The sequence below is a fragment of the Alligator mississippiensis genome, chromosome 10 (genome assembly GCF_030867095.1).
Source record: "Alligator mississippiensis isolate rAllMis1 chromosome 10, rAllMis1, whole genome shotgun sequence".
NCBI classification, from domain to species: Eukaryota; Metazoa; Chordata; order Crocodylia; family Alligatoridae; genus Alligator; species Alligator mississippiensis.
Window position 1 is genome coordinate 55,833,786 of NC_081833.1, and position 72,089 is coordinate 55,905,874.

The following is a 72,089-nucleotide window of genomic DNA, read 5'->3' on the forward strand; positions in this document are numbered from 1 at the left end:
CTGTCTAAATATTTTATATTATCTGTTTTTCATTTATTTTATTACCAAGTACATTTGCATAACAGGATCTTTCTTTCTCAAGAGTTCATCAGCTCCTGCTGTGTTTTTTTTTTTCTTGCCTCAAGTTATTATCCTCTCTTCACAATGACATAGTGTAATTGGTTGCAGCGGAAGTCATTATGAGGTCAAAAATGAAGCATTATGATGATTTCAGGTAGGGAACAGGCAGCAGGAATTAATATCCACTCTTAAGAAACAAAGATCCTATGAGACTAATGAGCATTCAGGTCACTGAAAGCAAAATACAGCGTGATGAGATGTTTGACTGGTTTCTTTGCCAGAAAAAGTTGTTTTTTCTCACAAGTGTCCTTCCTGAGTGGTTTTTTTTTCCCATGGGTTCTGAAGAGCTTCCAGAATCAGGTCTGTTTCTCTCCTTTCTAGCTGAGAAGTGACCCTTCAGGGTATTAACACATTCACATCCTTTGTGGAGATGGGCAGTGATGACAGAAATACTGTTAAGCTGGTAGGTGTCATCAGCCCATGACAAAAGTTGCTGTAGCTTTGCTAGACTAATGCAAGTGTAACCCTTCTGCTGGGCACCAGTTGGCAACAATATGGACTGGGTTCAATTTTGGGGTACTAAATATATTGTATTTCAGCTGGAGTGCCCCCCCCCCCAACCACTTGGGAAACACTAAATGAATTACTAGGGTTTCCCACATAAACCAAAACCCCTTCCTTGCAAGGAGCGTAAACACAAAAGACAGATTTATTACAGAAAACAGAGTAAAACGCCAAATGCAATTTAAAATGCTACTAACTACAAGACATAGTCTATAGGTGGAGCTGTACCCAGGAAACTGCTAGAGAGCTTGGGTCCTTCTGTGGTGCAAGAGAGGCCCTTGTTGCTCTTGGAGAAATTGTAACATGCCAATCTTTGCTCCTACAGAGAGGTTGTACATGTGTGGGGGGAGTGACTGTGACTCCAGACAGCATGCACACATGCACTCCTAAACTTCTGGGCTGGATTATGTGGCCTGCTAAAACAAAACTGCAGGAAAAAACTCCAAAAAAGAGCCAGGTTGATCAATGGCTACAGCTGGCCCAAACTAGCAGGATTATAAACACCCAGGTTTCAAACCTATTTAAACTGCCAGGCTTAACTCTTGGCCAGCAAACTCAAGGAACCAATACTCTTTTCCCCAGTACTGATCCCTTAAAATCTCAAAAGAAAAATGGGAAAGAAAAGGAGAAGAGAGGAGTTCCTAGACACTGGGACAATTCTCCCTCTCTCTCCCCTCTACCTGAGCTTCCCTTTTTGCTGTTTGCAAACTCCTCCTCCCTTGGAGGAGACTTCAGTCTTCAGCAGCCCTTCAGCATCCCTAAAACATTCCTGGAAATCTTGGAATTGCTTAGATATGATGTTCAAAAGTTACTGAACAGCCATTGGGTGGAGCATGGCTTGGCCTCTCATTGTGTTAAGTCATGCAGACTTGGCCAAAATGAGCAGTGCTGTTCTCCATTTTGACATTTGATCTATAATTCAGCATCTTGAATTGCTCCAGTGAGGCGGAGAAATTAATGGAGACTTGGCATTTTTTGATGCAGTCCAGTTTATTTAATTATGTAACACCCCCCTTTCTCCCACCGAAACACACCTCTGTTTCCTGAACACAGTAAGAATCAAGCAAGACACAAAAAGAGTTTTTGTTCACAGTTCCAAGTCCCCCTTTTCCAGTCAGCAGTTGTCCTCCAAATTAAGTCTGTCTTCGTATTTCTCAGGGCCTTGTTGCCAGTGCTTGTTCTATCTGCCCTTGCCTTTTCTATTCCTTTCCTGCTTCTGTTTTAATTATCTATCTCTCTGCTTTACTCTCTCTCTCACTGGAAAAAAAAAATAAAGACCAATCAAGTCCCTCTATCCGTGTACAGTAGTTCAAATTCCTGCCTCAATTTGTGCTTTTGGTTTGGGTGGTGACATAAGCCAGCATTTGTTTGGAGGCACTTATTGCTTCAGCTTCCCAACATGAGCTTAATAGCTTAAGTAAAAGGTATCAATTTTACCCCACTGTTTCAATTAATTTAACCCAGTGCATAACAAATACATTTTAAATCAAATTTACTGACTTATTTACTGCTTTACTTTGTGTCACCCCTGCCTCTCCCTCTCCCCTTCTCTTCTCCCCCGCCCCCATCAAACAGAAAGTACACTATTCTTTAAGGATGTGTTTGAGTTTAAAAGGTTGTTTAGGATCTACCAAAAATAGACAACCAAAAGCCATACAGGGTTAAGGGCATAAGCCCCAATACTGGTAACATTTAGGAGAAATTGCAGAGTAATAATTCAGTGGACCAGTAGTAAACCTTAAATAGGTGTGTGTTACCCTAACCTGATCTCAGCTACAAAATAATGTATAAAGCCATGAAATATATTTAGGTGCCTGTGGGATTTTATTCACTATTTTCAGTAAAAATATTGTTGTGGAAAAGGCCAATCCCTATTTTAAGAAACATCAGCATGCTTTTTGTGTAATGCCACATTGCAGTATAGCATGAAATATATGAGAGTTCTACGAAATAGTGTTGTTATGGTTGGTTGCCACTGGTGCTACCTTGCATTCGATTCTCTTTACTAAAAATACAGTCAAAATTACCGTGGGAGAATTTTTGAGTTAATTCTACATTTGAGATATGAGCTACTTGGATATAGTTGAAAACAATAGATTTATTTCACAAAGAATTTTGAAAATGTTTCATTTTTCCATTTTTTTCATGTTTTCCTTTCCCCTGAAATTTTTTAGTTTGTCATGACTCCCAAATCTGTTTTCTCTGCTTTTCTGCCATTCCTGCCCCTCCTTTCTTCCATTCCTCTCCTGGTTACAGTGGCAAAATGTTGAAAAAAGAGAAAAGGTAGAAAGGTCTTGGGAGGACCAAACAGAAACTGAAAAATATTTAGATTAGCTCTGTGCTCAGTGCAGATTATGTTGGTCTTTTTCTGGCTCTGGGAAAATAGGATGCCTTCTTTAGCCCTTGCATTGCAGTGGAAAGACTGCCCAGAATCCGGTGCCCAGCATACCAATTCTTTTGAAATCAGTGGCCTTACTTGTGAATATCATTCTCCAGGTATGAAAAGTCTGCAGGACATTTGTCCAGTGGGTAGCACAAAAGAGGTTTCATCCTCACTGATACTGTAGGTATTATTTAACTCTAAGGACTTTTAACAATCATGGTAAAAAATGAGCTGCTTGGAAAATTTGAGATGAAATCATAAAATAGAAAACTTGTTTTTTGGGGGGGTTTTTAAGAGGAATCTTTCCATTTTCTACACAGTTCCATCCACTCATTCATATACCGAAAAACTCCCCTTCCATTTTATTTGTCTTACCATACTGTGCATTTGTCATACTATACATGACATACCACCAGAGAACTCTTGTTATAGAAATGCTTATAGGTTCATAGATTCATAGATGTTAGGGTCGGAAGGGACCTCAATAGATCATCGAGTCTGACCCCCTGCATAAGCAGGAAAGAGTGCTGGGTTCAGATGACCCCAGCTAGATGCATATCCAACCTCCTCTTGAAGACCCCCAGGGTAGGGGAGAGCACCACCTCCCTTGGGAGCCTGTTCCAGACCTTGGCCACTCGAACTGTGAAGAAGTTCTTCCTAATGTCCAATCTAAATCTGCTCTCTGCTAGCTTGTGGCCATTATTTCTTGTAACCCCCGGGGGTGCCTTGGTGAATAAATACTCACCAATTCTCTTCTGTGTCCCCGTGATGAACTTATAGGCAGCCACAAGGTCGCCTCTCAACTTTCTCTTGCGGAGGCTGAAGAGGTCCAGGTGCCCCAGTCTCTGCTCGTAGGGCTTGGTCTGCAAGCCCTTAACCATACGAGTAGCCCTTCTCTGGACCCTCTCCAGGTTATCCGCATCCCTCTTGAAGTGCGGTGCCCAGAATTGCACGCAGTACTCCAACTGTGGTCTGACCAGCGCCTGCTAGAGGGGAAGTATCACCTCTTTGGACCTATTCGTCACGCATCTGCTGATGCACGATAAAATGCCATTGGCTTTTCTGATGGCTTCGTCACACTGCCGACTCATGTTCATCTTGGAGTCCACTAGGACTCCAAGATCCCTTTCCACTTCCGTGCCACCCAGCAGGTCATTTCTAGGCTGTAGGTGTGCTGGACATTTTTCCTCCCTAGGTGCAGCACTTTGCATTTCTCCTTGTTGAACTGCATTCTGTTGTTTTCTGCCCACTTGTCCAACCTATCCAGGTCTGCTTGCAGCTGTTCCCTGCCCTCCGGCATGTCCACTTCTCCCCATAGCTTTGTGTCATCTGCAAATTTGGACAGAGTACACTTCACTCCTTCGTCCAAGTCGCTGATGAAGACATTGAAGAGTATCGGTCCAAGGACCGAGCCCTGCGGGACCCCACTGCCCACACCCTTCCAGGTCGAAACCGACCCATCCACCACGACTCTCTGGGTGCGACCCTCTAGCCAATTTGCCACCCACTGGATTGTGTAGTCATCCAAGTCACAGCCTCTTAACTTGTTCACCAGTATGGGGTGGGATACCGTATCAAAGGCCTTCCTGAAGTCTAAGTATACGACATCCACCCCTCCTTCTGTGTCCAGGCGTTTTGTAACCTGGTCATAAAAAGAGACTAGATTAGTCAGGCACGATCTGCCTGCTACAAACCCGTGCTGGTTTTCCCTCAGCATAATTTGTCCTGCCGGGCTCTCGCAAATGTGAGCCTTGATAATTTTTTCAAAGACTTTGCCAAGGATGGAGGTGAGACTGACTGGCCTATAGTTGCCCAGGTCCTCCTTCCTCCCCTTCTTGAAAATGGGGACCACATTGGCCCTTTTCCAGTCCTCCGGGACTTGGCCCATGCCCCACGAGCGTTCAAATATTCCCGCCAGTGGCTGTGCACTGATGACAACAAATGGGTTGTGTTGGTTTTCATTTATATTGTATGTGACATGTTTGGTTTCCCCTTTAACTCTTAATTTAGCACTGACACCTTATCCTTTTTTGTGATAAGCCCCTGCCCCCCAACAGGTGAAGCTATAGTGTGCCCATAAACTTAACGGTTTAGGAGGCACAGTTCTTTTTTGTTGCTACTGAATATTACAGTGTCTTGTGAGGCCCCAACAAGGTTAGTGCTTCAGTGCAGCAAGTACTTGGCAAACCTGAAGATGCAGCAAAGAGTTCATACTGGGACAGGCAAAGAGAGATCATCTTATTTTCTACTAGGAGCTATTACACAAGGCATGCACATTTGAGATTGGCTGAGATTTCATCTATGCTTAGAGTCAATCCATTTTTTTTACTTGATAGCAGCTACTCTGTGCATCTGCTCTATTTCTCCTGAAATTGGAAAACAGCACTCTGCTGTCAGTGTTGCCAGCTCTGCTAATGCTTTTGGCAGATGTTTTCTATTTATTTAGATTCTGATTCAAAGGATTCCTTTGCCAAAAATATGTATGAGGTAGATAGATACCTGCAATCAGAAGAATGAAAATAAGGAAGGGAGGCACAACAAATGGGTTGTGTTGGTTTTCAATTATATTGTATGTGACATGTTTGGTTTCCCCTTTAACTCTTAATTTAGCACTGACACCTGAAAGATATAAGCAGGCCTTTTTTGTTATAAAAACATCCAGGTTTATGAGAGGGTGGTAGATCTGGAATCAGAGATTTAGACTGATCCTACTGGGTTTCAGTTCTGATTAGATTAAATGAGCCGAGGGAATGTATCATGATTCTGGTTCAGATACGCAGTATCCAGAAATAAATTGGTTTGTCATGGTGCCAGACTAGACATGAATAGAGGATCTTAATATATCCTATGAGGGAAGCAGGGTCAGTATCAGTGAGAAGAAAAAACATATAAGTTTCTTATGTTTTCCTCTGAAATCTCTTAAGTACTTTTCCTCTTACTACTTAGTGGGTTAATCCACTAATATGCATTAATTAATCTAATGCACATTAAATTTAGTACCTCCAATGTAAGGGCACCTATACACGAGCATGGAGGCTGCTCCGGCATGCTGGAATTCCAGCACATCGGAGCAGATGCTAGTGTGGCAATTGCACTCCAGCAGCCTCCTGTATCTTGTGTATCAGTGTTCCCATGCTTAAAAATGGTTGCAGGGGCACTTTATCTAAAGCTCATCAAATGAGCTTTGGTTCAAGCACCCCCGCTGCCATTTTTAAGCACAGGGATGCTGCTACATGAGATGCGGCAGTCGCTCTAATTAAAGTGCCTCCCCCCCATGCCTAAATGTGTCCTGAGGTTCTCAATTAATGCTCATTAGGCTGCACTAATAATGTTCAGTAGTGCATTTGCGTGCTTTTTTAGTGATGCTTAATGCACAATAGACTATTTTACTGTACATTAATGTAATGTCACAGTTTTTACATGACAATTTAATGTGCAGTAACATAGCCTACTGCACATTAAAGCGCACATGTAGCTGTACCCAGTTACCATCACATCATCACCTTGCCACACACACAGGCTTTGTCATTTATTATATTACTTTACAATTGACAGGCTGCCTGTTGAAAAACTGCTAGGATTCATACCTTTCAGTATGCTCACTGCAGTTTAATTAGAAACACAGACTTTTAGACTCAAAGGGCCTGTTCTGGTTATCTAACTGAACTCACTGCAGAAAACAAGCCATAGAATTTCATCAAGTCAAGCCTGCCCCAAGACCTTAATTTTCCTCCATTGACTTGAAGAGTGGGAGATCACAAACCTATAATTTCTACCTGAGCTACAGCATATTGTTTAGACACATCCCATTTTGATTAAAAAACTATAAGGGACAGACGAAATGTGTGTTTCTGAAAAAAATTGTAAAATAAAATCTTGAAGTCAGTGTCATGATGATGCTGTCACAGTGTAGCAGTAAACACTGCTCCTCCCTGGCACCATGAAAGGAGGGAGGTGAAAAGGTATGCCAGAGTGTCTTGTGCCAACCTTCATTAAATCTGGTGTGTGGCAGTTCTGTGGAATGCTTTATAATTGTTGCTGAATATTTGACTTTGTTCAGGACTTAGACATTTTTCTGTCAGCCATGTACTTATCATCAGGGAAATTCATGCATGGGGGAAAGGGGAAGAGAGGAACATGAAAGAAGCTTATAGGCAAATGCTTTTCTTCAACTAGGTGATCTGGCAGAGCAGACGTATCCACAAATTCTTGGAGCTGGATATGCAGAAATCAAAGACGCTTTAAGCAGAATTAGCCCAGATGAGTCACAGAAGCTCTGTGCAAGATTAAAAGCTTGGATGATGAGCTGTTAGGAAAACATGATGATGGCAGTGATGTGGGACACTTTCATGCAAGAATTTAATAGTCCTAACAAATGACTGCAAAATCCAGATGCCTATTTAGGCAGCACTGCTGAGTTACATAAATCTCACTCAGGATGACTTCCAAAATGCTGGAGATGGAAGCAAGCTAATATAGGAAAGGGAGTCTAAAAAAAGGAAGTTGTCTACCATAAGGGAAAAATGAAAATATGTTTTATCTAAATGATTGCAGTCACAGCAAAGCAGAAGGATCAGACTAATGCATAAAATGTTCTAGGGATTTAGTAGAATATTAATAGCAGAACTGAAGAAAAGAATAGAAGTCAATGAGTGTCTTAATGGCTGTTGTCTAACCGTATTGACTATGGATTTTTTACTATCTATTTATTTATTTTACACAAAGATATGGCCCGTGTCATATTTGACTACCTCCTAGTCATAATTATTTTTTGTCCTTGCAAGGAAGGACAAGTGCTTTTATCCTCATTTTACTGATGGCAGATGCCTGAGATTATACAGGAAATGCTTGAGGGAGTAGAGATTTAAATCGGGTTTCCCAACCTGCAGGGTGTTAACAGAATTGTTTCCAACAGGTGCTGTGGAGTTGGGGTACATGTGACTGGCTCGAGTGGGTGATTTTAAAATGCTGACTAAATGGGTGCCTGCAAATACGGGGGACTGAGTTCAGTGGCCCAGGAGGCCCTGGCCAGTCCTATATTCCAATGTTGTAGGCTCATACCTTAACCATTGAACAATCCTCCCTTTCTAGTCACTTCATTCTTTGGCAATAACCTTGGACTATAAGTATGATTTATTACAGAGCCTGTTGGCCTGTTTCTTTCATACAGCAAGGTTTTTTGCTAAATAGTTTTCCCCAAGCTTATTCATAGATTCATAGATGTTAGGGTCGGAAGGGACCTCAATAGATCATCAAGTCCGACCCCCTGCATAAGCAGGAAAGAGTGCTGGGTCTAAATGACCCCAGCTAGATACTCGTCTAACCTCCTCTTGAAGACCCCCAGGGTAGGGGAGAGCACCACCTCCCTTGGGAGCCCATTCCAGACCTTGGCCACTCGAACTGTGAAGAAGTTCTTCCTAATGTCCAGTCTAAATCTGCTCTCTGCTAGCTTGTGGCCATTGTTTCTTGTAACCCCCGGGGGCGCCTTGGTGAATAAATCCTCACCAATTCCCTTCTGTGCCCCCGTGATGAACTTATAGGCAGCCACAAGGTCGCCTCTTAACCTTCTCTTGCGGAGGCTGAAAAGGTCCAGTTTCTCTAGTCCATGTATGTTAAGTTGCTACCAATGCAATCTGCAGTTTAAATTCAACCCTGTCTTCATTTGCAAGTCTGGAACAAAAGAGCTTACAGTAGGAGAGGAGTAAGGTTCCTCTTGTTTCCCACTATGAGTTTTTACAAAAGATAAAAGTGTCATAGGGCTGGATGGGACTTGATGAGATCATTTAGTTCAACCTCATACTCAAGGCAGGTTAGAAAGGTTACCTGGGAAGGATTTGTTTTAAACCTATGACATTTCTCTTGAAAGACAAATGGTCTGCTGCTTGATCTATTGCTTTACATTATAATATGTAGCGTTGATATTATCTGAGATTTCTTCCAGGCTTAGAGTGCATCTAGGTTTTTTTAGTTCACTGCTGTTACACAGAATGGTTGCTGCTTGCTCTATTTTTCCAGCAAATGAAGGACCTGCTCACTATGAAAACAGGTATAGCATAAAACCACATGCTTCAGGGCACAAAGTAACTACTAACTGCCTACATGAAAGTTTAAAAGCATCTTCCCTTATGATTCCATAATTATTACATAGATTATTTTGTAATTGGACATTAGGTGTTTTTCTTTCATTACCTTAAAATATCTGGTATCAGCTTTTGTTGGAATCAGGACGCTTGATCAGAAAAATAAATTGTCTGATTCAGCAAGGTAATTTGGAAATTGTTAAGAAGGTTTTGATGTACTGTTTCTCTTCTTTGCTTCAAAGAGAAGTTATTGGCTTTAGTGAAATGTGAAATTCATTAGAAAGTAGATTTCATGGCACAGTATTTGCTACTGTAGAGACTGAATTGGGAATATACAGAAGCAAATGCTTGGTATCCATTTTCAGGTAAAAGCTGGTTCCACAGTGCAATGAACCATACTCGTGTCCCTGACTTTGCTCCACTTGATACTGAGATGTCAAACCATCTGGAAACCAGGCTTCAATGCAGAATAAAAACTGGGCAAGTAATACACATTTATTAAAGTAGGGAATGAAATGCTATGCAAAATATGCTCAGTCATCAAGAGAAACAGCTGTTACAGAAGGAATCTGAATTAGAACAGGTACTGTTTTATCTGTAGCTGGGTAAGATGCACAGGTCATTCCTATCTGACTTGTGCTTAATTTCTTGGTAAAGTCTTGCCAGGACTCACTTCCTTCTCCTCCTTCCCCCTTTTTTTTCTGTTCAAAATTAGCTGACTGAAACACATGGAATTATGTGGAGCCAAAAGTACTTGGTGACATTTTTTTTGTTTTAGATTCTCAGAAATTTCAAATTCCTTGTCTAACTTGCCTCCAACTTCTCAACAAAATTGTGACTTTGTGTGCGATCATGCCTGTAACAGCTGACACATTAGCAGTAACAAACATTTTTTGCATCCTAGGTTTTGGCTTTGACTGGGGCAAGCAGTAGCTGCCAATCTTGTGCCCTGTCTAAGTCAGTAGCTGGCACTGGTGTCCCACTCATCCACTTCTAGTTATATTACTGCACAGTGACTTAGTTTTGGCATAGTTAATTGGTTTAGTTTGGGTACAGTTGGGGCTTGCTCAAAATAAACACATATCTTTGCAAATAAATGTATGATTCATAATGCATAGATTCATAGATTGTTAGGGGCTGGAAGAGACCTTGTAGATCATTAGGTCCAGTCCCCTGCACTAGGCAGGAAAGATGACTGGGGTCAAGTAACCCCAGGAAAGTGACTGTCCAGTCTCCTTTTGAAGACTTCCAGGGTAAGTGACTGCACCACCACTGGAGGGCGTTTATTCCATAGTCTGGACACCTTGACTATGAAGGAGTTTCTCCTGGAATTGAGCCTGAAGTGGCCTTCCAGGAGTTTGTATCCATTGCTCCTGGTCTTCTCCAGGGGTGCCCTGGTGAACAGCTGTTCACTGAGTTCTTGTTGTACTCCCCTTATGTAGCAATAAGCCACTACCAAGTCCCCTCTTAGCCTTCTCTTCTGTAGGCTGAAGAGGCCCAAGTACCTGAGCCTCTCCTCGTATGGCTTGTTTTCTAAGTCCCTGATTATATGGGTGGCTCTTCTCTGGACCCTCTCAAGTTTTTCCACATCTTTGCTGAATCATGGTGCCCGAACTGGACACAGTACTCCAGCTGCAGTCTCACCAGTATGGAGTACAGTGGGAGTATCGCTTCCTCAGTTTTGCATGAGATACAGTGGTTAATGCATACCCCAGCGTGTTGTTTGTCCTACCGGCCACACCATCTGACTGCCGGCTCATGTTCATGTGATGATCGATTACTACCCCTAGGTCCCTTTTGGCCATGGTGCAAGTCAAATCGTTGCCACCAAGCCTGTAGGTCTGTTGGGGATTGCCTGTCCCCAGCTGGAGCACCTTACACTTCTGAGCGCTGAACTTCATCTGGTTCCAGTCTGCCAACCTCTCCAGCCTGTCCAGGTCTACCTGTATCTGCACCCTGCCTTCTGGCATGGCCACGTTCCCCCATAACTTGGTGTTGTCCTCAAACTTGGCCAGTGAGCTTTTCACCCCCATATCCAAATCATCGATAACGTTGTTGAAAAGCACCGGTCCAAGCATGGACACCTGAAGGGCACCACTGGCCACTTCTCACTAGGATGACACAGATCTATTCATAAGAACTCCCTGGGTCCTACCATACAGCCAGTTTTCCACCCACTAAACTGTTGAGCAGTTAAGCCCACAACCTTCCAATTTTTCCACAAGGATATCATGGGCTACTAGATCCAAAAGCCTTTTGGAAGTCTAGGTATATAATGTCAACCTTCTCTCCCATGTCCAGGTGTTGAGAGACCTGTTTGTAGAAGGAGATGAGATTGGTAAGACAAGACCTACCCACAATGAAGCCATGCTGTCTGTCATTCAGAATCTTACCCTCAATGAATGTATCGCACATAGATTCTTTAATGAGTTTTTCCAGGATTTTCCCTGGGATGAAGGCTAGGCTGATCGGGTTCTCCGTCTTCCCCTTCTTGAAGATGGGCACAATGTTGGCCCTCTTCCAATCCTCAGGGATCTCCTGTGTGTGCCACTTTGAAAGAGTTTTGCCAGGGGTTCCACAATGACCTCAGCCAGCTCCATCAGCATTCTCAGGTGAAATCCATATGATCCTGCTGACTTATAACTGTCTAGCTTTTCTAGTTGGTTTTGCACCAGCTCAGCATCCACAGTGGGAAGGTTATCATTCCCACCCTGATGCCCCCCTGTGATCCTTATCTCGCTTGTCTTTCCCCTTGGTCCGGTGAAATACCAAAGCAAAGTGGGCATTCAGGAGTTCAGTTTTATCCTGAGTGTCCATTACCAGCTGTCCTGAGGTGTTAAGCAGGGGTCCCACACTTCCATTTGTTTTTCTTCTGCTCCCTACATACCTAAAGAAGGACTTCTTATTGTCCTTGGCTTCCTTGGCTAACTTAAACTCAGTTGTCGCCTTAGCTTTCCTAATCATTTCCTTACAAGCGGGAACCACTGTTGTGTAGCCCTCTTTGAGGACTGTCCCTGGCTTCCACTGTGTGTATGCCTCTTTTTTTCTTTTTTAAGAGGACTGTGATGTTCCTGTTGAGCCAGGAGGGCTTGCCAGCCCTTCTTTTCATGCTAACCTTCTTTTGTAAAAGTTAATAAATATGACATACAAGATGCAAGTATGAGTATTTTATTATAGAGATAAGCCATGTTGTTAAATGAAGAAGCACTCATAATCTTTACTTACACATATAGATGTGTTAGTATACATTATTTTAGTGGCTAGGGTTACCATACGTCTGGGTTTTCCCAGACATTTCTTCTTTTTTGGCCTCCTTTCTTCCTGTCCAGGTGGCTTTTTAAAATCCAAGCAAATGTCCGGGTTTTTGCTCTGCCTCTGCTTTCCCTGGCCAGCTTGGTTTCTTGGTGCTGGGAGCAGTGGGGCAAGGTGATTGCCTGTCAGGGAATCACATGCTCTGTGCACAGGCCCTGGCAAGCTGCTTACAGGTGAGAGAGACAGAGATGTTAGAGTGACAATATTTGGATCTTGGGGAGCACTGGATTTGCAGCTGAATAAATGCATGACCTGTGGCCTAACAAAAGCTGCTGACCACAAGGCAGAATGATAGCTAAGCCTGCCATTTGCTTATGCTAAGTAACCATCTTAATTGTGTCAACCATTTTCTGAGGAAAAAGCAACAAGTGAATCTGTGTGAGTCTGTGTGCTGTGAATGAGGTGACGTTTTACGAATGTGGAAGATGGTACTACCTGGGATAGAAAAGCAGACTGGAATGTGGAAAACAACACATAATTGGTAACAGAATCCGAGATGAACGTATGCAAAAAGGTGAATGGTAATTGGTGAAGAAGCCTCCAGAAGCTTCCAAGTTTTGGTCAAAGTCTGCCCATGGACCGGAGAAAAGGAGTCAAGGTCTTAGACATGCACTCATAGCAAAAAGCCATGTAAATGAACAAAATGCACAGGCAATTCCATGCTAATGAAGCAAACAGTAAACAGAGGTGAAGCTTGAGATGGAAGTAGAAATGGGTGAAACAAAAGGAAGGACAGAGGTGGAGCAAATGTTAACCAAAGTGTATAAACGTGGAAAAAAAACTATTGTTCAGTGTAGGTCCCCTGGTTCACGGGCTGTGTGTCTGTGAGGGACCCTTGTCTGAAGCTGTCTCCATTCTGAATAAAGCTGTTGCGAGCAATGTGTGCTGGTGTTCTATTCTGGCGGCACCCAGCAGAACTGCACCTCCCAAGAAAAAAATTGTGGGTGGCATAAGACTACCAACCCAGCTTTGCAACATTCCCTTTCACTGCGCTGAGATTTGAGCAGGGGAATAACCCAAATATTCATATATCCTAGGGATTCTTAGCTGTATGCAAGCCTAGACTGGAGTTGCCTACATCTACAGCCCAGCCAGCCCAGCCTAAATAGATCTGTGAAGCACAAAAGTTGCCTTTTTCCCTTTTACCTCCCAGTCGAATGCAACAACTACATAAAGAATGTGGCTTCCTTTTTTTAAAATAAAGGGACAACCACAGGCTTAGAGGGGTCCAGGCAAGGTAGTTGCACAGAATGAGCATTTCAGGAGGTAGGTAAACTGCAAAAGCCATCTCCCATCAACTTGCAGGCGTGTAACTTGGTGAGCGTAAGAGGTACTTACATTTTGTTGAAGCCAGCTGCTCTGTTTCTGGTTTCAAGTAACATTTAGTAAACCATAAACCAAGGGAAGCTTGCTTTTTAAACCAGATGAAGTGCATAATTTTCCTCCCACAAATACTGAATTCTATTGATAGTAAAGAGATTAAAAATTATCAACAGCTAATCTGAGGTAAAATATTTACCATAATAAAATCAATTTGAATGCACACTGGAGTGACTCTTCATTAAAATGAAAGTGCAAACAAGACTGCAGATTTCACTTACACTTTATTGGCTGTGGAAAGAGGTTATTGAAGCAAAGCATTTCATCACAGAAACATTAATGGTGGGTAAATAGGCTTTAGTAGCAATAGCAGTAACCAAATCATCAGCTGGGGATTATCTGGGCATGCGCTACTATGAGGACATCTGCAGCTTTCAAGGCTGTACTTGTGACACTCCAGGGGTTCAGTGCTGAAGTTTGCCAAAGGGATCATTGCTTATCCCAGCGTCTTCCCAATTTGTACCTCATTGAAAAGTAATCTCCCTGAAGAAAGTGGGGCCAGAGAAGGCATTTACATTTCAGTTCTGAGTAGGTGCTCTGAAGATGCCTCCTTGATGTGTAACATCTCTTTGTTATAGGGACCTGTTGCAAGAGCAGAGAGAATGACAGTGGCAAGTACAAAAGGAGAAGAAAATGAAAAATTCATGAACCAAATCATGGGTTTAAACTTTCATTATGGGATTGTTTCCAGTACAAGTGGAGGGAACACAGTGTGAGGAATGTTAATAATTCAGTTGTTTTACTATCAACTGGTGGGTAGACTATTTTGGCATTGAGGAACCTAGGAGTAAAAGTTCATTGTTATGAAAAGTTACCAGCTTTGTTAGGTAATCTGTTGAGCAGTAGTCCTGAGGAAAGCAGTGTGCGCTATAGCTTTGCTAGACAGGATGGATTTATGCAGTGCTAAGGAATAGGCAGCCTTTTACTTTAAATGCTTTACAAATTGTTGTGTGAAGTATTTTGCTGGTAAACATCACAGAGCATCACTCTGCAAACTTTGAGCAGCGAAACCTGGCATTTTGCATTTCAGGTGAGGCAAAAAACGACTGAGAAACAACTAACAGGATTTCCATGACAAGCACAAGGTCATTAGGAGACAAGTGAACAAAAAGCTGAAACATTATTTCTCCTTGTTGGAACAGAAACTGCGAAACAAACCCCAAGAGAAAATGTCTCTGATTCAGAGGCATCTGGAATTCAATAATCTTCTATCCCTTGTACCTGCAATAAATACATAGATGTGTTTACAGGTTATTTATTTTTCAAACAGTTCTGTTTTGCTCAAAGAGATTTCAGACACATTTAAAAATATTTTTGTTAGGTGTTTTCAGTTTAATAGAATTAAAATATTGTCCTGTCAAATCACAAAGTCTTATTTTTTTTGTAAGTATTTGTGTGTGTGTGTGTGTGTGTGTGTGTGTGTACCTGCCATGTGCAGAGTGGGGCAGAGATGTAAAGGTGTGAGTGAATCTAATGCACGATCCACACAATCATGCCTCCTGTCAAGCTAATACATGTGACAGTGAGCCGTTTTAATTAGAGTAGATGTCCGGGAACCACTCTTAATTAAAATGCACCCCCCCATCCCTTAGCATGTGTATACGCAGCCATAAAGAAGAGGTATTTAAACAGTTAGAACTCATGCCATGATGCCTACAAATCACTTGAAATAAAACTAGGCAGCTGGTTTGCTGGTATCATCTCTATCACCTTGTGTTTTGTAGTCTGTTTGATTCCCCCACTGCTGTCTTAAATTTTTCTTAGTTTGTAAATGCCAGGGCTGTCCTCTTCTTGGTTAAATACAGACAGTCAAAAAGTCTAAGGTTGAATCAATTCAGGCTTTGCAGGTTAGTTTAAGCTGCACAGATTAAACTGAAACTGAAGTGAACAGACATTTACCTTTGATTCAGGAAACGCAGCCACATGCCTGCAGTGGCTCAGGCCAGAAGCCAGGTGAGGCTAGAGCATGGCTCCCTGGCACATCGCCAGCATGGGCTGTGTGTTCACTTCCTCTTTCTGTTGCCCCCAAAGTCTCTGGGATTTGCTGTCCAAAATCCTATCAGCTGGACTCAACAAGGTTCCTCATCACTTCCTCTTCCTGCTTTCAGGTGCTTCTGGGATTTGTAGTCCACAGTTGTAGCCAGCAGTAAGTTTGAGTGGGGGAAGAGGTATTTAACCCTCCCCTCTGGCCCCAGCCAGGGCTTGCCTGGGGTGAGGGGCAGTCACCCTCTATACACTGGGCTGCATCCCTAGCCAGGTTTGCCCCCTGTCAGTCAGCCCTCACCGCTCCAGCTAGGGAGCAGAGAGGCAGGGCCAGCCCTGCTGTCTGGAGCAGACAGCATAGCCTAGGCAAGGGCTGCAAAGCATGCTGGGATGCTGGGGGGACTGTGATTTAACTTTAACAAGGAAGGGGTCTGTTTCATAAACTGGTTTGACCCAAATCAGTTAAGTCTGATACTACATTCAACTAGGTTTATCTTAAACCAGTTGCAGCCATTTTTAAACTGGTTTATGTGCACTAAGCTTCTGTTCTGCTACAGGTTTAAATCAGTTTCTGATCACTTGCATTGGTTTATGCATAACTTCTGTCCCTAGCCCTTGTGTGTGTGTGTGTGTGTGTGTGTGTGGTGTCACTTACAGAAAGGCCCTGAGTGGGACCCTTGGTGCTACCAAAATGTAAGGAATGGTGCATCTTTTAATTAAATAGGTGGCTTTGATCCAATGGATTTGATTTAGTTTCTATATCATTTTTGTAAAATAATGGTTTGATCATGGGTGGGAGGGGAGGGGAGGGGGGTCACACCCAGGGTTCTAACCCTCATTCTCAAGGCACAGAAACAGGATCGGATTCTCTTTAATTTGCATTGTTGTTTCATTTTCAGTTGTTTTTTTTCCTACACAGTTTTGATCACTCCCCTGGCTCTGTTTTAGAGGTTTTTTGGGTTTGTTTTTAAGTTAGTGAGCACACCTGCTATGTATGAAACAAGAACATCATTTTTAATGCAGTTATCTTAATGTATTGCTGCTGCTCTGGATCTTATTTTAAACTAGGCCTGTTGTTATAAGATTCAGTTGTGAGTTACTACACTGAGAAATCTGCAACCTAGAGGAGAATATTGAAACATATAGGCCAAGTTTTGTGTTTTCCAGTACCCAGCTACTTGGCTTGGGGCATTGCCATTAATCTACTCATGAATCCACCCAATTCAATCAAACAAAAAAAAGCAAAACAAAGTTATTTATATTTTTCAGGAAGATGAATAGTACAGTCCTCCTCAAACAAGGAAAAGTCATTTACAATATAAATTCTAATAATAAACAAGCTCCATTATTCCTTTGCCAGGAATTCTGTCCTTTAAAAATAACCTAGACTTTAGTGTCAAAACATACTCAGTTAGACAACAGCTAGTTAGTGTAGAGAGAACTTCAAATGTACCTTTTTAAAAATTAGATCCTGTATTAAAGCTCCCTGCTATCTTTGCTTAAACGCTTCATCCACAGTCATGAGCTGGAAATAAATTCCACAATTTTTTTTTACTCTATTGAATACGGAAGAGCAACTCGCTTTGCCTAGTTTTTAACTTACTTAAAGTTTGCAAGTACAAAAGTTCAGTTCTAATAGACATTCCTGAGTTCAGGTTCTTTATATGAGGGCTGGCAGGGAAGAAATTCAGTGGAGGGAAAGAATAAACATTGGAACAAAAATCAGGAAGAATGGAGGGAAAGGGGGAGGCGGGGGATGGACACTGTCAAATTGTTGAGAGGGATGGGAAAGAAAAATTCCAAAGAAAAAAATATTGTAATTTCTGTTACATTTTTTTTCAGTTCACAAGTATAAAAAGATTGGACAATATTTTGACAAATGACCAGTGTTTATGGGTATCTAGCCTAGATAGCTTAAAGGAACGTGGCTTGCAGAAAGTGCTGAGCAATCACCTTTTGAAAACCAGAAGTCTCAGGAGAGCCCCTCAACAATGAAGCACACAACATAAAGCAAGGTTTCAAATGCCTCTCAGAGGAGAAAGTGGGAAAATGCATATAATGCATTTATTTTCTGAAAATATAATTTTTCATTCAGTAAGGATCTCACTTAGTTCCTCACTGCTATGGGGATGTTATCTATTATGCTATTTATTATCATGCTTATCAGCCTTTGTGCTAATCAATATGTTTTTAAATGTTGATATATTAATGTTTTCTATTTACAAGGATGAAGGGTTTTTCTATTTATGCTAATCTGTGAACAAAAACCTCATAATGCTGGAAGGCTTATGTTAAGAGCCTTAATTTAAACTTGTATAACTTCAAGATTTAAAAATATTTAAGGATTGGTTTAGTAAGATTTGCTGTGAGCCATAGATAAGTCTGTTGACCTTTGGCAACTATGTACTGTGCTAGAATTTGGACAGTACAAAGTGTTTTTGGAATGTGCTAAATTTTTAATATCTTCAGCTTAAAAAAAGTTGCAGCTGGAAGAATCTAAATTGTAAGGTTCTGGTGATGTATAAAATAATTTTGCAAAGCATTGGACTTTAAATCAGTGTGTAGGCTTTATCGATCACTCTTCAGTGGTTCCCAGGTGCTTCATGGGGAAACACTGGCACCTAGTACAGGGTTGTGGGTACCATTCTTTTGGTGGCAGGCACCTGAAAGTTTGATAGTGTGATGCTTAGATTTAGGCATGTAAATACTTTATGGGATCTAGCCCAAAAGTCATTTCCTTTCTTCCTTACTGCCTGTCCAGTGGAGATGGAAGAGCAAGCAGGGTCAAATTCAACCCAGAATGACTTTGGCTTCAAAGGAAATATTGTGTCACTTCCATCCAAGCTGGGCTGGGTCTGGTGACCATATACCAAAGAGGCCACATCTGTCAAGCACTGAATGTGTGCTGCTTGCCTTTCACAAGAATGAGTGGACTAAATGCTCATTCTTAGGCAGCAGCAAGGTCACCTGTTCCATATGTTTGCTTTCATTGTTAATAACATGTTCACATTTCAGATGAACATTATGCTAAAGTAACTTAATTGTGTGTGACAGCTAATTTTCTGAGTGAGGGGGAAGGACTTATGAAGTAGACTTTTAATACAGTGCAGGACAGTCTAACTACATCTGTGAAAATCTGGGAATCCCAACCTGGTGAATGGACTTGCTCATTTGGAAAGCTCACCAAATAGTCACTTGAGAGCAAATTAATAAGTAGGTTAGCAAGATCTGGAAATACTAAAAAATACTACAGAATTCTGGAGGAAGTCAGATGAGATTGTAGGCCATTCTGCTTTCTTTCAAAGGAAGGAGTATTTCAAGGACAAGGATGTATTCAGTACTTTGAACTACAGTGCACAAGGAGCTTCTGAGGAGCATAGCTATTCTCCATTCTCCAACAGCAGAATGAGGATGGGATTTTCAAAAGTTTGACTTAAGTCTGTTCCTGTTGAAGATTGTTCTGTTCCTATTAAAGTCTGTAGGTTTTAGTGTTGGTTTTAATGGGAGCAGTTAGACTAATACTGAGTGTCTTTCAGAAATAATATACTGGTTCATATGAGAGCTGCACACACACACTAAAATAATTTGGGAGAAACCTCCCAGGTTTATTCTCCTAGCAGAAAAATTACCCAGAGCCACATATATAGACATTTGAATGCTGAGTCCCTGAAGAGTGGAGAGCTTGCAGTCCTGATACTGTGCAGTTGGCAAGATTGGGGGATGGGGTGCAGGTCTCTGTGCATATATCTCAGCATACTCTGCAGGTTTCCTTAGTCTGCCTGATGACAGATGGCAGCAGTACATAGTGCAGTTGGCTGACCCAAACTGCCCATGGTCAGCCTATATTTCCCTGCAGCACAGTGTGGGGATTGTGAAGGTGGCATGGTCTGCTCCCTGCTGGAGCAGCAGAGTCCAGTGTATGATACCGTGTCTCCTGGGGAGTGGTTGGAGGGGATGCTGGACTCCAACCAAAGCCGCAGCATGTACAGACATTTGCTTTCCCAGGAGAAACTCTTCTGAGAGTTACTTAACCCTGGTTGTTCCCATGTTACTTTTCTCCTGGAGTGGCCATTTTTGCTCTGGGATAAAAAGTCTGAACATCTATACATTTGTAGTTTCTCCTGGAGCAACTCTCTCAGGAGAAACTTAATGACTGTACAAGGCCTAAAACATTATTTATATTAGCAGAAAAACTAGTTAAAAACTATTTTGCTGTAACAACTTTTTTATGCTATCCTGTCTGGCTATTCCACAAACTTTGTAACAGAAGGAGTCTTTCACCTTTGAAAAATCTTGTAATTTTTTAACTTCTTCACAGGTAGGTTTTCCCCCCCAAGTTATCAGGCTTCTTTAGTCATAACTTTTTGTTATATTCTTTTCGTCCTTTTCTTTCTTATTTTAAACCAGTACATACCATCTCTGCCAGATTGTTCTGAGAGCACCCTGGGGGAAAACCATAAAAAGAAGAATTATTTACTACTGGGTAGAATACCTTTAACAATTTAACTTTCATTTCAATGAAGTGTTAAACTATTTGAGATACAACTGAAATACTCATTATTCATAAATTGTATTTTATATTACAATTCATTTTATAAATGGTTTATAAATGATTTTAGAGGTTATAAGCATGTTTCAGGCAGGAATACGATGTTATAGAATAGTTATAAGCATGTCAGTAGAAGGTGTTATAGATGATTATGTGCTGTAATTATAAGCAGCATTTTGTTCTGCTGCACTCTAAGATGTCTCCCAAGAATTTATTAACCTTCTATAAACTATTTAAAAAATTGAATATCTAGTATAAAATAGGACCTGTTTGTCTGTTGTGTGTAGATGCGCGCGCGCGTGCACACACACACACACACACACACACACACACACACACACACACACACACACACACACACACAAAATTAAATGGATGATTAGTAAGGTTGCAATGCCAAGAATTCTTAAAAGTTACGAAATGCTAGATTAGTTGCCTCTGTTACCTTAATTTGTCCCCTGTGGGTATGTGTGTTGTATTACAGTCTTTAATTACATGATCACCTACTATTATTTTGTTCAACAGGCCCTCTGCCCTCATTCAGTCTACAGGATGGATGTTGCTCACTTAACAAGCAGCTGCTCAACATTTTGTCTTTTCTTCATTGTTCACTGTGTCCCACTACCTTATTTTCTGCACACTATTGAAATTCTGCTCTGGCGCTGCAATTATTAATCTCCTCATGGGTTTTTCTGTGGCACTTATTTTGGCAGCTAAGTATTTCACAAACAATTTATTTTCATAAAAGATCAAGTTGATAGGCCTATTTTAATATTATAGGTGGAAAACAGAGGTACAGAATGAGTAAGGTAAAAGAAAAAGAGGATTACATAGGTGCCTTATTTTAAATGCTCTATGTTGGTTGTCTTCCTTCAATCCCCCTCAAGTTCTTAGCATTTGAGAGCACTTTAAATGTTTGACCACAATTTTCATTGTCTCCAATTGTGGTTTTACCATACTTCTGCATATCAGACCTCAGTTTCTGGGGGAAAAAAATCCAGTACTCCAGGGCATTATTCAAGTGCTCAGGCATTCCTCTTTTTTTTTCCTGAAATCCCTTGCCTTCTCCATTATATGATTTGTAGGAGGCAGTGGAGCAGCAGATAACACAGCAGTATACAAGGTAGCTCAGTGTCTGGGGCTGCCATGATGCATGGGGCAGCGTGGTCCACCATGATGCCAATTTTGGTGGTATGATCAGTCACTGCTGTGTAGTAGCTAGTTTTGAGCCCTTGCCACAAAGGTGGCATGTAGGGTTACTGCCCTAGTCACCTTTCCCCACTCCCCCCTTAGTTACACTACAGAGACAACAGGCTCTTTTGCTATACAAAAGGAGGCAGTGGCCCATGGAAAAAACAGTATGTGATCAAGCAAAGACTGCCTCATAATGAATAGGAACAAGAGAGACAAATTAAGGCAATCCAAATTTGGGCATTTCCAAACTTTTGAGTATTGACTTTGTAAGCTTACTAATGATCTTTTAATATAGAACATTTTGCTTGCCAGTTTCCTGGGCTTTAAAAAAAAAGTAATTGGAAACGCTGTGTGACAGGTCCACAGGTAATAGGTCCACATTGTCACAAGACGATGAGAGAACAAAGAAGAAACAGAAACTTACCGTGCCAGCAAGCCCAGATGGGAGAAAAGCCATACCAAAAACCCCAGATGTGGATTAGGATGATCGGCTGGGAGAGCTGACCAGGCAGCGAGTAGAATGCTGCAGTCAATCTCACAGTTGATTAGCATGGGGAATTAAAAGAGAGCTGACTGAACAGTTGGCTCTCCTCCTATGAAGGGAGTAGCATGGAGGGAGACCCGTGGGAACATGCAGCAATGGTGGTGGCATGTGGCTGACTAAGGGGATTTGGGAGAGAGTTCTGAAGTTGGACTTACCTGTGGAGCTGGGGAGACAGGGCAGTTGCAGCATCCAAACTGGCAAGTGCAAGTTCAGTGGGTGTGGGATCCCGTTCCAGAGACCTGAAGGAAGCAAAAGACAAAGCTAAGTAGGCACGTGAGTTTAAGGCATTGGCCCAATATAGTTCTGTCCTGAAGTACAAAGGCAGAGAAGAGTTGCGGGACGGTTTGCTTGGGACCCGTGTGGGGAAGAATGGGACAAGTGACCAAGAGCAAGAAACCAGTTACTTAGAGATTAATCAAGGCAGCCCAGAGACTGAGACTCCTGCAGAGGAGGCCTAATGAGAATGGACTTGTGTGGTAAGGACAGTGTGTGGGAATGGTGGAGCCTGATGAAGAGGAGCCAGCCTTCTAAGTTGCAGAAATTAATGTTAACTTTGTCTCATAGGACTTTGTCCATCTTTGGTTCCTTCCTTTTTCTATCTAAGTCATGGCAGAAGAATTTTTAAAGGAGACTGTCCAGTCCAATGAGAGAGAAACTCTGTGATTTTACTTTGGGACATGGCTAGTCTTTCACACACTGCTAATACTATCATGTTGATTCATGTTGACATCCACATAAGTTGCCAGCAGGATTGGAACCCTTAGGAACACTGGTCTCTGCCTCTCTCCTACAAACGGAGTAACTGCAAACACTAGTATGTTGTTATTCTTTTTGTGTTCCAGAACTACAGAAGAATGAGGGGCACGCATTTCATTTTGCCATACTTTTGTCTCTGGTTATCCCATGCTGGCTTCTTGTCTGGTCTTCCTCTAGGATTTTTGCCCCAATCTCTTTGCTCAGCTTTTCTTAGGTATCCGTGTTATCTCCAGCAACTTGCCAGGTTTCATTCTGCCCTTCCTGCTCCTGTTCATCCCATTGGCTCCTAGTTTCAGCCTGCTTGTACAATCAGTACAAGTTTCATCTTCAAGCTGCATTTCCTTAGGAAGATAGGAGTGTAAAGGGTCTCCTGGGCCATTAAGTCCCACTGCTATCACAGGCAATCGTATCATAAACTTGGCACGCTGCTCCTTAAAGCTGGCAGGTTGTTTGCCCTCCTGTGGGAAGGCTCCTTCAGGACTTCACTTCTCTGGTGGTTAGAAACCATCTTTTAGTTTCAGCCAGTATATACTAATGGCCAGTTTATAAGAATGTGTTCTCTGGCTACAGTGTCCTTTCACTTGAACAGCTCTTTCTTCCCTACTGTTTAGTCCCTGGGCATATGGTGCAATGTTCTCTTGTCTTAGTCTTGGTTTTGCTTTACTAAACAGTCTTAGCAGACACATGCATCAACATCAAAGTAAGGTTAGGAGAAAGACTGCCCTTAATAGATCTGCAGATAGATTAACAGGCCTATTATCAGCCATTATCTACTGTTAACCAATGAGTTATGTTTAGTACAAAGAGGAACTTACCTTGAATTATATTAAAGCATTTCTATTTTTTCTTCTAAATCAGCAACTTTGGTTTGAAAAATATTGGTATTCTTATCCAAGCTTGTTGTCCCACCACACTGTTCCCAAGACCAATTCCCAATCCCAGCCCCTTTCCCTTGGCTCCTGCTCTCTTTGCCCATCTAGTATTATCTTGTCCTTCTTTCTCCCAGTCTCTTATCCAGCTCTAAGTATTCTTACCAACCATATTTATCTCTCCTCTTCAGCTGCCCTCACTCACAGCCTGCATTGCTCCACCTTCCAATCCAAGGTTCACTAGACATCTTTTCCCAAGCCACTCTTCTTCTTCCTCCTAGCTCAGCTCTTTTTCCCATTTTTTCTGGACTAGATGGCACCTTCTTTCACACTGCCTGGTGTATAGGCAGGCCAAAAAAGGGTACTGAGTTAAAAGGGTTGAAGGGAGGACTGTACAGCAAGTACCCCTCTTCTTTTAATCTTTTCGTCTGTTCATACTCCAGGTAACAGCAAAATGGTATTAAAACCTGAGAGACAGGTTTCCTTCTCTCTGTTCTAATGCCTGGCCCTGTGTTGACCTGGAGTAGAAAAAACAATAAAAGTCCTGAACCCCTCTGTCCTTGGGATGGAGCATGGTCTCTACATATACACACTTCTGTCATGTCAGAGTTGTGTGAGTATACATCATGCTCACTTGGTTTATATGGATGGTGCAACCATGGTTTAATTAGTAGGGCTGTATGAAATGGCAACGTTCCATTTCAACTTGAGATTCGAGGTTTCAATGGAACCGTGTTTTGTTTAGAATTTCATTTCAATTAAAAAATGCTGTTCCATTTAGTTTTGGTGAAACAGTGATGCAGTTTTGATGCTGTTTTGACATTTCACACACACTATAATGGGGAAGCTCGATACAGCCTCTCTCATCTGGCAGGCAGATGGGGGCCTGCAGCCCCAGGAGGGCTTTGGGGGCTGTGCTAGTTATCCTGGGGCTGTGGGCCCCCGATCTGCCTGCCAGATGAGGGAGGGAAGCTGGGTACTGCCGCCTGGGACTGGGGAGCTGGAATCGCTCAGTTCCCCACCCCAGTGCTAGATTGGGCTGGGGAAAGGAACTCAACTCAGCTGGGCTGACTTCCTTTCCCCAGCCTGATTGCAGCACTGGGGATGGGAACTGAGCAATTGGGCTCAGTTCCCTTCCCCAGCCCAATTGCAGCACTGGGGAGGGGAACTGAGCCCTGGCTCAGTGCTAGATCAGGCTGGGGAAAGGAACTCAGCCCAGCTGAGCTGAGTTCCCCTCCCCAGCACTACATCGGGCTGGGCTGAGTTCCTTTCCTGAGCCCGATCCTAGCACTGGGGAGGGGAACACAGCCCAGCTGGGCTGAGTTCCTTTCCCCAGCCCAGTTGTAGGGCTGGGGAGGGGAACTGAGTGATTGGGCTCAGTTCCCTTCCCCAGCCCAATTGCAGAGCTGGGGAGGGGAACCGAGCCCGGGTTCAGTTCCCTTCCCCTGCGCTGTGATTGGCTTCCCACAGCCTGGCTGTGGGAGATGGGGAGGGCTGGGGCTGCACTCCTGCCTGAGCCATGTGGGGCTGTGGAGCCGCTGGAAGCGCAGCCCTGGTTCTTCCCTGTCTCCCACCACCTGGCTGCTTTGAAACTCGAAACATTTCAAAACTTTCAAAATGTTCTGACTAGTCTTGTTTTGTTTCAAGGCTGTTTTGAGGCCCTTCAAAATGAGTTGAAACAGCCAGCAAAATTTTGCACAGCCCTGCTAATTAGCACTGGAAGCTGAGAGCATCTTAGTGAGATCATCATTAGAGAACAATCAGTCTTCAGATATTTTATCTCTGCTAAGTTTCTGCTGAGCATGTATGAACTATTGGTTGATTGTTTTTTTCAAAGGCTCATAACTTGGTCAAATTTGAGTGGGTTTTCATTATAATAGGAAAAAGTGCATTCCTGATATGAAGGTATCACTCCCAAAGCATGGGGGCCTTAGAGTATTTCAATGGAAAGTCTCAAGAAAATGTTAACATGGGGAAAATAAAATATCTGTTCTCTAATTGCATTCCTGGAAAAAGCTAACAATTTTGGATGAAACTTTCCCCCTAAAATTTGGTCTGGCAGGCACCCAATAGAAAATTTCAGGCCAAACTGGTAAAACTTTGCAGTAGTATAGGCAGGAAAAACTGTGTATGATAATGGGAATTGTCAGATACATTTTTTTTTTTTTTTTTAACAGGTGGTGCTATTATCTTTGCCCATGGTGAGTGTTTTATGAATGTGCATTATCTAGCACTGTGAAAAACTTTTTAAAACATACCATTCTTTGTAAACAGAGATTATTCTTCTCATGGTTAAGATTTATCATCTGTTCTTGTCTTGCTCTCTGGTCTAGCGGTCATTAATACTCATCATTTTCCCTTCCAGCCATTTCACTTCCTGGTGTACAGTTTTCTTAAGGAGTATTGTGCTTAGCATATCACAAAGTCATTGCTGCTTGGATTGGGAAGCACCTTTCAGATAATGTAATCCAGCTCCCTCCATCAGATTATGACACTATGCAAATCATGTATTTTTTGTATCTAAAATCTTACCTTATCAGCTATGGACAGATTCAGATACTTGAGCCTGAATTGATTCAATCTTAGCCAGGTTAGACTAACCTGCAAGGTTGAACTGGTTTATAACTGGAAAGACATTCTCTCAGGATGGAGGAAATTCAGGAACATGCTTGCAGCATCTCAGGTTAGAAGCCAGGGGTGCTGGAGCAGCCCTCCCTTCCCTTGCATGGTACTGAGCTGCAGGGGTGGGGGGGGGGAGGGGCTGGCCAAGTTATGGCAGAACCTCTGATTAGGGACGTCTGCCTGCACCATCCAAGGCTTTTCCCCACTGGCTGCTTGAGGGGAGGGAGTGTTGCCAGACCCTAGCCTACTGCTAGCACTCTGAGGCAAGGGTGGGTGTACAGTGCATGCATCTGTTGATGATACAGAGCTTTCCAATCTCCCTCCCTGCTTCTTTATACTGTCTGCAGCAAGCTGAAAGACAAGCAAGCCAGCAGGGAGCTGATAACAGTGTTTATCACCTCATCAGCAAAACAATAGTTTCTCTTCATTAATTAAAAGTTTTCTTAAACAGCTCACCAGCTGACCTGTTGATTAACTCCAAAATGCCCCAAGCAGGCACTGTTCTGTCTGCCTGTCCTAGTGAAATTGGAGACATCTCTTGACATTAGCTAGCATACCACATGCCTAGGGCCCATGGGGCTGTGGTCTGTTCTGTGAGAGATGGGAGGGGGGGGGGGGAATCCCTACTTAAGCAGTGAGCAGCGAAGGTGGGGGGGGGGGTAGGGCAGTGAGAAGCCAGGCAGACCCTGCTGTGCCTGCAGTGCACTGAACATCTGTTTTGTTGCAGGTTTAAACCAGTTCCTGATCACTTAAACCAGTAATGTCTGTCCCTAGCCATCTTGAGCAGCTCCAGCCATCTTGAGCAGCTCCAGCACTGGTACCTTAATTTCCTCACTAGGCAACCCAGTCCTATATTTTATTTCCCTTAGGGGGAAAATAAAATGCTTCCTAATATCTCAGTTATCAAAACTTTGTTTTTTGCATCTGTCTGAAAGAGAGCATGTGAAAGGGAATGAAGGACTGAAATACACTACATTACTACGTATGCCCCAAGGCCTTAGGATCTGCATATTCTATTCTGATTACTTGTGGGTTTTTATCATGCAAAAGAAGACAAAAATAAAACTATCTTAAAGAAAAGTGTATGACCTAAAATATATCTCTACTATACTCATTTACTTGAAAAGCAGCACTCCTCTTGATTTTAAGTATGGCTGAGTACATTTAATATAAGAAGCAAACTAAGAGACACTGTGGCCTTAGTGTAGATAACTCTAGAGCCTTATGGATTCCTCAGTATATGTTAGGATTTGGAATAATTTCTGTTGCTTTGGGGGAAATCCGAAAGCCATACATATCCTATTTCCTGGCAGAATGACAAGAGGGGGTTTCTCAGGGTATTCCATAACTAAAGGCCTCTGCTACAGGCTTTTCAATGTGAAACAACAAGTTGGGTTCTTCACTTGGCAATGAATCAGATAAATGAGAGGTGTTCTGGTTAAGAATTAATGTTAAGCATATTAATAACAACCTTGCGTAATATATTCAGTGAATATTTTATTAAGGTCCTAGCAGAAATGGTAATGTGCATTGGGTTCCTTGCCTCATACGTAGCCTTAGGAATTTTTTCTAAGGTATACAATTTTGAGACAGGTTGATTTGTAGCCACTATATACCAAACATTTTTACTTTCTTGAAATTAAATATGAGAATCCTGTATTGAAGTCTGTGATGATCTGAAAACCTAAGTACTTTTTATACATTGTAGAAGTCAAAGGAATATATTCACTGATGCTAAAGACTGAAAATATGGTAATGAGATAGGTAGGTTAAAATGTAAACCTAAATACAAGGTTTACATTTTAAAGACAGAAGGATGTGGCTGAGTAAAACATGTTTTTCCTCCTTTTGAATGCAAACAGTGGGACAGATAAGCCACACTTCTGTTTTATGTACACTTGGGCACTTAATTCATTGCATTGCTGTTAGTTGCTAAAATGTTTGGATTCCAGCTGTTTTAACTTAATAGGGAAAAATCAAAGAAATTAAATCAATATATAGGTAGACATTGTAATTGCTCAGCACTCTATTATTACATAATTTTGAAACATTTCAAAGACACCAAGGGGAGTTAGGTACCTAAACACCCGTCAAATGAATTGTAATTTTGGAACTTAATACCCTGAAGCATCTTTTAAAATGTAAATAGAAAAAATATAAGATTAATTTATCTTCTTCCTTTTTTTGGCATAGATAACTAACATGTACTTGTCTGACATATCAGGTGCTTTTTAGTTTTAGTTTAGGTTTTTTTCAAGGGAATTTTTTTGTCTGGTGTCAGACAGAACTAAGCTAAATAATTTTAGGCTTATAAGGATCTTATATTGCATCTTGTATGATAACATGCATTCTTCTTTGATACTTTTCTCAATCTTTTACAAAGTGGTTGGCTGTTGGGTTTTGAAATGTATCTTTCATTCGTGGATGGCTATTAAACACAAATGATATTGGATTTCATTTGAATCTATTTTTTTGTTGCTATATCTGCCTCAGCAAGACAATCGCAGGCATGGTGTAAGGTGTGAGGATCACAGCATATATGAAGGAGACACAAAATTGTGCCTTGTGTGGATACCTGAACTAGCTCTGAATGGATTAGGTTATTACTGGAAACTGTATCTTCATTAATGTGGTCTGACTGATTAGTTCTGCTGAGCAAACCAGAGGTTTTCTGATTCATGGAATGGAATTTAAGATGTAATTTATGTAGAAATCTGTGTATAAAATATTACATCTGTACCACTAGAGATGATAGTGCCTGTAAAAGTACAGGTATGGATTTGAACATTAGGCTGATGCTACTTTGAAAATTTGGCCCTTGAAATCTGATAGTAACAATTTAAAATCCTGAAGCTAAGTAATTCTTGATTCTATAGTCGGACAAACCTTTTGTGATGCATTATGCTTACCATATAATTTGTTATATAACTATTGGCAATCACAGGATTCCCAGACTTTAATTTATACAACAGCTTCCTAACAAATAGATCAAAAGCAAACAGAATGGTAAGTAAAAAAACAAAAAAACCCTTCTGTCTCTTAATGAAATAAACTTTCAATATGGAAATTTAATCTTGGTCAGATGTTAATATGCTTTAGATTAGAGATACTTAAACAGCCACATGGCTATCATTTAAATACAAATGAAGCTTTTCTTGCTTTTCACTAGTAAGGCAATGACCAGCAAGAAGGGTAAAGCTCCTTAAGCGAATCCCATTTCATTAGGAATTTGTTCCACTGTTCATAAGCATGTGTAACTCCTGTTAGTGGCAATGGGAGGGTAACAACAGTATTTATAATTCTTTTTTTTATATAGACCTCTTGCTGTTTGGGAAGAATTGCAGCAGAAGAATTAAAAGTGTGTGGGGGGGGGGGGGGGGAGGGAGGCCCTAGCTGCTGACTTAAGGAGGTATACACAAATGGCAGTTACCACTGCTAATTGAAACCCAGCTGCTGTTGTTGCTTCATGTGCTGCTGTCCAGGGTATAAAACTGCCCCATGATGCATCTGAAGAATTGTTTTCAGCCAGTGAATTTCAGAGAGTTTTCAATAAAAGATTTCAGAGCATTTTGAACTGTGTAACTTGTATGAAAGTACAGAATAGTTAAATGGACTTAGTTAAATATAAATGTTACATTAGAAAACAGCTGCATTTAAGTGTTTATGATAGGTTTGGTATCTTGTGGGCAATATAGATCTAGCTTACTCCATATATGTAAAGGACCTGGATAAAGTCCTGGATGAAAAATAAAGAAATCCCACAAACAAAGGCCTCTTTGAAATCCAGTTGATTTTTTTTCTGTACACAACCAACTGTCTGGTCCAGCCAGAGGCTTTAAGATAGGGAAATGCCAAGTTAAAAGAGCGTGAATCAGCAAATGGTATAATAAAGGGACTAAATTTGTTACACTGGGTATGAATATTTCAGCAGCTTTTATTCACCTGTATCACATCCATATTCCTTCCAAGAAAGATTGCCAGAGGAGGTCCAAGTTAAACAGCCCTGGTGTTAGAGGGAAGAGGAAGTGACTCCACTTTCCCCTTCAGGAATTCCACTGAGAGGTCTGTGAACAAGCAAGCAAATAAAACATAAGCAAATGACTAGAAATTCTGCTTCTGTATCCTTTGTGAGGATCCAGAATGCCTTTTTCCAAAACAGAAAGAGGGGAAAAAGACACAATGTTTCACTAAGAGCATAGTTATAGGCACATTGAATGAGACTAGTAATATATCTAGCCTCGTGTTCTGTCTCTCTCAGTACCCAGTACCAGTTGTTCTACAGGAGTGAACCCACGCTTAGAGAGGGCCTTTTAAATGACATGTTCTCATCAGTCCTCTTTGACCTGCTCTTGCCTTCCTCTCAACAACATCTTGGAGCAATTATGTCCTCAGTCTAATTGTTGACTGTATGAAGAAGCATTTCCATTATCAGTTTTGAATTTTCCAGCTGTTGTGAATGTCCCATTCTTTCAAGTGAGAAGGCAAGTAAAATGTCTGATCTACTTTCTTTCTTCTAATTAGTATATTTTTACAGTTTAATTATATCCCATTTTTGTCCTTTCACTCAAAGGAGAAGCTTTGTTGAATGTTTAATGCATAAGCTTAAGACCAGGGAGTCTGGGGCTAAAATACTGCCTTTGTGACTTTGACAAGTCAGTGAGAGTCAGGTCTTTGAAGATAAGTGCTTTAATCTCCCTGTGCCTTGGTTCCCCATCTGTACTATGTGCTTGATAGATTTACCTGTTTCAGAGGTGTATTGTGAGACACCCAGTCCCATAGCCTGTTGTGCCTAAATGCTACCTATGGGCACATCCAGATAAGCGTGAACATTTCTTTCCTGGGAACAAGTAGTAGTGATATACCTTGTGCCACTGCTACTTATCCCTGGGGAATACTCATCCCACATCCACTGTGGTGTGCGGCAGGTTACCGGGGGGGGGGGAGGCTGGGGCCAGCAACTTTGCTGGCCCAGCAGCCTTACCTGGGGGCCTCCCAGGGCTGCAGCCATGGAAGGAAACCTGGCCAGCAGCTGGATTGTGACTCTGGCTGGCCAGGCTCAGGTTTTGGGTGGCATGCACTGCCACCCTGTGCACCACCCTGCTTTTTTTTTTTGGCATAGTTTTTTTGACCCCAGGATCTCCTGAGGTCAAACCCCCCCCACGCTGCAAGGTAGTAATGTGGGGAACGCCTGTATGTGCGGTATGTAATACCACAGGCGGTTCTGCAGCACTAATACTGCATATCCGTGCTTGTCTGAATGTGGCCTATGTGACTAAATGTATGCATGTACAAGGCATTTTGTGACACTTGGGGGGGATTTTACACCCGATTTTCACCTGTGCAACTAGATGTATTTTTTGATTCTGCTCATAAGGGATTCATTATGGCTACTTACACTCTGTAGTGAACCTGTTCTTCTTGGGAGGGCATGTAACTAGATTTAAGTCCCTTGATCTCTAGCTGGAGAAAAAAAGTTAGAGGAGTTAGTTGGGCAGAAAGGAGCGTAACAAAAATGCTCCCACCACGTAGACCAGTAATACCTTCCCAGGCATTGGGAGGCTCTCCCTCAGCTAGGTGGATGGAATCTACATCTTCCACTTCCCCTAACTAGTAGGTCATAGGCTAGGCTGGGTCCTCTTCCCTTTCAGCTGCTGCCGCTGCCGCCTCTGTTTTGCCTGATTTTCCTCTGACTCTACAGTTATGACCCTCCCAGGAATAGGATTGTCTATTGCCAGCAAGTGAGAGTGAGCATGGAGAATACCTTGTGAAATTACACAGAAGGTGGATTTTGTTTGGGCTGGTATAAATAGCATCTAAACTCTGGGAAAGTGACATGAAATTCCTCTTATGTGCCTTCATTTAGATACCTAAATAGTATTTAGATGCCTTCAAGCAAAATCAGATTTGGCCTTCACTGAAGAAGTGGGAACTGTGTTATAATCTCTAAAATGAACAGCCTTGTTAATTATTTTATTTTTAATATAAGATTTATTTTTAATCCAGAGAAATTAGTATAAAATGAATGCAGTCTAATAAGAATAAAATCTTTTTCCATCTAACTTTTAAATCAACCTACAGTATTTAACTGAGAGAATAATAACCTGTAATATTACTTTAAAAATTCTATAAAGAGGTTATCTTTTACTACAGCCTACTTGAATTTTAGTAAAGGTCACTGAGTACTATTTTAATATCACTTTGCATCATGTATATTAATACTCATGCATATTATTTTATTGTATATGCTAAAATCTCATCTTTAAATTGAGTAATGTAGCAACACTGGAATTGTCAACAGGGTGGGCCAGTATTTCAGGAAGATAGTTAAAGTGCCTTCTGATATAGCTTTGGCAATCCTAATGGGGTTCAGGATTCACATAGATTTGCTATGTTGTGTTTTATGTGATTTACTCTTCAGTGCAGCGTTCTGTCCCTTTTCCCAAATGCATGCTATCTCCTGTCTCTTTTACATGTATAATTTAGTAAACCTTTTGAAAATGGATAGCCTTATGTTTCATTTATCTGCATCAGATAAGACTGCTGCTTCCTCAGAAACCTTGTTGGACAAATTCTCATCCCTGTCATAAGCAAAATTCCAGAGTCCTAACTTATAAGAGTATCAAGGAAGATTGTAAAATGATGATATTGAACAATAAACTAAAACACAGTTTGCTGCACCCTCTATTCCACTGCATATGTATGAGAATTGCCTGAAACCCTTTTTTAAAATCAATTTTGATTCAGGGATCATGGTGAAGATGTCTCTTTTTCCTAAGTATAAATGCATATATTTCTACACATTACTCATTCTTTGCCTGCCTGTTTCACCCTACTTTTCTTTTCTACAGCTTATGTAGAAAAAACCAAATAGAATACTTTCTTTATAAATAACACTAAAAAGGTTCTGTAGGATGGAAGCTGTTGCATGTGTCACACTTAACTCTGATTTAAGTCCTGTTTGAGGCCAAGATTTTCAAAGGAGGCCAGAGTTTAGGGCAGTGGTTTTCAAACTGTGTTCATTGGAACCCAGGGATTCCACAATAGGTCATCAGGAGTTCCCCAAAACGTTTGGGGTAGTAACATAGCAGGCTAGGAAGCAGAGTGCTACCATTGCCAGGCCAGGCTGCCTGTCTCTGCATCAGGTCACTTGGGCCATAGAGCCAGGGGTAGGAGTTCTGTGGCAGAAGAACTTCCACAACTTCAGGAAGTTTGAAAACCACTGGTTTAGGCTGTACAATCCCATCTCCCCAGTGATGAAAGGGTTCACATGTAATTATACCAGTAAAAACAGTTTCCATTAGAAGGGGGACTAAGCTCCGCTGGTTTAAGGACAATGGTGAAACTTCATCTATACAAGTGGTTATGCTGGTATAATTATATTGGTAAAAAAAATCACATCTGAACAAACTAATTATACAGGTACGAGATCTCAGGTGCTTTTGAAAATATCACTTGTGGATGTAAGTGAGAGCTAGGTAGCACATGAACTCTGTGTTAAGTGCCTGTGGAGTAGAGAATTTCACTCTGTGCGCTGTCCTTTTTGAGTTTAATGGCAATACTCATGGACTTGTACTCTATTTAGCATAATCATAGATCAAAGCCTCAAGTAATTTCTGGAGTTATGTCCTATCTTTCATCGTTTTTTACCACAGGGTAAATTTCTGGGCTTCCTTGTTGTACTGGTGCATAGATTTAAATAATACATTTGCAAGTAGAATGAAACGAATCTTATCAAAAACTAGATTTTTAGATTCATTCCATCTACCCATCAGATTTTACATGAGAGAGAGAGAGAGAGAGAGAGAGAGTGTGTGTGTGTGTGTGTGTGTGTGTGTGTGTGTGTGTGTTGGCATAAATTTGAGGTCTTCACAAGTGACATAGTTATGTGTTAGTTATTCAGGCCATTTCAGACAAGTGCGCCTAGATCTTTATTGCACATGGTTATGTATTCTATATAAGCCATATTTTAAAGGAAAGCTACTTTAGAAATATTTTGAAGTGTTTTTAAAAGTTAACTGACATTTCTTTACCTATACCATCTGTGAAGACAAACTTTGAATCCAGCTATGCAGGCCAATGGAGAGCAACATCATAATGAATAAATATTAGCAACCCCTAAAAAAATGATATATTACAATAGCTTTTTTGTACCTAATAATAATGATGTGATTTGAAGGTTCAGTTGCTCAGAATCTCTCAAAACTAAGAATCTTCTCTTTCCACTGACATAAAAGTCCAATTCTGGTTCTCCTAATTCTAAATTTTGTACCTTCAACTTGATATTAGTATAGGATAAAATGTTGTCCATTGTCTACTTCAGACATATATTTTGGTGGGGCAAGATGCCATATTTTTGGGTTAGAGAAAGAAGGAAATATTTATATATTTTTATATACTTGACTGCTTAATAACAAAATGTTTGGTTAAGGGCCATAATCTAGGTGCTGTAGGTCAAGAATAAGTTATAGTTGTTCAGAGTATCATTTTAGAAGTTCAGTTTTAGATCTCTGTTTTCTCTTCTCTTCCATTCACTCTCTCTATGGATGTGTGTGTCTCTCAGTCCCCTCTACACTTTACTGGTACTGCATGTGTAGCTGGTCTCAGTTAATTGTGCAAATTATCTTCCTTGGACAATCCCTTTCAGTCAAGGATGATTGTCTTCCATGATTGTCTTATGTGTGGGTCCAAAGATGGCTGACAATGGCAGATTCTGGGATTGACAGACTCTGCTGCAACCTGGGCAAGATTTCAAAGTACTGAGATCCTTGCAGCATACTTGCTCCATTTGTGACAGTCCTAGGTGATAGCCTTCCACAAGGTGATGTCAGTCTTTTCAAGTTGGTCTTGAGGATATCCTTGAAGTGCTTTCTCTTTCCTCCTCTTGAGCGTGTGCCTTGATTAAGCTGGGAGAGTAAGACTTGCTTTGGGAGTCTGGAGTTGGACATCCTGGTTGATGTGGTCAGTCCAGCAAAGTTGATGTCAGGTGATTATCACCTTGATGGTTGTGGTGTTTGCTTGCAAGAGGATGCTAATTTTGGTGAGTCTGTTTTCCCACTGGATTCAAAGGAACTTCTGCAGGGGCACTGCTGGTACTTCTCCAACAGTGTGAGGTGTCTTCTATACATTGTCCATGTCTCAGCTCTCTATATTAAGATGGGGACCATGACTGCTTCTAAAACCATGAGCTTGGTTTCAGATCTGATGTTATGATCTTCAAACATCCATTTCTTCTGGTGTCCAAAGGCTGTACTTGCATGCTTGATGCAATGTTGGATTTTCAGCACATTTTTCTAAGCCCTTTGGTGACCAGCTAGTGACAATGGGAGCAAGACTGTGAGGTGAGGTCTGGAAGCTCCTAGTCATGAACTGGCATGCAGGCTGCAGTTACAAGAAGGGCAACTAGCACTTGGATGAGAACAGGAGTGCAATTTGGCAGCTGTAATTGTGACTGGGCAGCCCTCTTCAAGATCTACTCTGCTCACCCCATATGGGGAGGGGGCTGGAAAAGGTGCCCTAAACATAGCCTGTCTACCTTCTTCCTGACTGGGCAACTGCATCTAGTGGGATTACCTTTACTGTACTTGAAATTGATAAAGACACGCATTCAATTTTGGCACCTGGAATATCAGGACCCTCATGGACAATCCTAATAGCAAATACCCAGAGTGCCACACCACAATTGTAGCTCAAGCTCAGGTGACACAACATTGACATTGCTGCACTGAGTGAGAGAAAGTGAGTGGAAGATGAAAAGCTCAAAGAACATGAAGATGGCTATATCTTCTTCTGGAAGGGTAAACAGGAGAATGCTGATTTTATGGAGTTGGTTTTGCCATCAAGAATGAACTTATAAATCAACTCAAGAAATTCTCTATTGGAATTAATGACTATGAGGGAGCAGGGGAGCAGCCTGAGCCAGCAAGAGAAGTAGCGGGCTGAGAAACTCCCTTACCTGTAAGCCCTGCTCTATTGCCACTGGAGCAGAGCAATCTTTTTCCAGCCAGTACTCCCTCTGGATTGGTTGTGGGAGTCCAGCACCAGCATTGAAAACTCTTACTGCAGATGTTCGAGGAGGGGAAGAGAAGCTGGAAGACTCAGGGAACAGTCAGGGCTGGAAACAGCTGAACCAGCAGGACCAGCTGACCTGGGGAACTTGGCAGACCTGGCAGACACAGCTACCAAAGAGAAGCTGCCAACTGATAGGAGCCAGGGCAGGGTAGCCAGAGTGGGACTGGCCCTTTACAAGCCATTCTGATCCTGCAGCCCCAGGGCTGCAGAAGGAGCTGGGATCCTCTGGCTCCATGACCAGAGAGGAGGTGTGGGAAAGAGAAAGGAAGACGGAGGGACCAGCTGCCATTTCTCTCTTTGGGTGAGTGAAGCTGTCTTTTTTTCCTCCTTTCTGTGTAAAAGAGAAATTTTTGGACAATTTATTCCATTAGACACTTGGTTGGTCCAACACTGATCTGAAGGGTCTAGCAGTGTGAGCATACTTGAGAGCATTATGTGACTGAGCTGTGGGCTGCCACAGGCTCCAGCCTTTGCTCAACAGGAAGACCCATTGGTTTCCAGAGAGTTTTTTTTCTCCTTTCTTAAGTTTTTGAAGCCACTTGGGGAAGAGTGAGCAAATCAGGACATGGCCCTGGGTCTGACTAGCAGGGTGTTGGTTTTTTTTCCCCTGCTCCCCTGAAACATACCTGGTCAGCTACCCTAATGGGCTGGTAACTATGTCCAGGAACTTTGAGTTTAGACTATAATTAGTGATAGTAAAAATAAGGTAATGGATGCTACAAAGAGACAAAGACATTCCATATCTTTTGTTACTCTTTATTGTGTGGCCTGTTGGGGAGAGAACTTTATTCAAGGACTAAGATGACAACCGTAACACAGTGCAGAATCGGTAGGAGGTGTAGGGGAAGGAGGAGCCCCCTTCCACACACCCCCCCCCCCCCCAGAAGAAAAGATTGAGAATCTTGGAGCTGAGTTTATCTGCACAGTCTTCCTCCTGATTTAAGAGTACCATCAAGTCATGGCGGGCAAGAGTGCAAGAGTTAAATCCAACCACATATACAGACATTCTGAGGTTCCCTACTGACTATCTGGCCAAGTGGCTACGTCACAGGCATGGAACCCTACCCATATAGGGTAAGACCCTGGTATCCTGACAATGAGTGCCTCATGACTCTCCATCTTAAACTGGCAGAAAGCCAATACTCTTCTGTCATCAGTGTGTATGCCCTGACTCTTGATGCTGCTGCTGAAACCAAGGAGGGATTCTATGCCAATCTTGACTAAGTCCTTTCTGACATTGTGGAAGGAGACAGACTTATTCCTCTCAGTGATTTCAACACTAGAGTCAGAAGGGACTCTAATTTATGGAACAGAACCATTGGCTAGGGAGGAATAGGAAAGGTCAGCTCCAAAGGCATCCTCCCCTTGAACAAGTGCATTAAACATAGACTCACCATCACCAACACCCTATTTCATCAGAAAGGTAGGCACAAGACATCATGCCACCATCCTCAATCTAAGCATTGGCATCTGATTGTTAATCCCCAGAATTGCAAAGATGTCCACATCACCCAAGATATGCTAGGATCTGGTGACTTCTAGACTGAACACTAGCTTACCCATTCAGTTATGTCACTCAAACTGGCTCCCAAATGATGGCTGCAGAAAAAATAATTCAAAGTAAGTATCACACTGTAAAAAGGTCCAAACATTTACACAGTTAGATCTCAAAAATGCATAAAAACTTTATAGTTGTTTGCTATCCAGCTTTAATTTGCACATGTAGCAGAGTCCAGGCTCCCAACTGCAGGGGTGTACCATGACCAGCTGGGGCTGGGAGTCCTGCAGCCGAGGGAACTGGCAGTGCATGGCAGCTGTGGACTCTAGTTTATTTACTAATATAATTGCAAATGGGCCTCATCACAGGTTATGCATGCTCACCTGGGACCCTGTATATTTCCTGAGAAAGCTAGCCAGCAGTGAAATCTGTGTTTTTGTATCTTCATAGTGCACCAGATAGTTAGCTTAAACCTAAATTTAGAATGTCTACATGTGCAAAAATTGTAACTTTGATTACAGTATAGCTATAGTATTAAAACTGCATCTAAATGTAATTTATGCTGGAGCAATATAAAAGTCCCATCATTTAAATAACAATATGCCTATATGACTGCATGGGTCTGTGAGGCAGGAATATGCATCTCCAGTGGTTGCCAATTAAAAGTGCTCTAGTTTGGTCAGAAATAAATACGACAGTAGTGGTTGCAATTCTTTATTTCTAATAGAATCGTCCATGTGCTATGTCCTATAGAAGCACAAAAGTAGGCTTTGGACTTTATACTCACAATCTGCATATTTCCTAAATTTCCCTCTATTACTATAACAAATATTGTAAAAAAAATCCTGTTGTTAACCCTTTAGTTATCTAAGGCAATTGGCAAGCAAGGTTCCCTCTAAGCTGCATGCATGCGCAGCTGTGCACAATAAAATAAATGTTGCTGTGCAGTAACTTTTTGATGCCGGGCATGGGGGCCAGTGTAGGAAACTTACTGCTTGGCTGCACCAGGGCTGCTCCACTCCACTTTGCTCCTCACCGGCATTACCGTGGGGAGGGAGAGCTCAGCCCTGGCCAGAGCAGCCTGCGAGGGGCTGGGCCGCTGATCTGTGGGCAATCATTGCCCCCGCCCCTTCCTCCTCCATGCTGGCAGCATGGAGCAGGCAGCGGCTCTTCCCTGAGGCAAGGCAGGGGCGGGGACCAAGCTGGGCACTGCACGAGCTCTACTGGCTCCAGGGAACTGCTCCGGTCCCTAGCCCCTTCAGGCAAGCTTTGCCCCGAGCCCCTCTGGCTTCACCCTCATCTTGGCTGTCATCCCTGTGCCGCAAGCCCCACAGCTCCTGCGCCAAAGCCTGGCAGCCACACAGGTCCTCTGCACTCTGGCTGCTCCCCACCTCCGCATCTCGCTGCAGCCTTTGAAAGCGATGCCATGTGTCTCGCTGCCTGATCTGTCCAGCGGGGAGATGCACATGGCGCCATGCCACTTTCAAAGGCTGCAGTGAGGCATGGAGGCGGGGAGCAGGCAGAGTGCAGCTACATGTGGGTCTAAGAGACATGACAGGCAGGTACACACACTTCATGTAACAAAGGTACTAGAGACAAAGTCAGTTCTTTGGTAACTGAAGACAGAGAAGTAAAATGCTTGCCCATATTTAACTGGCCACATCGACATAATTACAAGGTAGCATGTGGGTATTAAGCTAGTTTCTTCTGTTATTTACAACAATGCAAATTTAAAGTAGAATTGGGCCTTTAAAGAAAAACATCTAACAAGATAAACAGACTGAGTCAAATATTAAAGAATACATCTGGTACATAGTGTAATATTAAATATTAAAGGGGGAAGCAGGACCAATTCAGGAATGGACCAAAGTGGAGCACTCATGAACTGAAGCAGGGTGCTCATGGATCACTACACTGCAGAGAGGACATTGTTGGCAAGCTTTTAAGGGTGACTGAAATGTATACATTTGTGCAGGCAAGCTCATTGGCTTTGCAGGCCAGTTTTCTTTGAAGAGTGATGTTCTTATATCATGTTTCCTGAGGTAAAAGACTTAAACTGAAAAAACTACCTGCTCAGAAAGTTATTCTTTTTATTAATAAAATGCTTTTTCTAGGAGAGAGAATTAAAATTGATAAACAAACACATGGTTTTCCCTCCTGTACCAAATTCTTATTTGCCCCGCTAATGTAACCTAGATGTTATGCGGGCGGGAATGGAGATTCATGCTTGTACTGGTCAAGGTGCTAGTGGAAGAATTGGGAAATCATGAACCTGTACGAAGAGGCTGTTGAGCTGATGTAGCTCCATACCTGACTCAGACTGTGACTAATTTCAGCTCTTGCTTTGTAGCAAAACCCCGAGTTTTTCTTTTTTTAATTTATTTTAAAATGCATTCCTTCCCCTTCCCCAACCATTTCTGACTTTTCTTTCTCTCCCTCTCTATTCCCATAAGGGAGCTCAGACTTAGAATAAGCTTTAACATTTTTATTTTGGTAGCAAGTTTTTTGGTTTTGGATATCCACTGTTTTATATTGTATAATTATTAGGTTTGTATTGATTTTTACTGTTGTATATTGTTATCATTTTCGTATTGCTTTTTATTGTTTCACATGGATATGGTATGGTTTAGGCCTATGTTTGTAAGTGAACCAAAGTCATGTCAAGTTTCCATTTTATATGTCAAGCCTCCATCTTGTGTCCTCTGCCTGGGCATCCTGTTTTGCAACAATATGATTCACTGTACCTCTCCCATGTAAATTAATTCCTGGATGAATGAGAGTGATTGGGAATGATTGAAATACAATGGTAGCAGGCCTCTACTGAATGGCCTGTAACGACTGGGCTATCACCTCACATTGATTCATCCAGAAACCATGGACCTCACCCAGGAACAGAGACAAGAACCCAGCATTTGAAAGACAAAAGACCCTGCAGAACCAGCAACTCTACCATTGTACCCAACCATTACAGACACCCGAAACTGCACATCCCTGCATGGAGCACACATGCTCAGTACGCCAGGGGCTGACCCTTGCCTGGGCATGCCTCCTGTCACTAGGGTCACACAAAGTCTGCCCCTATAAAAAGGGGTAGTGAAGACAGACCCAGTGGGAATGCCATTTCCATCCGGACCAGACCAGCTTCATGTCACCTATCCACCCCAAAGGCCCTGCCAGTGACCTCCTCTGGACAACACCGAGCTGAAGGAGACCCCGACTGGCCATCGAGGATCAACTTCCAGCCCAGGATAGGTAGATATTACCTACACACCTCCTCCTACAATTTGGACTCTCTCTCTCCTCCTGGACTTCAGTGGACTTCAGCCCCTGCACCAAGCCTCTCTAACCTCTGCTGCCATTGTGTGTGTGGGGGTGGGTGTGTGTGGGTGCAAGGGAACCAATAAGACATTGTGTCACCATCTCCCCTGTTCAATAAAACTACTGTCATTTGCAACTCTGAGTTGGGTCAGGTTTTACTGAATCCCAGTCCCTTCCCTATCTTAAATTCCAGCCTCATTCTCTCTCTTTTTCTCAGCTCCAGCCCCCTTCCCCCCCTTGGTAGTTTCCCGATCTCCTCCCAATTCTGTCTCCCCTTTTCTGCCACCTCTCAGCCTCTCCTTGCTTTCATGCTGTCCCTGCTGCCTTTCAGCTTCCTGTGCCATCTACTGCCTTTTTGCTGTGACTTTCTGCTGCCTTCCTTTGCTTTCCCGCTGCCCTGCCGCCTTTCAGTCTCTCCTGCTGCTTTTGCTGTGCTTTTCTGCTCTCCCCCTGCTCCTAGTGCCTTTTCCCTGTGACTTTCTGCTGCCTTCCTCTGCTTTCCTGCTGCCCTGCTGTCTCTCCTGCTGCTTTTCCTGTGATTTTCTGCTGTCCATCTCTCTGTTTTCAGGCTTTCCCCGCACCTTCTGTAGTCATCCCCCCCCCCCCCCAATGCAGCTTCCCAGCTCCTTGTGGTTGTCCTTCAATTTTCTCCAGCTCCCAGAGCCTTTCTCCAGCTCCCAGCACATACTGCTGCTCCCTGCAACTTCTTTAGCTGCCCCAGAGCCATCCTCTGGCTCCCCACACCCAGTGCTCCCCTTTAACACCCACACTTTCCCTTAGTCCCATTTTCCCTCTCCCCACCTACCTTTTCAACTCCTCCATAGCTCTGGCTCTGGTCCCAGCCTCTGTGCCGGCATCGCTCCCCTGTTTGGCAGGCTTTGATTCAGTCTTTGCAGGTTAGTCTAACCTGGCTAGGCTAAATCAGTTTTGTAACCAGACAGGCATCCCAGAAATGCAGGCACATGCCTGCAGTGGCTCAGGCTAGAAGCTGGGGGGCGCTAGAGCAGTCCTCACTTCCTTTGTACAGGGCTCAGCAGCTCATTACAAGCTCTTCTTAAGCAGCTTTTTCCAAGAAAAATGCATACCAGCCTCAGGTTTCTTTACTATTCATCCCATCCAAGAAGAGCACATGCCAACTGCAGATGGATCCTCAGCCTGATGAAGGGTTTTTAAACCCAAAAGATTGCTAAGAACATTTTTTTCCAGCTATTTAGTTGGTCTAATAAAATATATCAGATTTACCCAAAGAACCTTGTCTGCCTTTTCCAAAGGAAGGAATGCAGGAACACTACCATCTGAGCTGTTGATTACCTCCCAAAAGCCCTAAGCAGACACTGCCCTATTTGTTTTACACAGCATTATCTAGCATACCACATGCTGGCTACAATCTGTGCTGTGGGAGAGAGGAGGAAGGGTTCTCTGCTTAAGCAGCAAGTGGGGGGGGGTGAGAAGGGGACCATGGGGAAACCAAGCAGACTCTGTTGTGCCTGCAAGTCTCTGCTGGAGCTCCAGTGAGGGAGCAGAGGGGAGGGGCCAGCCCTGCTGTGGAGCAGAGAGCCCCCCCCCAGCCCAGAGAGCATGCCAGGATGCTGGGGGAGTCTGTTTTATCTTAAACCAGCAAAGGGTCTGGGGCAGACATTGCATAAACTGATTTGACCCAAATCATTTAAGTCTGATATTACATCCAACCAAGTTTATCTCAAACAGGTTTCGGCCATTTTCAAGCTGGTTTATGTGCACTGAACATCTGTTCTGTTATAGGCTTAAACCAGTTTCTGATCACTTAAACTGATTTATGTATAATGTCTGTCCCTAGACATAGTGGCTGTATCTGGTGTTGGGGCACCCTGGGCCACAGATATTCTCATGGAGGCTGTTGACCCACCCAGGTGCTCAGGTTGAATTACAGTACAAGCATGAATATGGTCTTGAGCATGTCTGTCTGTTATCTGTACTCCATCCTTACTTCTCTTCCCTGTCCTACTTTGCTACTGATCAGCATTCCAGCACAGTAAATTGCTACTGGCTAATGGAATATGAATCCAGGTTGTGACATCATACAAGTGAAGGGAAATGTTCTGTAGAATTTAAGTCTGGTGTACAGTCCAGTTCTGCTTTCCAAGTAATATCTGTTTCTGAACAACTTGTGCACTCTTTTAATAATGAATTGCCTTTTGATTTGAGGAGTAAACTTGCCACCAGGCTTTTTATAATATTCCTTTAATTAAAGCGATTTCTTTCCAAGGCCCAAAATAATACTGGAACATTTTATAATCATCTAGTGATGCCAACACATGTTTTATTTTTAAAGCATAGACACAGATTTTATTTATATTTTATGCAAAACAAAATAGCCAGCATAATTAGACAGTAATTTGTAACTTCCAATGTAAACATTTTAGGAGCTGTAGTATCAAAAGTGAGTGCTAATTAGAGAGCTGTTAGCTAACATATATAATTGGGAACAGATTGACAGGCTATTCCAAACAGCAGGCTATTTATAACTTCATGCTGTTTTTAAATGATATTTTGTTTAATAGACTTTGGACAACTCATACAAAGGAAAGCTTCATGACTTGATTTGCAGTTTAATTTCTTTAAATAAAATGAAACCTTGCAAACGTAAATGCTGCACAGGCTAGCTGTGATAATTAAAAAGTATTATTAACTGGATGACTTTCTGGCTGTGTCATTTGAGATTCTAATTTCTTTAGGAGCATAGACTCCCTGAAGAGAGTGATAAATCCAAGTATTATTTAATTATGCTTTTAACAATAAAGGGCACTTTAATCAGCAACCTCTCAGAAGCCCTTGCCTTGTAGTCATTTATTCAAACAATGAAAAAGTCAAGAGATATTTATATTTGAAAGTCTTCTGAAAGTATGGAGTATCTATTCACAGCCCTTAACTTGTGTCGTGGCTGTTCCCATGGATTCTTGACCTCTGTTTTTGCTAAAAATGTAGTTATTTAGAAGACTGTTAACTAGGTGAGCAGTGACTTATTACTAGGATTTTTTAAAGGAAAAATCCAGATGAGGTGCATCTACAAGAGATATATACTGCGCAGTAGGGTGTCCTGGCAAAAGCTGTGCTAATAGCCTACTGTGCAGTGTTATTAGGCCAATGCGCAGTAAGTTTCACTAAATTGTGCGCTGGTGCTACTGTGCAGTAACTCTAGGTACTGTGCATTTAGTTATTACTTTATTAAGCACGTACTAAACTAAAAGCACAGTATCTAACACGCATTAATGAACATATAAACGCACCCATGTACTGATTATTCTATTAGAGAAGTGTGAAGTATTATCTGATAATCATCAACTGAAGATTGTCTAAACTGCAAGAATTGGGAAAACAAAATATCTTTCCTCATTTAAAGTCTGGTAACTTTAAACGTTGGGATTGTGAGGTCTTTGTGTGCACTGTGGGAAGAGGATAAGATAATAACTCTTTCTAAACTGCTTCACCTCAGAAGTGCTCAGGGATGGTGGGCAAGGGCATTGATAGAAGGCAACTTCTGAACAGGTGGGTGGACTGGTAAGGCTTACTTTAGACACTGTCTACTTAGTATTCAAAGACGGATATGTAAGCCCTATTTATGAAGAAAAATTACATTTGGTGAAATGTTTCAGCCCAAAATGGGGAGGGAGTTTAAAAATGTCAAAATATTTTATATAGAAATTTTTTTAAATGAAAAGTTTCCTTTTAGAATTTATGAAATGTTTCATGAAGATATTTCGCCGCAGTTCAAGCAGGATGCGGACAACCTGGAGAGGGTCCAAAGAAGAGCCACTCACCTGATTAGAGGTCTGTAGGGAAGACCCTACGAGGAAAAGCTAAGAAACCTTAACCTCTTCAGCCTCTACCAGAGAAGGCTGAGAGGGGACCTTGTGGCAGCGTACAAGTTCATAAGGGGAGAGCAACATGAAGTAGGCAATGATCTGTTCACCAGGGCACCCCTTGGAATGACAATGAACAATGGCCATAAGCTACTAGACAGAAGGTTTAGGCTGGATATTAGAAAAAAGTTCTGCACAGTCAGGGTTGCCAGAATCTGGAATGGGCTCCCAAGGGAGGTGGTGCTTGCCCCATCCTTGGGGGTCTTCAAGAAGAGACTGGATAGGCACCTGGCTGGGATCACATGACCCCAGGGTTGGTGACTCTTTTCTTGCCTGCCAGGGGTAGGGGTTTGGACTAGATGGCCCACTGAGGTCCCTTCTGACTCTATGAATCTAATCTATGAATCTATGAATTTTCAAAATGAAACTCTCTAAATTTTCAGGCTACTATTACTGCAACTATATTGAAGCAACAGACCTACAGGTATGCTTTTTACAGCTTATATATTAGTTCTCAATTTAGAACGTAGGCCTTATCTTGTAGGTGTTGAAAAGTAACCATGCTTTTTTCAGCTGTATACTACAAAGTTGTATATACCATATGGTTCATCAATTCAATTGTAAAAATGCACACTACCTCTTTTATCAGTTTGCCACTTACACAAAGGTAATGTACATATAATTTTGGCTAACATAAATTTATTTTTTGGAAAATCTTTGTTGCTGTCATAATGCATGTCTAGTGAGACAGATGTTTTGATGTTTTCTAAGTCAATCCAAAGTCCAGAATGCTTCGTGAGTGATAATTTATCATCAGAAATCATACCATTTCAATAAATAAATCTTACTTTATGAACAAACGTCAACAGCAACAGGTGTTTCAGAGCTATACTAACATTTTCAGGATAGAATATGAATGGAAACCATCATAATGGATCTATTCTTCAAAGTTTTTACCAGGCTTTAGTACTTGCCATGGACTAGCCCTAAGACCAGGTCCAACCCACAATTTTTTGGGGCCCCTTGCAAGAAACAGTTTTGGGGCCTCCTTCCCTGAAGAAGCTGGCAGCAGGAGAGAGGGGTGTGGGGAGTGGCTGGACGCAGGGAGCCCTTTAGCTGCAGGGCCCCCTGTGGCCACAGGTTTTGCAGGATAGGATGGGTTGGCCCTGCCTAAGACTGAGGGAGGCAGAAAGGTGACTGATAACTTAGAGCCACATGTGACTACAGCAAACATGAGCTGGCAATAGCTAAGGATAATTTCCCCACCACTGTTTTTAACAGGAGTAACACATGGCATCATTTGACTCTTTAGTTCCCTTTTTTGTTCAGTATGTATCTGATCCTGAAAGCACTTAAGCATATCAGAGGCAGTGTCACAGAGCGCTGAGGCGCCCTGTGCCTGGAGAGGAGAAAAACTGCTAGAAAAGGAGCTCTAGCAGTGATTAGGCAGTACCAGCTGTGGGTTGCCGGGGCAACCGATGAAGGTCAGCTGACCCTAAGGGGCAGGGCCTGGCTCTTATAAAGCCCAGGAGCTGAGGCCAGAGGCAGTTCCCTGCCAGCTGCCAGCGAGGCAGGAGCTGAGGAGAAGCCTGACCGCAGCGATTGCTTATGGCAGCTCTCAGAGGCTTGAGCAATGTTGTTTTAGCCAGGCGGCTTCAATTTATGTTACAGCCCAGGGGCTTGTGTTTTGTTGTTGTTTAAACTGGTGGTTTGGGTGAGGCTATTAGGGGTTGGAGGAGGCCTCATAGGGGGCTCACAGTGGAGTGTGAGGACCCCGGCACCAGCGGGCGCAGCACACGGGGTGCATAGACCCCAGGCCCAGAGAGGGGTGTTTGAGAAGCCCAAGTGGGTCATGGCGAGCCCCAGAGAGGGGGCTACAGTATTGGGAAGCCCAAGTTGGGCACGGTGAGCCCCAGAAAGGGGGGGCAGCATTACGAGAAGCCCAAGTGTGGGCGTGGAGAGCCCCAGGAAGGGGGCCATCTTATTGAGAAGCCCAAGTTGGCCACAGCGAGCCCCAAGAAGGGGGCAACATTGAGGAGCCCCAGTGCGGGCGTGGTGAGCCCCAGAAAGGGGGTGACAATATTGAGAGGCCCAAGTGTGGGCACTGCGAGCCCCAGAAGGGGGCAGCGTTAATAGGAGACCCAAGTAGGGATGGCGAGCCCAAATAGAAGGCAGCATTAGTAGGAGTCCCAAGTTGGGCATGGGGAGCCCCAGGAGAGGGCGTTAGCAACACTTGAGAAGGCCCAGAGAGAACAGGAAGGGGCCAAGATAGGGAAGACCTGAGTTGACATCTGTGAGGCTTAGGCTGCGGTATTGGGGAGGAAAGGAGCCACAGATAGTGCCCCCTAGCAGAGGGGACAGCATAAGGGCAGCCTCCTGCTAATTAATTAATTAAGATCAAGACGTGGCAGGCGAGGAGGCGGGTGGTTGCCCCAGAGACAGGTGTGCGGGCCACGTTGAGGACGGCCCCAAGTGACGACCTGTCACAGGCAGACACAAGGTTCCTTGGGTGAATTTGATATCTCTTATTAGACTAACCCAAATAGCTGGAGAATAGTTATTAAGCAAGCTTTCGGGTTCAAAAACCCTTCATCAGCCTAAGGAAGTTTCAGCAGTTGGTGTGTGCTCTTCCTGGATGGAATGAAAAGCATATCAGGAACTTTACTCATTGACTATTTCCATTTATCACTGGGACTTACATGTTAATCATATTGCTCATAGGCATGAGCATTTTCAGAGTAACTTTGTCCTTACAACGACAATGAATTTATTTTTGACTGCCTCGCCATATATTTTCAAGTTCAACAGAAATATTTTTGTGATGAACACCAATGATGTCATGTAGCTAACATTATCATAATGTTCTAAATGCAAATGTTGCTAGCCTTCAATAACCTTAATTACAGATTTAAAATAAAAAGACTATCACGAGTGTTTTAGTAATCCATATTTACAAAAAGCATAACAATAGCACCTCAGAACTTCACTGAACCTAGACATAAGACAAACATTTTAGAATGAATCTCATTTTTCTCCTGTATGCAACCTATATAACCAATACTGTATAGAGATGAGCTGAACAGTTTTGGAAAAGTTTAAGACTATAAAGGTATCAGAGTTGATCCTACTCTGTTTTTCTATGTATACGCCTTGTTTAACTCCCTTTCCCTATCCTGATCTGTTTTTTTGCTGGCTTAATCCTTACTATTTGTTTGTTTTCCCCAAGCTACAGTATTTTTCAATTTTGGTTTATTTTAGAGAAAACCAGTGATCTGGGAAGAGAAGAGAGATGACTGGTCATGCCAGATCTGACACAGATGATTTTGTTCAAGAAAGCATAGGGGAGAAAAAGATGTGCTTTTCTGTGTACAAATGTGAGTATATAAGCCTGAACTCTTTTGAATTTTTGTCCAAATCTGGGCCAAAATATGTTTTCTTTGGAGACATGCCAGTTTAGCTAAATCTCTGCAGTCAATAGTTTCTCTGCATCTACAACAATGTAATTATGAAATAATTGACTTTTGTATTGTAAGTAGCCTTGCAGTTCTGAGCCAAGTAAGGCAGGAGTCAGCCCTTATGTTATAGAAGAGTCTAAATATTTATATTTGGTAACTTCTACCACATGCCCACGAGTACTGACTACAGGTAGCAATCCTATAATTTTGCACAGGGTCTGCAGAATGTGATTTCGATTGCTAGACATATGATGTTATTTTCTTCAGCATTGATTTCAGAGAGCAGGATTCAAAATGTGGCCAGGAAGTACTTGTATTTGGTATGATTTTCACTGTTAGACATCTAAAAGAAGCAAAGGGCAGGGACAATATTTATAAATATGTCTCTAACTTCTATCTTCTTAACCAGGTATTAAATCTCAGGGGTTTGAAGAATGGCTGCTTTTTTTTCCCCTAAAGAAATTCAAGATATCTAAAATAATCTTCTGCTAATCCTCTTATTGTTCCAGAGAGTTTATGAAAGCTGTGAATTAAGTATTACTAACATGTTTTGTTTTAAGAACAGCATGTTATGAAGGAACATTTTTACCAATGTACTTCAGCTCTGAGCTAGTTTCTCAGAAAAAGAAAACAAAACAAAACAGCAAAATGAGATGGCTGATAACTTGACCTCTGGGAAGCTTAAAATTTCCCTTATAATACTTGTGCAGATCTAAAATATTTTTAAATGAATAGCTAAATAGAAAGACTATTTAAATTTAAAAAAAAAAATTGTAGATTAATCAAAGGAAAAGGTCTATGAAATATAAGTGGTACAAAACCTTTTAAAGGTCTGCCAGCTCATGCAGTTTTGCAAACTGTCCCATTAAAGGTGATGGAAGTGGAAGGGCCATCAGTTGTATTCCGCAGTGCTCACAGAAAACCATTTACTTGAGGATTCCCCAAAATGATCACTTTAAAACTCTCATCTGCAACTACAGGGCATAAAAATCAGAGACACCAAAATACCTTACTTAGTAGGGAGGTGCAAAATTTCGCCGGTCGTTTCTTTTCGACACTGCTTCGACTCATTTCAAGCTTGAAACAGCAAAATCAAAATCAAAATGAAACAAAGGGTTTCAAAATGGTTTCAAAACAAAATGAGGCTAGTTGAAATGTTTTGAAAGTGTTGAAAAGTTTTGAGTTTCGAAGCAGCCAGGTGGTGGGAAGCAGGAGAGAACCAGGGCTGTGTTCCCAGCGGCTCTAGGCTCAGTCAGGTGGGGAGTGCAGTCCTGGCTCTCCCAGCCTCTGGTGGGGGAAGCCAATCATGCAGAGGAAGGGAACTGAGCTCAGTTCCCCTCCCCAGCACTGCAATTGGCCTGGAGAAGAAAACTGAGTCAGATCGCTCAGTTTCCCTCCCCAACCCTACGATTGGGCTGGGGAAGGCGATGTCTCCCCAGCACGATGGTCAATGACTTCCTTTCCCCAGCCCGATCTAGTGCTGGGGAAGGGAACTGAGCAATCGGGCTCAGTTCCCTTCTCCAGTCCCAGGCAGCAGCACCAGCTTCCCTCCTTCATCTGGCAGGCAGATCGGGGGCCCTCAGCCCTGGGAGGACTCCCGGGGTTGGGCCTGATCTGCCTGCCAGATGAGAGAGGCTATTTTGAGCTTCCCCATTATAGCCAATGGGTGAAATGTTGAAATAGCCTCACTGTTTCGACAAAGCGAAACGGAACAGCTGTTTCAACTCAAAATTTGAAACAAAATGCTGTTCCGTCCAAATCTCGAAACACAAGTTGAAACAGAACAGTGCTGTTTCGCATAGCTCTATTACTTAGGTACCATATCAAGACACCACAGGTACAAAAAGGGTAATGAGAACGCTTCCAGGGGCTTGTCACTGTAGTGACAGAGAAGTAATTGGTTAATATAATTCTAAGGAAGAAATGCAAAATACTGGAAACTATAAATGTTAATTTCTTGAGTCATGGAGCAGTGGATTCACCACTTACATAGCTTATCTAGAAAAGAGTTGAACAAATAGCGAAGTAATGTTTTGTGCTCAGCTGAGCAGAAAAAGACAATCACATCCTTTGCTTTCAACATGGTCTTAAGTCCCATTAAAATCACGTTTGCTTTCTTTTCTGAATAATGGTGCTGTGGTGAATAAGTGGTATTCTGTGTATTGTGGCACCTAGGTTTTTTGGTATATTGTGCCTGCTTTACTTTCCTAGTGGAGGTAGATATATCAAGTTATGAATTTTGCGTCTGTATGAAGAAGCTGATAGGTGAAAATGTCTGATTCCATCTGAATTGTTTAGGTAGTTTGACTTGCCCTTATTTAGAAGTTGCCAGTAAGACACAAAACTTTCTTATGAAAATAAGCTAAAATTGTATAAATTGTCTTGTAAATGGTTTGCCTTAGTTTGGCAGTAAATAGACTTAAATGGAGAACAGTTCAATACTATCTTGAGTACTGCACATTAGTCATGTTTACGTATAGATGTGTGCTTCACAAACAAGGAAAAATGAAAATAAAATAAGAGCCAAGTTCTCAAGTGTTAACAATTATTAATAGAGCCTTTTGTTGGAGTTTTGCTTTTCTTTGAAATTTGGGAATATACTGGGGTCACAAGCCAAAGATGGGGAATGTTTGGGGTGTCTTGCATGATGTCTTGTGTTTATTTTTACCAGTGTGACATGTGTAGTCTCGGTGTATATATAGCCTTATAATCCTTGTTTATATGCATTGTGATATCTGATATGAAATGCATTTCTTATGCGTTATAGTAGGGCCAGGATTACACGACATGATGATAACTTTCAAGTGAAAAAGAGTAGGGGTGTGCAAAATGGGCTGTATTTCATTTGGATTTGGATGCAGCCCAAATTGGGGATAATGATTTGGCCTGTTGATTCGGATCACTGTCCCCAGTTCAGTTCATCTGAATCTGAACACCAATACCTAGACCAATGACCCAGCCCTTGGAACCACCCTCAGCATTCAAGAAACAAAAGATGAGGCAACCCACCATTGTTCCAAGCCTGCACATGCTTTGTCAGGACACCTGGAGCCTTCTGGAACACGACTGACCTTGCCTGGACAGGCCCTCCCCATAGGAGATCAGAGGTAGTCTGCCCCATAAAAGGGGTAGTGAAGACTGACTCTTTGGGATGCTCTCTCCATCTGGACCAGCACCATGCCACACCACCTATCCACCCAGAGGCCCTGCCGGCGACCCCCGTCTGGACAACACCTACTGGACAAGGACCCTTTCACAGTCTGGATAGGTAGCTATCACCCCCCACCCTCTCTTCAACCAAGGACTTGAACTATGCTTCTCTTCCCCACCAGGACTCCAACCCTTCCACTGAGTCTCCTTCTCCTGCTGCCATTGTGAGTGCTTTTGTGTGTGTGTGAGACCCAGTAACTTCATGGGGCTGTGTAGTGTGTTGTCTGTTTAATAAAACTTTTATTTGGACCCCAAAGTTGGGTTTTGCTTTACTGTGGTTTGGCCCTGCTCCAATCTCTGCTCCTCACCCCTCTAACTTCTGTCTCATTCCTCCCTCTCCTGCTTCTGGCTCACTGCCAGCTCCAACACCTGTCCTGAGCTCCCCTCTGCCTCCAAACCCCCTGTTTCTTTCCCACTGTCTTATCCCCATTGCCTTTTCCTTTTCCCCTGAACAACCAGGTTTCTGCCTCAGTTTCTTTCCTGGCTGTCTCCTCCTTGACACCACTTATCTGCCTTCCTCCCCGCTCCCCCCCCCCCCCCCGAATATCTCAGCTGTCTGCCTCCGTTTCCAGCCCCAGTCTACCTTAAGTAAACCCAAGCCTCAGTTCCTCAGCCAGCTTCTCTGTAGTCCACTGGTTCTAATCCTGGTTCTGGCAACTTTCACTCACTACACTTTAATTCTCTCTCTCTCACCTTGAACCTTCCCCCGAAGTATCCCAGGTCTCCCAAGCACACGCATACATACCATACCATCCAAGTTAGGAACTCACTTATGTGTAGGTGGGTTGTATGTGTGTGAACTAGTGAGTGTATGTGTATGTATATATCATTGTTTGCATGATATATGAATTAATGATCTGTGTGTGTGTACTGAGTGTGCAGGTATTGACAATTGATTTTTAGTGTGTATGTGCTTGAATTAGTGATGGGTATGCACGTGCCTAGGCTGGTTTGGATGTATATGTGCCTGAGCTGGTAGAGTGTGTGTGTGTGTGTGTGTGTGTGTGTGTGTGTGTGTGTGTGTGTGCACCTAATTAGTTTGTGTATGTGCAATTGTGTCACACTCTCCTGTCTAACAGCACAATATGGAGATCCTGAGAGCTGGCCTGACTCCACAGGGCAACAGGGATGCCCATTGATTGAAAGCATGCCTTGTCTCCTGCCTGGGCAGGAGAGTGGTTGTCAATTGGCAATTGGCAGCTGCTGAAAAGCAGCAGCTGTCAGAAAGCACCAGGAGGGTTGTCACCATAGGGGAATGGTCTCCTTCCCCCTGAACTTGTCCAGGTTGAAGTACAGGGGGATGGGAGGTAACTGTGCCCATAGCAGCAACTCTCTTGGGGCTCTGGCATTGTTCCTGCTGTGGAAGAATGCTTCCAACAGTCAGCTGAAGGGCTTTGTGGAGGAGTGGGGGCAGATTTTCTAAGGCAGGGTCCCAACAAGGCTCCCTAACAGCTTACTCTTGGGCAGTGCAGGTACAGTGCAACAAGCCTGGGCACTTCTTCTGGCAATGTCACCTTGTTTGTGAGCTGCCAAGACTATTTATAGGTACACTGGAGATGTAATCGAACACCCACAATACCTTCATTTTAGCTCATTTGATGAAGGGTAGTCTGTTCCAGTAATATTTCTGAATATTTTGCTTTCCCATAAGTGATGATCGATATAAATGAAGAATGAAACAATCACATCCCCTTAATCTGTGCCTAAAACTATATAAAACAGAAATATGGATGGGTAGTGACTGACAAGGCTTCTTTTATCCCTGAAGAACATGTACATGTAAGAAGTTAGGTTTTGATTCAACTTTTCTTGAAGTTAATGGGTGCTGGATTAAATGCTTTGTGTCTTCTGTGGTGTTGACAAAGCACATTAATATTTCATAACAAAGTTCCTTTTATTAAAAGCTTTCCAGCATAAAGAAGTATAGGCTAGGTACAGACATTCAAAAAGCTCAAGGCGGAATTGATCTAAGTTATGTGGTTTTGTAGAAGCGGCGTAGTTTAGCTCAATAGGAAACAGAACACATATTTGCCTTTGGGTGGTAGGTGCAAATCTTAGACATGGTTCTGCCATTTTTAAACCAGTCTGTGTGCTGAACTTCTGTTCTGTTACAAATATAGACCAATTTCTGATCACTTACACTGGTATAAAGTAAAATGTCTGTTCCTGGCCATAATGTTATATATAGACTATATATAGTCTAGATATGTATTTTTTTTCATTTGTTATATAAATGTAACTGTCAGCTAACAGGTATATCTAAGGGTGGCTTTTTATTTCTGGATATTATACAACTAGCCAGTGTAAGTCTTGGAGCATAATTGTTCAGCATGAAAAATTATTATATGCATAAAATCACAAAATGAAAATGTTAGTACAAGCTTGCTGTGGGAGAAAGTAGTTCAGTTTGTGATCAACTGCACGAGTCAGAAACTCCAGCTTGATTATTATCACCCTCTGATGCATCATATAGGAAATGGTAGCAATAACATAGCCATAGGCCATGGCAGTGAGTGAAATCCTTGCTTCATTGAAGTCTATAAGAATTTTGCCATCAACTACAATAAAGACAAGATTTCACACAGTTTGTCATCGAAGCTTATTATTGCATCCCTTGGAAGTGATGTGAAGCCCTAGGGAGAAGGCCAAATGTCCTGTTCTTTATTAAAGGGCACCTCATTGATTCTTTTTTATTTTTTTTTAAATAGATCTAATTAAAAAAATAATAATGTGAGGATCTACAAAGTATCCAGTAATGGAAAATATTTTCTTAATAAAAGGTGGGGAAAAATAGTAGGAAAGTTTAAGAAACATTTTTTTTCTCAGTTATTTTGAATATATATGTATGTGTACGCATATACACATGTCTGATCTGCTTTTCTAACTCACTCACTATTAACTCCTGTGTTAAGTCCCTGAATTATCTCAACCCTTGCCTCCCCTTTCTTTTGATAACCCAGAGATACAGCTGTTCTTTTAGTGACTTCTTTCAACTTATTTTTATAAAAAGGTGAATAATTCCTGGTTTTGCCTTTGGGTTAAAATTTTCCAAAAGATGTGCTGATATAGTTTCTTAAAGAGTTAAGACCATGGATCCACACTTTTAACAGCAGTTAGTGATTTTTGTCTATTATAATTGTTAGGCATCCAACTTGAGACATCTTAGGCCGTATCTACATTGTAAACTTACTGTACTTGACAGCAGCATTCACAAGCATGGAGGTGCCATTTCAAGGGGGCTATCTCTGAAGCCAAAAGCTGGGTAGATTTTTCTACTTGGACCTTTGGGTGAGCTAATTAGCAAGGCTCAGTGATGTGGTAACTAACCCACCTGTGTAGATACAGCTACTAAGGATTGCAAAATTGGAATCCCTAGAAAGAATTGGTTGATTACAGTGTCATTACAAATTTTCAGTCAACCGACTGAAACAAAACAAAACCTCACAGGTCACACGGCCTGTGATTTCCATGAACAGGACAAAAAGCCAAGGCCTCATTAGAGCTGTGGCTTGTGGACTCCTGGTTCTGTGAATACAGTTTGAGAACCATGACACAGTGGAGATACTTAGGGACCATGAACAGGTGCTCTTGAGAAACCATCCTGTTATTCAGTAAAGCTAATTGAATATGAGAGGCTTTAATGAAACATTTGGAGTTCAGCACAACTTTTTTTTTTGGAAAATATCTAATCAGCTTTAATTTAGAACAGAATTTGGAAATGGAGTATATAATCAACTTTTGCCAGAAACTCCATGTCTTTGTCCAATTTTAAGCCAATTCAACAGGGGATTTTTTTCCATGTGTATTAAGAATATACACGTTCTTATATAGCTATTGCAAAATATTTTTCATACTCTAGCAATTCTATTGCCTGAGCAAACCAACTTTTTTACTAGCTGATGTTTTTGTTGACCCAATGTATTGTAGTTAGCCAATTTCAATTATGAGCTGTTTCCCTAATTGCTGTCATATAATCACTGCTAATATGGTATAGTGTTATGACAGCTCAATATATACAGTAATGTTCACTCTATTTCAGTAGTTCTTTAGTTACAATCCACCAAGGAATTCTTTCTTTTGACTTTCTTGTGCTATGGATCATGCCCGAATTGAATAAGATGGAAATGGAATAATAAAGAATAACAGAGAAAAATAACTATTTATTGCTCAACTAGAAAAAAAAAATGTTCAAGGCTGCATTCTGTTAGGCCAACTCAATCATTTATAAAGAGTTGAAAAAGAATGTAATCAGCATAAGTCTGACTAAATTTTCCCTTCAAATTTTCTTCAGTTATTCCCAATTAACTGTATTGTAGCTTGCCAATTTGAAATTGGTAAAAACCACAATTTATTTAACCTTCTTTTTATAAAAGTCTGTAGATACTTGTTTGGCCATTAGAACCTTTCTTTTGAAATTAGTTATAGTTACTAAGTACTGTGTCCAGTTTTGGGCCCCTGCTACAGAAAGGATGTGGACAAATTGGAGAGAGTCTAGCAGAGGGCAATGAAAATGGTGAGGGGGCTGAGGGACATGACTTATGAGGAAAGACTGAGGGAACTGTGTGTGACGGGGCTTCCTGGAGCTGTGATCTCAAGTCAGCCTGCCCACCTGCCTAAGCAGGGCAGTCTGTCCAGTCTTTCCTGCCATTGTTGCACAAATGGCTAGTTTCGTGCCCCTGGAGGCTTGTCCAATTTACCTCAAGGGGAGAGTCTCACACACACTCAGGCCGGGTCCAACTCGAGTTTATTGTTTGCAAACAGATCGACAAGGGAGTTCAATGCTCAAAGCCGAGTCGACCCCTAGCCACGCCTGAAGTTACATTTTTATACCTCTCATGAACAAGATTTCATTGTGGCAATCTGTGATTGGCTACAGTTTTCTGCAAAGTTTAATACATGCGTAGTCCTAAAACGGGCAAGTAACAAGGGTTGCAAAATTTATGTGCAAAGCAGGCAGTAACTAATCTTTGTGTTCCCACAGGAGTCAGCCTTATCGCAAACCGAACATTTGTTCGGACTGTTTCTTATTATGCTACTGATTATCTAATGCAGGAAGAAAGAAGAGAAAAAGAAACAATTTGCAGTTCTCAGCTGTGAGGCCTTTTGTGTAGTGAGATCATGAGACATTTTTGCCACACAATGACTGGTTGTTTTTAATAATTGGTGCTGTAAATGGGAGGCTGCCCATTTATATGCCCCAATCCCAGGGGGTGCTATCCACGGCTCCATACCATCCCTACACTGTGGCCCATGCCTCGCAAATGGCATCCAGTTTGTTATTACAGCTGTGGCCTGAGGCCGGGTCAAACTCAGTCCACTGTTGGGCCTCTCACACACTACCCTATTCAGCATCACACTCATACTGTCGTCTTCTCACTGGGGCCTCTTGCACTCTGCTCTCTCTCTCCGGGCCTCTAGTACACTGCCCTTCACTGGGCCACACTCAATCTGCCCTGCTCCCTTGACTGGCTCTTGTAGGCCATCAGGCTTGCCTACTCTATCACCTTGGCTGGCTGGTGCAGCTTTTTGGGTCTCTTGCAACCCTCATCCAGACGGTGACCAGCCAATTCACCAAACAATAAGCTGACTGCCCCTAGCCCCTCACCAGGTCACTTTCTCCACATTCACATACTTACGTGCTGCCCTTCTGGCTGGCCTTCAGCCCTACTCTGCACCTTTCTTACGCACAGTCCTTCAGGTCGTAAAAGACACCACCTACTCTGTGCGGGTCGTACTTGTTCCATTGTCCCTTCTCTGGGGTTTCACTACTGTCCCCTCTCTGGGGCCACTCTCCTGCCCTCTTGCACTGGGGCTTCCAGGGTCTTCCACCTCTGTGGGGCTCAGGTGGATGCAGCTGTGCCTGTCTCCTACCTGTCCCTGATTCCAGGTAACCCACGAGGATGTGGCAGCTGGGGTCTGAAAGGTGTCCTTCCTCACCTTTCACTGGGGTGGTAATTTGCCTGGCATTTTTGGGGGACTGTTCTGCCATGAACAGCCTCACCAGGCCACCCATCCCCAGCAGGGTGCAGTTTCCAGTCATATCCAGGACCAGGAGTCTCTAGCCATCCCCAATAGTTCCTGCCCTTACCTCCAAGATGTTCCATGAGCAGTAACTCAGCCAGATGCTGTTACTCCCTCAGCAGCTGGCAGCAATTGCTGCCTCACCCTGTGTGAGCTGAGTCATAAAATGGCTGCCCTAATCAAGCACCTGCTGGCTGCCTGCCCCTAGCCTTAAAGTGGCAGGCACACAAAAGTGCCCTGCCACCCTGGGTTTATTTAGTCTACAGAAGAGAAGACTGAGAGGGGTCTTAAAAGCAGCCTTCAACTACCTGAAGGGGGTTCAAAAGAGGATGGAGCTGGACTGTTCTCAGTGGTGGCAGATGACAGAACAAGGAGCAATGTTCTCAAGTTGCAGCAAGGTAAGTTTAACTTAGATATTAGGAAGAATTTTTGCACTAGGAGGGTAGTAAAACCCTAGAACAGGTTACCTAGAGAGGCGGTGGAAGCTCCATCCTTGGAGGTTTTCAAAACCCAGCTAGACAAATCCTTGGCTGGGATGGTCTAGGTGGAGATGGTCCTGCTTTGAGCAAGGGGTTGGACTAGATGATGTCCTGAGGTCCCTTGCAACCCTAAGTTTCTATGATTCTAGGATTCAAATCTTGCTACCATCTAAAACAGTGACAATTTACTATGTGCAATAAATCAAACAAATCTAAGTAGTCTGTGCATTTAAACAAAGTTTTCTGAATAGAAAGTCTGTAATAAGCCATGCTAATTATGTTGTGGCACAAGTCTGAAGTGTGTGCTAATCGATCAAGATTTGACTTGCTGTTGTTTCTATACACTTTTCACTTCTGTTTGTTACTGAGAGCGTTATAGCACTGCTTTGATTGCAGTCTGTTTATTGCTTTGATCAAGCCAGGATAAACAAGAGCATATATTTCAAGTGTTTTAATTGCTAGCTTAATATATTTCTCCACTTGCATGCTAGATGTTAGCAAGAGCAGCATCAAAGGGCTATCAGCCAGTTGGTTTGAAGCCTCAAAACAGGTTGCTGACAGCTGGGATGGAACTCATGAAGCTTTGCATATAGTACAGGATACTTATTCCCATCTACTTAACAAAAACTAAATCTTTATCAGCAGTAGCTTTCTTGAATATGATTTTTTAGGGGGCAGAAATATGGTCCTGTCTAGAGAGATATGACTTTAAAAGGTGATTAATTTTGGTTGCCCCAGTTTTTGGATACACAACCTGAGACACATTAAAGTGACTTTATTTTTGCAGAGCAAGTTCTCAGTGGACTTGGGTGAAACTTTTATGTGCAAATAGTTACACCAAGTTTAAGTTCAACCACAATGGTTCATGAATTCAGGTCACATCTGGTGAATAGTTTTTACTGATTTGAGGGGAAAAAAAAACACATTTCTGAAAAGTCACAACATTGCATTTGTTTTTAAAACAAAGTATTTCACCTTAATTTTTTTAAAAAAATCTTTCTTTTTTTTAAATATTGACCTAACTTTAATAAATAAAAAAGGTGGAGAGACACCAGAAATGAAATATTTATTTGGATCTGAAATGAAATATTCTTAGTTTTTCATTTTGGTAAGGAAAGATGGAATTTTTCCTTTTGTTAGCCTGAAACCAGAAATTTACTTCATGGTTTCTGTTTTGATTTCAGCCACACAACCTAAAAATTAAATTATTCAAATAGCTGTAGTGCTTCTTTAATATTCCTCAAGTTGGGGACCCCAAAACCAGACCCATTCATGAAAACTGTTTCCTCTTGAATATCTTGGCTGAATGCCCAGGAACTCTGCAAATGTAGCACTTACTACTCTGTTTTGTGTTTTTTTTTACAAACTGGAACATGAAGACTGTAACCACATATTACAGAAATTGCTATTAAATTTCCTGACATATCCATTGTTGCAATATTGGGAATCTGAAAAGAGATTGTCTCTCATGCCAAATTTTTTCTAGGTCTAAATAGTATTTACTATTTGTTATTTAACCTAGCCTTTTTCACATAGGCAGCCATGTTCTCCTTTTAGCTATTTTAGGCTTACTTAGATATTCTCCAGGTACATTTTTCAGGTGCAGTTGAGCTAATTTATATCTGACAGCATGAACACAGGAGCTGCCTCATTGTTTGATACTCAAGGGTTCATGGTGCTCAGGTTGCAATGTGTTTTCTGTAGGTAATGGGCAGTTGCAGTGTTTAGTGGTATCATTTTTAGCTATCACAAAAAGGGGTCCTATAAGCATCAGTGTAGCAAGAAGGAATGATGCTGGTGAGTAATATAAGGGGTGTATTCATAAGAATTAAGTCTTATTAATTTTTTGACTGTTCACCTATTGGGTTACTAACCAGGATTCCTTTATGGCAGCTCCTGTGATACAAGTGCATGGGTCTAATTTTAATGTATTAAGCAGGACCCTGGATTAGTTCAGAAGCACCTTTGAGTCATAGTCTCAGGGTACATACAAATGTTCTGGGATGTTAGGGGGAGGTTAGATGGAGTTTAAAATGGCCATGTAATCTAATTTAGTTTGCCCAGTTGCAGACCTTGCACTTATATCCCTAGTTAGGTGGATCTAAGTGCAAACTGTACAGGAGTTCAGCACAGTTAGATGTATCTAAAAATGGCCAACCCAATCTCAGTTAAGTGCATCTCCAAGGTAGCCTAACTTAGATTGGGTCTGGGGAAACCAATCTAACTGAACTCCTGTATAGTTCCCAGCAGAGCCCTGGGGTTGGGAAAGTCCAACTGCTGGGTCCAGCCCTGGGGCTGTGCTTTCTCTATCCCCCCCCATCCCCAGCACGGGGCTATTTTTAGCCCCTTGCACCACCTCTAGATGGAGAAGCCAGATACCCCCTGAGCCTGTCAACCCCCCCCCATCCTGCAAGCTGTTTCTGGTGCTGGTTTTATCAGCAATTGCCAGAGCTGGGAGCCAAAGAAGTAAGCTGGGGTGGGGAGGGGCAGGCAGGATGGATGGGTGAGGGGGTTGGGTCACCAGGGCAGGGTTCTCCATTTGAGGGTAGGAGGGGTTGCAGGGCTAAAAAAAGCCTCCGGTCCTGGCTGGTAGGGAAGAGCCCTCCATCCCCCTACACAAGTCCCCATGGATCCCGTTAGCCTCCTGATTCTGCAAAACCCTCCCAGACCCAACCAACTCCCTATAGATCCCACTAGCTCTCCTGATCCCCCTGGTCCCCCCAGAGATCCTTCTTGTCCACCTGATACCCTCCCAGAACCTGCTTGATCCCCTGTTCCCCACCCTGCCAAACTCCCCATTCCAACTTACCTTGGATCAGGTGGCCCTGCTTGTCCCGTCCCCCCCCCCCCCCGCCTCCCACTCTCCAAATACCTGTATGCATACAGGTTATCTTTTACTGTTTATCTATATCAAACACTCCACATCACTAAACCTAATTCATAGGAACTAACATGACATTTTATGCACACCTCATAATATTGTGAGTTTATGACAGAGCATCTGAGCTCAATCCTCCTGGAACAGGACACACTTCAGTCTGACATCAGTGGTAATTTGGCTTGTGGAGGATGAACCAGTCTGGGCTGGTTCATCGTGAAAGAGAAAGTAGCTACCAATGCATAGCATCTTGAACAACAATTAGTAGATTGTAATGCTCTTTGTTACTTAGGCTGGTTTAAGGGATGACCTAGAAGGTGAAATTATTTTATATCCCATTATTAGAAAGGAATAATAAGGTAAGAGGAAACTACTAATTCATAGTTTACTGAAATCAGTGGGAGCATTTCCATTAACTTCAGTGGTCACTGAAGAACAGAAATATTTATAGGGAAGACTAACACAATAAAGCCAAATTTTAGCATTCTTAATCATGTTGGAAAGCACTTAGTCATGCAAATATTATTTCTAATTGCAACAAAACAGCTCATTTAGCAAGAGTTCCAAAATCAGGCCCTAAATGAAAAGAAACAAACATTCAGAGGAATTCAGGATAAAGAGTAAGATCTCTTTAAATGTACAGGAAACAAAGAACCAGCCAAGGAGTCTATTGGGCCATTAAGGGATCTGTGTTGATAGTTGGTGCCAGATGCAGCTGATATTGTTGAAAGCCAAAAATTAATTCTTTACTTTTTAATTCATGAAAGTAGCAGAAGGCCATATCCTAGAGATGGGTGTATATTTTCTTTTGGGAGAGAAATGAAATGATAGAAGGCATTTTGATTGGTACCCAGGGTAGGTAGCTATGCAGTTCGAAAAATTAGAATTGATGAGGCAGAAGGCTCTGAAACATTATCACTCTTAAGCTGTTGGAGCATAAATGTGTGCAAATACCCCAAATGAGAGAAACAGTAAAATCTCCACATGGTTTAGAGAAGTTCATTTTCACATAGATGATGTCCTGAAATATTTTATCTTAATACTACTAAAGTTCATTTGGGTCTATGAAACACACTGAAAAAAACCAGGCACTCTATCTATGTGGGCTAAAAAGAGTGTGGCCATTTGAAAAGAATGATTCTAATGGCTTGAGACTTCTGCCATTTTTCTGAAGCTGGCAATGGAAACAGGAAAGCAATTGGTAGGGTAACAAAAAGCATGACTCTAAAGTGGGGTGAACAAGGAAGGAAATTCCGTAGAATACGGCAACTGGCATTGCATCCTGGTGATATATAGCCTTGCTAATGCAATATAAGTAAACTGAAATGATGAGTATAATTTCCAATTCCAAATACTTTAGAAAAAACATATAATATGAAAAATATTTATAAATTCTGCATGGTCCATTGACAGCTACTGAAATGAATTCAGGCTAAGTGAACATACAGGTCTTCTAAATGACTTGTTACAAACTATAATGAGCAATCTTGTAGTAACATCGCATCATTTTAGTTTGTCTAGGTGTAACATTAAGGTTATAAGCATATATTTGAAGGCAACAAAATTGTCTAATAAAAAAACATAGAAGCAGCTGTATTAAAATTTAGGGGAATATGACTGCGGACAAGGAGCATTATCAAGACAATGTTTTGAAAAATTCATTATAAAGAATAGGAAACAATTTTCAACTGCTGGTAATGGCAGATAATGCACTTCCTAATTCCATAATGGCCAGTACAAGGCAAAGGCAAACAGGAATGTAATTCTTTAATAATATAAGGTATAACCAGAGAGGCATTACAGAAAATAAGGAGGGACAGATTTAAAGGCTTGCCTCTACATGCTTGAACTTTGCACATGTGGACCCCTGTTTGCACAACAGTGGATTTAGGTATGAAGATGTAGGGAAATTTAAAGTCTATTAACAGCATGATAATTTTTTAGCTAGGCTCACACATGACCCACCAAGTTTGCTTATAGTTTTGCAGGTACAGATATAGAGGCCATTTAGAAACATATGAAAATAAATTTTAAAAAGGCCCCAGTATATCATTTAATCACATCTCTGTTTTGATTTTCTACTTCATGGCAGTTCTAGTGATTTTTCTTACTTCATCTCATTTGGAAAAACATGTTTTTGCAAATTTTAAATTCAGTTGGGCAGGACACCTAAATTTAATAAGTCATATTTTACTTCCTCCTTTGAATAAATTTCTCACTGAGCTCAGAAGGGAATGGAAGTAGAATGTTGCCCATTGAGTAATGCAGATGTTAGAAAACATATCTGAACTGAGCTATGAAGATGTGAATAGAATAACTAGACCTGGCTGGGAAATTTTTCATCTGGAAAAGTTGATTGTAGACAGAATTCCACATATGTTTTACTTTGGAATTAAATTAAAAAACAAGCTTTAAAATAGTGTTGAGTTTGACAATTGCAAAATATTGCTGATTTCTATCACTTTCAGCTTGAAGCTATTCTCATTTCTAATTTTTATTAATTATACTTTATTCTTTCATGATCATCATGACATCAGTGAAATAAAAAGTTATAAATTAAAACAAAAAGTTTTGAACAACTGAACTGAAATTTCAGAGATACTTTTAGGTTTTTAGCATTTCTCCTAGAATCAGAAAGGGGATTTTTTTTGGAGACTCTCGTATTCCTAGAACAGGAAATCTATTTTCTGCCCAGTCTTCATAACAACCTTATTCATTTCCCAAGATTCCCAGTTATCATTTCCCTAATCTGAATTGTTTTAATCAGATAAGTAACACAATTTCCTCATTATTAGATAAATAGCTCTATTTGGTTTATTATAAGTAGTGTTCCGTCTTCCTTGTTGGTCCTCATTCTTAGTTGAAACTTTTTTTTTAAGTGGGAATGGAGCACTCTGAAGACAGGTGCCAAAAGGAATTGCACTGCAGTTTGATTCACATCTAGCATGAGTCTTTAAATTATGTGACTTAATTATAAAAAATGAACAACAGTAACTCCTGAGTGGCTGCACACTCTTTTGTGGCCTCCTCCTTGCTGCTAGTTGGCCTAAACTTACTTCTAGATTTGGTCTTTCTGATGTTCACAAGTACTTTAGAAACTTTCTGGAGTGATCTTACTTGCTTTCTATTCTAATAGCCCTAAGTAATTGGAATGCTTATACATAGGGGAACATTTAGCCAACACTTAGAAATTCCTGACACTAAGCTGTGCCTCCTTGAACACGAAGAGAGCTTTGGATTCTTTTACCACCTGCCGATGCAAGGATTTATTTGAGTAACTAAGCTGTCCAGGTTTTTAGTAGGATTTACACACTCCTAAATCTTATCACATGCATGTGGAATAATTTACTGAATCCACCAAAACCTTTGGATACCTTAACATAACTCAAGATTTATTTATCATTTATAATTTCCCATTTGATTCTTAATATGTTGGTGTTCTAGTGAATGCAAGAAATTCTGACTTCATCATGTGGGTGAGATTTCTGTCTTTGTTCTGAAGGTCACACTCAAGATGAACATGTTGTTTATGTGAAAATAACTTCAGCTCTTATCCTAGTGGCTGGTAATGGATAGTATATTGTACCGTACATACTTCTAGAAGCATGTAGCAGTGGTTAACAAAATGGAGGTGAAAATCAATCAGGGAAGCCAGGAACAGATTTGAACTCTCACTCACAACTTGAATGGAGCTTCCTGTCAAGGCATTTGTCTTTCTTTTCAAACTATGTTAAATACATTTCACCCCCACCTTTGAAATTATTGATTCAGAAATGACAACATATAGCAAAGGAGATTAGTTTCCCTAGAATTTACAGTCTGACCAGAAGAACAAGAGCTTGGATTGTTATCAAGCTCTTGTTTGCAGGAGTTTGTGTCACATTCTACACATCCTCGAAGTTTAGATAGTAAACACCTTACCTTTTGGGTGCTTGCCTGGACATAGCCAAACCTGCAGACCTTTTGCCATTTGTCTGGCATAAATTACCATTAAGCTTCTCAGCCACTTATATAACTACTGACTTATAACTACACCTAAAGAAGAATGTAAATGATTAAAAAACCATGATATCAGAACGAGTCCCGTTGCATACTGCAAGCTGTCCAACAGAAATCTGAACTTTGTTAAAGTCATTTAAAAAATCATCTTCCATTCACCAATTTGAGGCATCAACTGTTACCAGAGAACATTTGGCCTTCCAGTGGGAAGACAAGAAGCTGTCAAAGTATATTTAACAGTAGAGATAATGCAATTCTGCAAAGGGGACAAGAAATTGTTGTTTGAGAGAAGCCACAGAAGGCTCTTGGGTGCTGAATGGTTGAAGTTGGTAGTCAGCATGCTTCTGATGGGTGAATGGAAGGAAAGGATCAGAGAATGTGATTCAGAGAAGGAGTCACTCAAGCTCCCATGTGATTACAAAGAAATTGGATTAGAGGTTTACTTTTACTGTCAGTTAAATTAATCTCTTTGAATGGTTGGCATATATCCACCCCTAAATATATTGAAATTTGACTTACGGTATAAAAGTAAGAAATAATAGCATCCTGGTTTCAGTAAGTAAGTGATCAATTTCCAGGCAGATAACAATTAGATGGGAATGATTGAGGGGGGGACTTTCAGCAAATAGCTGATGAACTGAGCATGAAAGGATTCACAGCACAGATGCACAATATTTCCCTAACTGCTCCTCTTAATTGGTTACACATATTTTATTCACATTATTTTGCTCCTTTTTTTGTGACACATGTATTGCTGCTTTAAAATTAAATCATGGTCAGCAAAGCCTATGCCTTTGTGAATGATCAAAGTACTTACATAATTCAGTGATGGCCTTTGTCTTACAGCTCTGTAAGACAAAGGCTAGGGACCAGTGACCTGGAGGAAAAATCTCATCACAATATATAAAAGTTTTTGGAGTTCATGTGTGACAACAGAAGTGGGTGCATGGTTTACTAAATAGCTTGATACTTTAGGAACATGGAGGAAACAGAGTTGATCACTATTGACCTTGCTAGTTGGTAGCAAAAGAAATGGAGGAGCAGAGATGAAACAAAGGAGAGTGGATCTACCTTACACTGACTCAAGTACTTTGCTCTAGTAATAAAATTAGGCTTTGTTTTAAGAGATTGTGGCTTTCTGAGATGGAAATAGAGAAGTATTTAGAAACTCTGTCATGTATTTGGACAATGTAGGTACATATAGATGCTGCATTTGGCAACTAAATCCATGATTCCTTTGAGATTTTGCAGGGTGATGTTGTCATTCTTTACTTGAAAATCTGGGCCCTGTTTTAGCCTTAACAATGAACATTAAACTTCCTGCTTAGTTTGTTCAGGGCTGTCTATGAACATGCTGTTTTTGAGAGTTTGTGTAGACATCATTTATTTCTCTCTCTCTCTTAGACAGAATGGACCATCCCACTTCCTATTTCAGATTCCTGAACTGGTTGCTTTTTGTCTAGTACATTAAGTTCAGGTTTCTTGTTTTTGTCTCTGCTTTGCCCATGATTAAAACTCTCCTTTAATTTTCCTTGTCTACTCTCCAGATCCACCACTCCCTTTATTTCCTTCTCCTACTCTTCTCATATTTGTGCCTTTTTCTATGCTACCCTTGGGGTCCACACCCACCTCTATATCCAGGTGCCATTTGCAAACTATTAAGTCTCTCCATGTTTCCTTTGGATCCTAAGCTCCTTGAAGATGTTGCCTTTTTTGTTGGAACTGAGACAATATGGAAGTGTATCAGACATTTCTAAATGGGACTTAATGGGACATTTCTAAATGGGACTTAGTGAAGATGTGTGTTTTCTTACCACATAAGATGGCTGAGAAGTTTAAAAAAGGACCAGGGTAACTAATAAACAGTAATGCACACAGAAGCTAGGAAGTATATTTTAATTATACTTCGCTACTGCTTTAACTTTATTTTCAAATATTAAATTTTAACTTCTATTTCTTGCATGATTAATCCTATCCCTGATTAATTTGAAACACTAGGTCTGTGCTACTCCCACATATTACTCCTGGAGGGATAATGTGCTTCAGTGACAAATGTTAACTGAATGTGCTGCATTATCTTTTCTTGGCATAGCAAATAAAGGGGAAAAAATCATTTATTTCCAGCTTCAGAAAGCAGCCTTAGGGGATCACAATGGCACTGCTTTGACTTCAACTAAATGATTGTGGCAGCTTTTCCTTATTTTACCAGTAGACAGGAGTGATGACACCCTCACTCCATTAGCAGACCAAGAGACATAAAACTTTTATGGAATCCATTCCAGCTGAAACAACAAACCCCTTTATCATCTATGCAACACAGGCAAAGGTCTTTTTCCCCCTCCTCTTTCTGGAAAATGAATACATTAATGCACCAAGTGAACAATTTTAGATGGTTCTAGGCTTAGATGCCCCAGGATAATGTGACACTAAGGTTGCAATGACATATTTGAATGAGATTAGTACTGGGCTGAGCACTGCTGCTGGTGCACCACAGAGACAGAGGGCAGAGGTAAATGTTTCTGACAAAGCAGGGGTGGGTCTTGAATGCTTGGGTGCATTCAAAAGTGAGATAGGATGAGTAGTTTTGCCAGGAACATGAATAGTGTAAGAGATCCCATAGAAACACACTGGAAGTGCAGCAGTATAGAGACAGCATTGTTCTTTGGATTGGGTGTTTTGTTTTATAAAATATTTACTCTTTTTCATTACTGTTGTATTAATGCTGTCTGTGCCCTGTGGATTCTATCTTTTTATATTGGACTCTAGACAATCTTTTTCAGTTAAACATTTTGAAAGTTCTTGTTAGTTTTACTCTGTTTCACAGCCTGAAATGCATGTTTGCTTGTGTGTGACATTGTATAAGACTCTCTAAAGAGGGAAAGCTAGATTTGTTTTATATGAGTATGATTTTTTTTACTGTTTAAGCTTGCCCTAGGTTTGTTAGCATATGCTAGTGATAGATGCTTTATAAATGCTCTCAGATACATCTGGGCCAGTCCACATAATCACTTATTACATGGTAAATATTATTTACACTGGGCTGTCCAGAGCTATATCAGGGCTGTCCAGCTGCTGGACTATGTGCTGCATGTGGCTCATGAGGGATTAAACTCTGGGATCCTGTGGCCTCTGGGCACCCTTCCCCCTGTGCTCTGGGTGCAGTAGCAGCTAGGGTCTCTAGACTTCCCTTACCTCCTTTCCTTTGTGCCTGCCCCAGGAGATGGAGCCTGTGGTGGTGGGGGAGCCTGTGGCTGGGGAGCTGAGGGGTGCAGTGCAGTGGGCAGGTGTGACCTATTCATGCAGCAGCAGCCCACAGGGCCTCTACCTGGCTCTTGTGTGCCCTGCACTGAGTGGACCCTGCCTACATAGAAGTTGGGCAGCCCTGGGCTATATCTATAATTTATATGCTTACATATGTACCCCTTGATTGTTAGCCAGCAGACATAGAGTTTTGAGAATAAGCTACAAAGCTTCTATCCAAATAATAGTTCATGTGACCATTTTCCTGATTAATGCATTTTGCAATTGTGGGATTTGTCTAGGAACAGATTTCAGAAAACTTTAGGCAGATAATAATGTCACAAGCAAATTGGGTAACTGCATGCACAAAATAATTCATGCACATGTGATTGCCCAATGTGTACATGTAACTGTGGCAATTATATTTGCAAATCATGCACACAGTTAAACTTAACAAGAATAGCAACAACAATAATCGTTGTATATCATTTAATCTATAGGTTTTTAAAGCAATTTTAGAAAGATTGGATATATAATTATCTTCCATTTGACAATGGAGAAAAGTGGCTGTTCCAAATCTCTGTCCTCTGGAGCAGCTCCCTATTGGGATATTTTATTACTCAGACCATGGACATGGGTGGCTTCCTGGAAGTAATTTGGGCTGATGGTTTCCTCCTTGTTCCCAGTCTTGTTGCTGCTCTGATGGTGGAGTTCTGAAGGCTGAAATTCTAGATCAGATTGGCCAGAAAAAAAACAAACAGGGCCAAAAAGCAAAGGACATTAGTCCAAGTCCTTTAACTGCCTGAATGTATTGCTTCCCTGTCATTTCCTGTTCTTTGTAGTTGGAGACAATTGATCAACGTGAGTGATGCCCCCAGATATAGCAGTGTCACTAGGAGAGTAACTTATAGCAAAAATGTCTTGCATTTTGTGTATGCTGTAGTGTAGTTTACCTGCCGTACTGGATACTTGGAACAATCCTTCAAGATCCCCAGTGCTGACTCTTTCATATGTCAAAGTTAGTAATACACTGCTGTACTTTCATTCTGATCTCCTTAAGAGACTTGTGAATGAGGATGTGTGTGTGTGTATCTGTTATGTCTTGAGCAATAAAGCTACTTTACTGATAGATAGGAATAGTAAGCAGATAAAAACACCAGAAGAAGTAGTAGCTGTAAAACTTATGTGAGGAAAAAGCAATACTGCATAACTCCATACTCCATGTCCACTTAGGTTTAGTTGGCAAACCCCATGGTCCCACCTGGCCACTGCTTCCCCATTGCTCTGGCTGAAGCAGCAGCAGCCACAGGTTCTGGGTTCCTCCTCCTTCTGGCTTCCACTTCCTGCCCTGCCACAAGGGATGGAGGAGCAGTGTGGCACAGCCCACCATGCCAGAGAAGCCCGTGGCATGGGGCATCAGCATGGCATGTTACAGTAAGGAAGAGAAGCCTGCACCCAGGGAAGTGAAGGTGGGGCAGGTGTAGTGCACCAGGGGGGAATTAGGGAGTGCCTATGTGCCTGGTGCATCAGAAGAGTGCCTGGAGAGCCCATGGCCCTCGTTGGTGTGGCCAGGGGGGCCTGTGGCCCTTGGTAGCTAATCATTTGGACAGCCCTGCTCCATAAGATGAATGGTTTCAAAGAACAATCCAAACCTGAAAGTGGCATGATGTTTGCAAGCATGTTGAAATTTTAGCACTTAAAAAGTATGCTTAACCAATATGCAGTTTTGAAGGAGGATGGTACCTGTGACTGATAAAAATTAAAGCTTGCAGTGAAAAGAAATCTGATGGCCATCTAGATTTTTGTCATACAACCCAGCATATTTGGAAAACTTGATTATTTTTCAGGTCTTTTTTCCATTGCTGCTCCTAGCTTGTTTGGAATAGGAGAAGTGAAATAGTGGAAAAACCAAATGCAACCATTACCTGCTTTTTTAAACATAGCATTTAAAGTTAACATATAGTTAGCTGTGTAAAAAAAAATAAACCTGTTCCCAAGAGATGAGTAATATTTTGCAGCACCCTTATGTTTTCCCTTCACACCCATGCTGTGTAACATAAATATTACCCATGTCATGTTTGGATCCCATGTGGAGAGGGACTATAAATAAGAGGAAGAATGTCATCTTAATGAATTTCATACCCAGATGGAGGAAAGGTCATTATTGCACATTGTAATGGCTTTATTATAAAGTTAGGACTCAGTCTTCAGCCATGCTAAGTCTGCTTTGCATTACTGCTTTTAACCTCCTGCTCCCTTATCTCCCCTGCTCTTGGTCCATAAATAATTTCTGAGGAAGGGCAGGGGTAGTTGGTGGCAAAGAAACTGGGATTCCTCAAGAAGTGCTCAGAATTTGGTTCTCTGGGAGGATCACTGGTTTTCCTCCTGTGGATCAGGTACTGACGGCTGGCATGATGTGAACGCTGATCCGTTGACACTGAGAAGGGTGAAGGAAGAGTTTGGATGATGTGAGAGAGAATGGCATTGTTGCAAGGCACTAAGGTGCCTGCTCTTTTAAGGGCTGAAACTGCCTAGGTAGGGAGCCCTAGCAGTCAGTCAGGAACCCCTCAGGTGCTAGTTACCATGGTAAGAGGAATGAGGGATTTAGCCCATACCTGCAGGCGGTTAGCTGACCAGAAGAGGCAGGGCCTGGGGCATATATAAACCCCAGGGCTGGGACCAGAGGGTCAGTTCTCTGCCAGCAGTCAAGGGGGAAGGAGCTCTCCTAGAGGAAGCTAAGGGAAGAGACTTGACTGCCCATTCGGCTTCTGGTAAGATTAAGGGACTTCAGGAGCTCAACAGATACCCTGACCTACAAGGCACCTAGTGCTGGGGGGAAGGGTGACTCTTTTAAAGGGACAGAGCATACCCTGAGATGCTTGCATTATGTTATAGCCCAGGGGCTTGTATTTTGATTTCTGTTTGTAAACTGGTGGATTGCGCTGAGGCTATTGGGGAAGGAGGAGGCCTCATTGGGGACCCACTGCAGTGTGGGGACCCCAGCACCAGTGTGGGTGCAGTATTCAGAGGTGAGCAGACCCCAGCACCAGTGTGGGCTCAGTATTTGGAGTGAGCAGACCCCAGCGCCAGTGTGGGCGCAGTGACAAAGAGGGGTGAGCGGACCCCAGCACTAGGGGACGCCAAGAGAGAGGCAAGGCTGTGGAGAGCCCAGAGATGACCAGAGGACAAGTTAAACTAAGGCCTCAGACGACACTGTGTGAATGCCATCTGTGAGGCCTGGAGCGTGGTAAAGGGTTTGGAGCCATGCATCTAGCCCATAAGGCTGAGGGTGTCCCGAGAGGCATCTATTTTGAAGCGGGACCCAAAAGGGGTCTGAGAACTCACAGGGTTCAGTGGGGTCCATCAGGACCATGCCCAAAATACAAACTTGAGGGCAGCCTCCCTATTACAGTTACAACAAGATGTGGCAGGCGAGAAAGAGGGTGCCCATTTGGCAGGATTGGCATGGTCAAGGAGTCCTAGGGGTATCACGGCCATCCCTGGGGACCCTATCCCATGACAGACATATACAACCCTCTGTCACTGTCTGCTGAACTGTAGTCTGTGGGTGCCAAACATGGGCATTTTGCAGACTAGCACTAGTGCCTCCTGTAGCCAGCACCAGCCACTTAAATAAAATTACTCTTTTGAGAATTGAAAGCATTAATAATTGGCATTGGTGTGGGGAAGCCTCCAATAAATTGGCTTTCTGGGTGCCAGTTTTCTTAGGGAAGGGGTTGTTACCCAGGTCCTTTGTGAACAGGTCTGTCCAAAGGTGAATTCTGGAC